Source organism: Oncorhynchus tshawytscha, linkage group LG33 (genome assembly GCF_018296145.1).
Source record: "Oncorhynchus tshawytscha isolate Ot180627B linkage group LG33, Otsh_v2.0, whole genome shotgun sequence".
In the NCBI taxonomy this organism is placed as follows: Eukaryota; Metazoa; Chordata; class Actinopteri; order Salmoniformes; family Salmonidae; genus Oncorhynchus; species Oncorhynchus tshawytscha.
The window spans coordinates 45,042,918-45,115,006 of NC_056461.1; the positions used below are offsets into that span (position 1 = coordinate 45,042,918).

At 44.7% G+C, this 72,089-nt stretch overlaps 1 protein-coding gene across 3 annotated transcripts; it reads left to right on the plus strand.

Moving 5' to 3' along the window:
* The first annotated feature begins 1,654 nt into the window (after nucleotides 1-1,654).
* On the plus strand, nucleotides 1,655-54,902 carry hspb2 (heat shock protein, alpha-crystallin-related, b2). 3 transcript variants are annotated; one of them, XR_006080696.1, is made up of 4 exons: nucleotides 1,655-1,931; nucleotides 2,203-2,372; nucleotides 3,259-3,448; nucleotides 51,814-54,902. XR_006080696.1 is itself a non-coding variant. In XM_042311439.1 (3 exons), the coding sequence occupies exons 1-3, from the start codon at nucleotides 1,835-1,837 to the stop codon at nucleotides 52,027-52,029; spliced, it is 504 nt and encodes a 167-aa protein (XP_042167373.1). In that variant the 5' UTR covers nucleotides 1,679-1,834; the 3' UTR covers nucleotides 52,030-54,902. The 3 variants fall into 3 exon arrangements, 1 of the variants encoding a protein (XP_042167373.1); XM_042311439.1 differs by lacking the exon at nucleotides 2,203-2,372 and having other exon boundaries at nucleotides 1,679-1,939; nucleotides 3,266-3,448; XR_006080695.1 differs by lacking the exon at nucleotides 2,203-2,372 and having other exon boundaries at nucleotides 1,770-1,931.
* Nucleotides 54,903-72,089: the final 17,187 nt, after the last annotated feature.

Consider the following 72,089-nt stretch of genomic DNA (forward strand, 5'->3'; position numbering starts at 1 on the left):
TGCATTTGCTGAAGCATTACGACATCTCTGCATCACAATGGTAGGGATTAACTGAGCTGGGCTTGAGTCATTGATAAGTCATTGCCTCAATGCAGCCTTATAATTCTGTGAAAGGATCCAGGAACCCAAATGATTTGGGTGGATCCCATCCTCCTTATAAAACATGTTTTGTTTCCAAAAGGTGTTGAAATTATCAACAAAAGTTACACCCATTGAGCTGCAATAATCACATAGCCAGTTGTGAAGAGAGAGAATCCTGCTGAAGCGTACAATGCCACGACTCAGAGAGGGATCAGGGCCAGATATGATGGGTCTTTTATATAGTGTCTAAGGAAGCCACTTCAAGCCTACTGTATAATCCTCGGCAAGCAAACAATTGCCTCAATGGAACTGTGATTGATCCAGTTGGTCCTGAAACAAGCATAGTAGATAGAGCTCCTACAGCTCTGGAAACATTCATTTACTTCTCCAGACAAAGAGGGCTCCATTGGAAAACTCATCCGGGATTAACTTTGTTAGCTTGATGTCTAGCAGTTTAGGTAGCAGTTTAGCTAGCTAGCTAAGGTTAACGGCTCTGTCAAGCAGGCTTCAAGCTGTCTGTTAAGCGGGATTCCGGGACAAGAAATAGTGGTCCTAGTTGTTCAAAGCTAACCGCGTCGCGGAATTCATGCAAATACAAGCTCAGTATTTATATCTAATGAAGAGTGGTTCTTTTTTTGTTGTCAAAAAACAACAAACCGAGTGTTTCCAGCATACAGTGTTCAGCATACAGTGTCAATATACTTGTTAGCCTGTTGTTAGTCTGTTATTAGTCTGTTGTTAGTCTGTTATGAGTATGTTATTAGTCTGTTATTAGTATGTTATTAGTCTGCTATTAGTATGTTATTAGTCTGCTATTAGTCTGTTGTCAGTCTGTTATTAGTCTGTTATTATTCTGTTATTAGTCTGTTGTCAGTCTGTTGTTAGTCTGTTATTAGTCTGTTACTAGTCTGTTGTCAGTCTGTTGTTAGTCTGTTGTCAGTCTGTTATTAGTCTGTTATTAGTCTGCTATTAGTCTGTTGTTAGTCTGCTATTAGTATGTTATTAGTTTGTTATTAGTCTGTTATTAGTATGGTATTTGTCTGTTGTTAGTCTGTTGTTAGTTTGTTATTAGTCTGTTATTAGTCTGTTGTTAGTCTGTTATTAGTCTGTTATTAGTCTGTTATTAGTCTGTTGTTAGTCTGCTATTAGTCTGTTGTTAGTCTGTTATTAGTCTGGTATTAGTCTGATGTTAGTCTGCTATTAGTCTGTTATTAGTCTGCTATTAGTCTGTTGTTAGTCTGTTATTAGTATGTTATTAGTCTGCTATTAGTCTGTTGTCAGTATGTTATTAGTCTGTTATTATTCTGTTATTAGTCTGCTATTAGTCTGCTATTAGTCTGTTGTTAGTCTGTTATTAGTATGTTATTAGTCTGCTATTAGTCTGTTGTCAGTCTTATTAGTCTGTTATTATTCTGTTATTAGTCTGCTATTAGTCTGTTATTAGTCTGCTATTAGTCTGTTGTCAGTCTGTTATTAGTCTGTTATTATTCTGTTATTAGTCTGTTGTTAGTCTGTTATTAGTCTGTTATTAGTCTGCTATTGTGTCTGAGCTAAATGGAGTAGAATGTGTGTGTGTACTCTATTTGCAGCCTTTTTATCAATCTCCGTGGAGCCAAAACATTCTTTTGGATAAACTCCCCCTGTTCCCTCTCCTCTCCTTGTCCTCGTTCGTACCCTCACTCTCTATCCCCTTACTCCCTCCCTCCCTCCATCTGCCTCACTCTCTCTTTCTCCTTCTGTCAGTCATTGAGTCATGATGGCGGAGCGGACGGTGCCTCATGCATATCCCATGAGTACTCAGTGTGAACTGAACTCTCCCAGAAGGATCTACGACCAGAACTTTGGAGAGGGTAGGAACATCTCCCTCTCTCTGTCGCTTTTTGTCTGTCTCTCTGTCGCTGTCTGTCTGTCTGTCTTTGTCTCTCTGTGTGTTTTTAAATCAGAGGTGTATTTAGTTTGTGATCAAGCGAAGGCTACGCTATAAAACTATCACTGGATCACTGGCTGTAGCTAACATGCTATATCTCTGTACTAGTAGTGAGTGGTGTGTGTGTGTCACTAGTCACTATAAATAAATAAAAAACAGAGATGAATGTCCAATATTGTTTTCCCCTGAACTAGGGAACCCCGCTCCTCAGAAGGACTGTGTGTATAAATAGAACGTCCAGCTGAACAGGGTTCCATAATAACCTATGGCAGCCTGGAACACACACGCAGGGCTGTAAAGCCTGCATAGAGACTGGGTATGGAAAAACATGTCTGATTAGAGGAGAGGCAGAAAAATAACAGGGGTGAGTTTCTCCTAAGCCTTGTAGCCAGAGGTATGTTTTCAGACCCACACACCATCCTACAACAGCTGCACTGGGTTGTATAGTAACTACTGTAAATCTCTTACCCCCCCCTAGCCCTGAGAGAACTATCAAACTACTGTAAATCTCTTACCCCCCAGCCCTGAGAGAACTATCAAACTACTGTAAATCTCTTACCCCCCAGCCCTGAGAGAACTATCAAACTACTGTAAATCTCTTACCCCCCAGCCCTGAGAGAACTATCAAACTACTGTAAACCTTGACTCCTCCCCATCTATATGATTATATTATCTAACTCCTGACCCAGCTATATGATTCTATTATCTAACTCCTCCCACATCTATATGATTCTATTATCTAACTCCTGACCCAGCTATATGATTCTATTATTTGACTCCTCCCCCAGCTATATGATTCTATTATTTGACTCCTCCCCATCTATATGATTCTATTATCTGACTCCTCCCCCAGCTATATGATTCTATTATTTGACTCCTCCCACATCTATATGATTCTATTATCTGACTCCTCCTCCCCCAGCTTTATGATTATATTATCTGACTCCTCCCACATCTATTTGATTCTATTATCTGACTCCTCCCCAGCTATATGATTCTATTATCTGACTCCTCCCACATCTATATGATTCTAATATCTGACTCCTCCCCCAGCTATATAATTCTATTATCTGACTCCTCCCACATCTATATGATTCTATTATCTGACTCCTCCCCCAGCTATATGATTCTATTATTTGACTCCTCCCCAGCTGTATGATTTTATTCTCTGACTCCTCCCCCAGCTATATGATTCTATTATCTGACTCCTCCCCCAGCTGTATGATTCTGATATCTGACTCCTCCCCCAGCTCTTACCCCCAGGACCTCCTCACCCCCACCCTGTACCATGGTTACTATGTCCGTCCACGAATCACCAAGCAGCTAGGGCGGGGCTTCTCTGATATAGAGGCGGAGCCAGGGAAGTGGACCGTTCGATTGGATGTGTGTCAGTTCACTCCTGATGAAGTCACCGTTCGCACTGTCGACAACCTACTGGAGGTAAAGACTTCTAACCCCTGACCTCTAACGAAATTGTTGGACATCAACAAATTAATATTAATGTATAATTAATAAGAAACACAACATGAAGTATCACACGTAATGGAGTGTCTCTGATTTACTTACAGAATAATATGAAATGCTCTAAGACCAAGTGGCTTTGAATGCCACTCTAGTCAACTTATTAGTGGTTGTCCTAGTGTTGGCCACTCTAGTCAACTTATTGAGTGGTTGTCCCAGTGTTGGCCATTCTAGTCAACTTATTGAGTGGTTGTCCCATTGTTGGCCACTCTGGTCAACTCATTGAGGAGTTGTCCCAGTGTTGGCCACTTTGGTTTACTTATTGAGGAGTTGTCCCAGTGTTGGCCACTTTGGTTTACTTTTTGAGGAGTTATCCCATTGTTGACCACTCTAGTCAACTTATTGAGTGGTTGTCCCAGTGTTGGCCACTCTGGTCAACTTATTGAGTGGTTGTCCCAGTGTTGGCCACTCTGGTCAACTTATTGAGTCCCAGTGTTGGCCACTCTGGTCAACTTATTGAGTCCCAGTGTTGGCCACTCGGGTCAACTTATTGAGTCCCATTGTTGGCCACTCTGGTCAACTTATTGAGTGGTTGTCCCAGTGTTGGCCACTCTGGTCAACTTATTGAGTCCCAGTGTTGGCCACTCTGGTCAACTTATTGAGTCCCAGTGTTGGCCACTCTAGTCAACATATTGAGTCCCAGTGTTGGCCACTCTGGTCAACTTATTGCGTCCCAGTGTTGGCCACTCTGGTCAACTTATTGAGTCCCAGTGTTGGCCACTCTGGTCAACTTATTGAGTCCCAGTGTTGGCCACTCTGGTCTTATTGCGTCTCAGTATTGGCCACTCTAGTCAACTTATTGCGTCCCAGTATTGGCCACTCTAGTCAACTTATTGCGTCCCAGTGTTGGCCACTCTAGTCAACTCATTGCGTCCCAGTGTTGGCCACTCTGGTCAACTTATTGCTTCCCAGTGTTGGCCACTCTAGTCAACTTATCGCGTCCCAGTGTTGGCCACTTTGGTTTACTTATTGAGGAGTTTTCCCAGTGTTGGCCCTCTAGTCAACTTATTGAGTCCCAGTGTTGGCCACTCTGGTCAACTTATTGCGTCCCAGTGTTTGCCACTCTGGTCAACTTATTGCGTCCCAGTGTTGGCCACTCTGGTCAATTTATTGAGTCCCAGTGTTGGCCACTCTGGTCAACTTATTGAGTCCCAGTGTTGGCCACTCTGGTCAACTTATTGAGTCCCAGTGTTGGCCACTCTGGTCAACTTATTGAGTCCCAGTGTTGGCCACTCTGGTCAACCTATTGAGTTGTTTGCCCAGTGTTGGCCACTCTAGTAAACTTATTGAGTGGTTGTCCCAGTGTTGGCCACTTTGGTTTACTTATTGAGGAGTTTTCCCTGTGTTGGCCACTCTAGTCAACTTATTGAGTCCCAGTGTTGGCCACTCTAGTCAACTTATTGAGTCCTAGTGTTGGCCACCCTGGTCAACTTATTGAGTACCAGTTTTGGCCACTCTGGTCAACTTATTGAGTCCCAGTGTTGGCCACTCTGGTCAACTTATTGAGTCCCAGTGTTGGCCACTCTGGTCAACTTATTGCGTCCCAGTGTTGGCCACTCTGGTCAACCTATTGCGTCCCAGTGTTGGCAACTCTGTTCAACTTATTGAGTCCCAGTGTTGGCCACTCTAGTCAACTTATTGCGTCCCAGTGTTGGCCACTCTGGTCAACCTATTGCATCCCAGTGTTGGCAACTCTGTTCAACTTATTGAGTCCCAGTGTTGGCCACTCTGGTCAACTTATTGCGTCCCAGTGTTGGTCACTCTAGTCAACTTATTGAGTCCCAGTGTTGGCCACTCTGGTCAACTTATTGCTTCCCAGTGTTGACCACTCTGGTCAACTTATTGAGTGGTTGTCCCAGTGTTACCCACTCTAGTCAACTTATTGAGTGGTTGTCCCAGTGTTGGCCACTCTGGTCAACTTATTAAGTCCCAGTGTTGGCCACTCTGGTCAACTTATTGAGTGGTTGTCCCAGTGTTGGCCACTCTGGTCAACTTATTGAGTCCCAGTGTTGGCCACTCTAGTCAACTTATTGCGTCCCAGTGTTGGCCACTCTGGTCAACTTATTGTGGTTGTCCCAGTGTTGGCCACTCTGGTCAACTTATTGAGTCCCAGTGTTGGCCACTCTAGTCAACTTATTGCGTCCCAGTGTTGGCCATTCTAGTCAACTTATTGCGTCCCAGTGTTGGCCACTCTAGTCAACGTATTGCGTCCCAGTGTTGGCCACTCTAGTCAACTTATTGCGTCCCAGTGTTGGCCACTCTGGTCAACTTATTGCGTCCCAGTGTTGGCCACTCTAGTCAACTTATTGCGTCCCAGTGTTGGCCACTCTGGTCAACTTATTGCGTCCCAGTGTTGGCCACTCTGGTCAACTTATTGCGTCCCAGTGTTGGCCACTCTGGTCAACTTATTGCATCCCAGTGTTGACCACTCTGGTCAACTTATTGAGTGGTTGTCCCAGTGTTACCCACTCTAGTCAACTTATTGAGTGGTTGTCCCAGTGTTGGCCACTCTGGTCAACTTATTGAGTCCCAGTGTTGGCCACTCTGGTCAACTTATTGAGTCCCAGTGTTGGCCACTCTAGTCAACTTATTGCGTCCCAGTGTTGGTCACTCTGGTCAACTTATTGTGGTTGTCCCAGTGTTGGCCACTCTGGTCAACTTATTGAGTCCCAGTGTTGGCCACTCTAGTCAACTTATTGCGTCCCAGTGTTGGCCACTCTGGTCAAATTATTGCGTCCCAGTGTTGGCCACTCTAGTCAACTTATTGCGTCCCAGTGTTGGCCACTCTAGTCAACTTATTGCGTCCCAGTGTTGGCCACTCTAGTCAACTTATTGAGTCCCAGTGTTGGCCACTCTGGTCAAATTATTGCGTCCCAGTGTTGGCCACTCTAGTCAACTTATTGCGTCCCAGTGTTGGCCATTCTAGTCAACTTATTGCGTCCCAGTGTTGGCCACTCTAGTCAACTTATTGAGTCCCAGTGTTGGCCACTCTAGTCAACTTATTGAGTCCCAGTGTTGGCCACTCTAGTCAACTTATTGCGTCCCAGTGTTGGCCACTCTGGTCAACTTATTGAGTCCCAGTGTTGGCCACTCTGGTCAACTTATTGAGTCCCAGTGTTGGCCACTCTGGTCAACTTATTGCGTCCCAGTGTTGGCCACTCTAGTCAACGTATTGCGTCCCAGTGTTGGCAACTCTGGTCAACTTATTGAGTCCCAGTGTTGGCCACTCTAGTCAACTTATTGAGTCCCAGTGTTGGCCAGTCTGGTCAACTTATTGCGTCCCAGTGTTGGCCACTCTGGTCAACTTATTGTGGTTGTCCCAGTGTTGGCCACTCTGGTCAACTTATTGCGTCCCAGTGTTGGCCACTCTAGTCAACGTATTGCGTCCCAGTGTTGGCCACTCTCGTCAACTTATTGCGTCCCAGTGTTGACCACTTTGGTCAACTTATTGTGTCCCAGTGTTGGCCACTCTAGTCAACGTATTGCGTCCCAGTGTTGGCCACTCTCGTCAACTTATTGCGTCCCAGTGTTGACCACTCTGGTCAACTTATTGCGTCCCAGTGTTGGCCACTCTAGTCAACTTATTGAGTCCCAGTGTTGGCCACTCTGGTCAACTTATTGAGTGGTTGTCCCAGTGTTACCCACTCTAGTCAACTTATTGAGTGGTTGTCCCAGTGTTGGCCACTCTGGTCAACTTATTGAGTCCCAGTGTTGGCCACTCTGGTCAACTTATTGAGTGGTTGTCCCAGTGTTGGCCACTCTGGTCAACTTATTGAGTCCCAGTGTTGGCCACTCTAGTCAACTTATTGCGTCCCAGTGTTGGCCACTCTGGTCAACTTATTGTGGTTGTCCCAGTGTTGGCCACTCTGGTCAACTTATTGAGTCCCAGTGTTGGCCACTCTAGTCAACTTATTGCATCCCAGTGTTGGCCATTCTAGTCAACTTATTGCGTCCCAGTGTTGGCCACTCTAGTCAACGTATTGCGTCCCAGTGTTGGCCACTCTAGTCAACTTATTGCGTCCCAGTGTTGGCCACTCTGGTCAACTTATTGCGTCCCAGTGTTGGCCACTCTAGTCAACTTATTGCGTCCCAGTGTTGGCCACTCTGGTCAACTTATTGCGTCCCAGTGTTGGCCACTCTGGTCAACTTATTGCGTCCCAGTGTTGGCCACTCTGGTCAACTTATTGCTTCCCAGTGTTGACCACTCTGGTCAACTTATTGAGTGGTTGTCCCAGTGTTACCCACTCTAGTCAACTTATTGAGTGGTTGTCCCAGTGTTGGCCACTCTGGTCAACTTATTGAGTCCCAGTGTTGGCCACTCTGGTCAACTTATTGAGTCCCAGTGTTGGCCACTCTAGTCAACTTATTGCGTCCCAGTGTTGGTCACTCTGGTCAACTTATTGTGGTTGTCCCAGTGTTGGCCACTCTGGTCAACTTATTGAGTCCCAGTGTTGGCCACTCTAGTCAACTTATTGCGTCCCAGTGTTGGCCACTCTGGTCAAATTATTGCGTCCCAGTGTTGGCCACTCTAGTCAACTTATTGCGTCCCAGTGTTGGCCACTCTAGTCAACTTATTGCGTCCCAGTGTTGGCCACTCTAGTCAACTTATTGAGTCCCAGTGTTGGCCACTCTGGTCAAATTATTGCGTCCCAGTGTTGGCCACTCTAGTCAACTTATTGCGTCCCAGTGTTGGCCATTCTAGTCAACTTATTGCGTCCCAGTGTTGGCCACTCTAGTCAACTTATTGAGTCCCAGTGTTGGCCACTCTAGTCAACTTATTGAGTCCCAGTGTTGGCCACTCTAGTCAACTTATTGCGTCCCAGTGTTGGCCACTCTGGTCAACTTATTGAGTCCCAGTGTTGGCCACTCTGGTCAACTTATTGAGTCCCAGTGTTGGCCACTCTGGTCAACTTATTGCGTCCCAGTGTTGGCCACTCTAGTCAACGTATTGCGTCCCAGTGTTGGCAACTCTGGTCAACTTATTGAGTCCCAGTGTTGGCCACTCTAGTCAACTTATTGAGTCCCAGTGTTGGCCAGTCTGGTCAACTTATTGCGTCCCAGTGTTGGCCACTCTGGTCAACTTATTGTGGTTGTCCCAGTGTTGGCCACTCTGGTCAACTTATTGCGTCCCAGTGTTGGCCACTCTAGTCAACGTATTGCGTCCCAGTGTTGGCCACTCTCGTCAACTTATTGCGTCCCAGTGTTGACCACTCTGGTCAACTTATTGTGTCCCAGTGTTGGCCACTCTAGTCAACGTATTGCGTCCCAGTGTTGGCCACTCGTCAACTTATTGCGTCCCAGTGTTGACCACTCTGGTCAACTTATTGCGTCCCAGTGTTGGCCACTCTAGTCAACTTATTGCGTCCCAGTGTTGGCCACTCTGGTCAACTTATTGCGTCCCAGTGTTGGCCACTCTGGTCAACTTATTGAGTCCCATTGTTGGCCACTCTGGTCAACTTATTGAGTGGTTGTCCCAGTGTTGGCCACCTCTGGTCAACTTATTGAGTCCCAGTGTTGGCCACTCTGGTCAAATTATTGAGTGGTTGTCCCAGTGTTGGCCACTCTGGTCAACTTATTGCATCCCAGTGTTGGCCACTCTGATCAACTTATTGAGTTGTTGTCCCAGTGTTGGCCACTCTGGTCAACTTATTGAGTCCCAGTGTTGGCCACTCTGGTCAACTTATTGAGTCCCAGTGTTGGCCACTCTAGTCAACATATTGTGTCCCAGTGTTGGCCACTCTGGTCAACTTATTGCGTCCCAGTGTTGGCCACTCTGGTCAACTTATTGAGTCCCAGTGTTGGCCACTCTGGTCAACTTATTGAGTCCCAGTGTTGGCCACTCTGGTCAACTTATTGCGTCTCAGTATTGGCCACTCTAGTCAACTTATTGCGTCCCAGTGTTGGCCACTCTAGTCAACTCATTGCGTCCCAGTGTTGGCCACTCTGGTCAACATTTTGAGTCCCAGTGTTTGCCACTCTAGTCAACTTATTGAGGAGTTGTCCCGGTATTGGCCACTCTGGTCAACTTATTGCATCCCAGTGTTGGCCACTCTAGTCAACTTATCGCGTCCCAGTGTTGGCCACTTTGGTTTACTTATTGAGGAGTTTTCCCAGTGTTGGCCACTCTAGTCAACTTATTGAGTCCCAGTGTTGGCCACTCTGGTCAACTTATTGCGTCCCAGTGTTGGCCACTCTGGTCAACTTATTGCGTCCCAGTGTTGGCCACTCTGGTCAATTTATTGAGTCCCAGTGTTGGCCACTCTGGTCAACTTATTGAGTCCCAGTGTTGGCCACTCTGGTCAACTTATTGAGTCCCAGTGTTGGCCACTCTGGTCAACTTATTGAGTCCCAGTGTTGGCCAATCTGGTCAACTTATTGAGTTGTTTGCCCAGTGTTGGCCACTCTAGTAAACTTATTGAGTGGTTGTCCCAGTGTTGGCCACTTTGGTTTACTTATTGAGGAGTTTTCCCTGTGTTGGCCACTCTGGTCAACTTATTGAGTCCCAGTGTTGGCCACTCTGGTCAACTTATTGAGTCCCAGTGTTGGCCACTCTGGTCAACTTATTGCGTCCCAGTGTTGGCCACTCTGGTCAACCTATTGCGTCCCAGTGTTGGCAACTCTGTTCAACTTATTGAGTCCCAGTGTTGGCCACTCTGGTCAACTTATTGGGTCCCAGTGTTGGCCACTCTAGTCAACTTGTCCCAGTGTTGGCCACTCTGGTCAACCTATTGCGTCCCAGTGTTGGCAACTCTGTTCAACTTATTGGGTCCCAGTGTTGGCCACTCTAGTCAACTTATTGCGTCCCAGTGTTGGCCACTCTGGTCAACTTATTGCGTCCCAGTGTTGGCCACTCTAGTCAACTTATTGAGTCCCAGTGTTGGCCACTCTGGTCAACTTATTGCTTCCCAGTGTTGACCACTCTGGTCAACTTATTGAGTGGTTGTCCCAGTGTTGGCCACTCTAGTCAACTTATTGAGTGGTTGTCCCAGTGTTGGCCACTCTGGTCAACTTATTGAGTCCCAGTGTTGGCCACTCTGGTCAACTTATTGAGTGGTTGTCCCAGTGTTGGCCACTCTGGTCAACTTATTGAGTCCCAGTGTTGGCCACTCTAGTCAACTTATTGCGTCCCAGTGTTGGCCACTCTGGTCAACTTATTGTGGTTGTCCCAGTGTTGGCCACTCTGGTCAACTATTGCGTCCCAGTGTTGGCCACTCTAGTCAACGTATTGCGTCCCAGTGTTGGCCACTCTCGTCAACTTATTGCGTCCCAGTGTTGACCACTCTGGTCAACTTATTGCGTCCCAGTGTTGGCCACTCTAGTCAACTTATTGCGTCCCAGTGTTGGCCACTCTGGTCAACTTATTGCGTCCCAGTGTTGGCCACTCTGGTCAACTTATTGAGTCCCATTGTTGGCCACTCTGGTCAACTTATTGAGTGGTTGTCCCAGTGTTGGCCACTCTGGTCAACTTATTGAGTCCCAGTGTTGGCCACTCTGGTCAAATTATTGAGTGGTTGTCCCAGTGTTGGCCACTCTGGTCAACTTATTGCATCCCAGTGTTGGCCACTCTGATCAACTTATTGAGTTGTTGTCCCAGTGTTGGCCACTCTGGTCAACTTATTGAGTCCCAGTGTTGGCCACTCTGGTCAACTTATTGAGTCCCAGTGTTGGCCACTCTAGTCAACATATTGAGTCCCAGTGTTGGCCACTCTGGTCAACTTATTGCGTCCCAGTGTTGGCCACTCTGGTCAACTTATTGAGTCCCAGTGTTGGCCACTCTGGTCAACTTATTGAGTCCCAGTTTTGGCCACTCTGGTCAACTTATTGCGTCTCAGTATTGGCCACTCTGGTCAACTTATTGCGTCCCAGTGTTGCCCACTCTAGTCAACTCATTGCGTCCCAGTGTTGGCCACTCTGGTCAACTTTTTGAGTCCCAGTGTTTGCCACTCTAGTCAACTTATTGAGGAGTTGTCCCGGTATTGGCCACTCTGGTCAACTTATTGCTTCCCAGTGTTGGCCACTCTAGTCAACTTATCGCGTCCCAGTGTTGGCCACTTTGGTTTACTTATTGAGGAGTTTTCCCAGTGTTGGCCACTCTAGTCAACTTATTGAGTCCCAGTGTTGGCCACTCTGGTCAACTTATTGCGTCCCAGTGTTGGCCACTCTGGTCAACTTATTGCGTCCCAGTGTTGGCCACTCTGGTCAATTTATTGAGTCCCAGTGTTGGCCACTCTGGTCAACTTATTGAGTCCCAGTGTTGGCCACTCTGGTCAACTTATTGAGTTGTTTGCCCAGTGTTGGCCACTCTAGTAAACTTATTGAGTGGTTTTCCCAGTGTTGGCCACTCTGGTCAACTTATTGCTTCCCAGTGTTGACCACTCTGGTCAACTTATTGAGTGGTTGTCCCAGTGTTACCCACTCTAGTCAACTTATTGAGTGGTTGTCCCAGTGTTGGCCACTCTGGTCAACTTATTGAGTCCCAGTGTTGGCCACTCTGGTCAACTTATTGGTGGTTGTCCCAGTGTTGGCCACTCTGGTCAACTTATTGAGTCCCAGTGTTGGCCACTCTAGTCAACTTATTGCGTCCCAGTGTTGGCCACTCTGGTCAACTTATTGTGGTTGTCCCAGTGTTGGCCACTCTGGTCAAATTATTGCGTCCCAGTGTTGGCCACTCTAGTCAACTTATTGCGTCCCAGTGTTGGCCACTCTGGTCAACTTATTGCGTCCCAGTGTTGGCCATTCTAGTCAACTTATTGCGTCCCAGTGTTGGCCACTCTAGTCAACTTATTGCGTCCCAGTGTTGGCCACTCTAGTCAACTTATTGCGTCCCAGTGTTGACCACTCTGGTCAACTTATTGAGTGGTTGTCCCAGTGTTACCCACTCTAGTCAACTTATTGAGTGGTTGTCCCAGTGTTGGCCACTCTGGTCAACTTATTGAGTCCCAGTGTTGGCCACTCTGGTCAACTTATTGAGTGGTTGTCCCAGTGTTGGCCACTCTGGTCAACTTATTGAGTCCCAGTGTTGGCCACTCTAGTCAACTTATTGCGTCCCAGTGTTGGCCACTCTGGTCAACTTATTGTGGTTGTCCCAGTGTTGGCCACTCTGGTCAACTTATTGAGTCCCAGTGTTGGCCACTCTAGTCAACTTATTGCGTCCCAGTGTTGGCCACTCTGGTCAATATTGCGTCCCAGTGTTGGCCACTCTAGTCAACTTATTGCGTCCCAGTGTTGGCCATTCTAGTCAACTTATTGCGTCCCAGTGTTGGCCACTCTAGTCAACGTATTGCGTCCCAGTGTTGGCCACTCTGGTCAACTTATTGAGTTGTTTGCCCAGTGTTGGCCACTCTAGTAAACTTATTGAGTGGTTTTCCCAGTGTTGGCCACTCTGGTCAACTTATTGCTTCCCAGTGTTGACCACTCTGGTCAACTTATTGAGTGGTTGTCCCAGTGTTACCCACTCTAGTCAACTTATTGAGTGGTTGTCCCAGTGTTGGCCACTCTGGTCAACTTATTGAGTCCCAGTGTTGGCCACTCTGGTCAACTTATTGAGTGGTTGTCCCAGTGTTGGCCACTCTGGTCAACTTATTGAGTCCCAGTGTTGGCCACTCTAGTCAACTTATTGCGTCCCAGTGTTGGCCACTCTGGTCAACTTATTGTGGTTGTCCCAGTGTTGGCCACTCTGGTCAACTTATTGAGTCCCAGTGTTGGCCACTCTAGTCAACTTATTGCGTCCCAGTGTTGGCAACTCTGGTCAAATTATTGCGTCCCAGTGTTGGCCACTCTAGTCAACTTATTGCGTCCCAGTGTTGGCCACTCTAGTCAACTCATTGCGTCCCAGTGTTGGCCACTCTGGTCAACTTTTTGAGTCCCAGTGTTTGCCACTCTAGTCAACTTATTGAGGAGTTGTCCCGGTATTGGCCACTCTGGTCAACTTATTGCTTCCCAGTGTTGGCCACTCTAGTCAACTTATCGCGTCCCAGTGTTGGCCACTTTGGTTTACTTATTGAGGAGTTTTCCCAGTGTTGGCCACTCTAGTCAACTTATTGAGTCCCAGTGTTGGCCACTGTGGTCAACTTATTGCGTCCCAGTGTTGGCCACTCTGGTCAACTTATTGCGTCCCAGTGTTGGCCACTCTGGTCAATTTATTGAGTCCCAGTGTTGGCCACTCTGGTCAACTTATTGAGTCCCAGTGTTGGCCACTCTGGTCAACTTATTGAGTTGTTTGCCCAGTGTTGGCCACTCTAGTAAACTTATTGAGTGGTTTTCCCAGTGTTGGCCACTCTGGTCAACTTATTGCTTCCCAGTGTTGACCACTCTGGTCAACTTATTGAGTGGTTGTCCCAGTGTTACCCACTCTAGTCAACTTATTGAGTGGTTGTCCCAGTGTTGGCCACTCTGGTCAACTTATTGAGTCCCAGTGTTGGCCACTCTGGTCAACTTATTGAGTGGTTGTCCCAGTGTTGGCCACTCTGGTCAACTTATTGAGTCCCAGTGTTGGCCACTCTAGTCAACTTATTGCGTCCCAGTGTTGGCCACTCTGGTCAACTTATTGTGGTTGTCCCAGTGTTGGCCACTCTGGTCAACTTATTGAGTCCCAGTGTTGGCCACTCTGGTCAACTTATTGAGTCCCAGTGTTGGCCACTCTGGTCAAATTATTGCGTCCCAGTGTTGGCCACTCTAGTCAACTTATTGCGTCCCAGTGTTGGCCACTCTAGTCAACTTATTGCGTCCCAGTGTTGGCCATTCTAGTCAACTTATTGCGTCCCAGTGTTGGCCACTCTAGTCAACGTATTGCGTCCCAGTGTTGGCCACTCTAGTCAACTTATTGCGTCCCAGTGTTGGCCACTCTGGTCAACTTATTGAGTCCCAGTGTTGGCCACTCTGGTCAACTTATTGAGTCCCAGTGTTGGCCACTCTGGTCAACTTATTGAGTTGTTTGCCCAGTGTTGGCCACTCTAGTAAACTTATTGAGTGGTTTTCCCAGTGTTGGCCACTCTGGTCAACTTATTGCTTCCCAGTGTTGACCACTCTGGTCAACTTATTGAGTGGTTGTCCCAGTGTTGGCCACTCTAGTCAACTTATTGAGTGGTTGTCCCAGTGTTGGCCACTCTGGTCAACTTATTGAGTCCCAGTGTTGGCCACTCTGGTCAACTTATTGAGTGGTTGTCCCAGTTTTGGCCACTCTGGTCAACTTATTGCGTCTCAGTATTGGCCACTCTGGTCAACTTATTGCGTCCCAGTGTTGGCCACTCTAGTCAACTCATTGCGTCCCAGTGTTGGCCACTCTGGTCAACTTTTTGAGTCCCAGTGTTTGCCACTCTAGTCAACTTATTGAGGAGTTGTCCCGGTATTGGCCACTCTGGTCAACTTATTGCTTCCCAGTGTTGGCCACTCTAGTCAACTTATCGCGTCCCAGTGTTGGCCACTTTGGTTTACTTATTGAGGAGTTTTCCCAGTGTTGGCCACTCTAGTCAACTTATTGAGTCCCAGTGTTGGCCACTCTGGTCAACTTATTGCGTCCCAGTGTTGGCCACTCTGGTCAACTTATTGCGTCCCAGTGTTGGCCACTCTGGTCAATTTATTGAGTCCCAGTGTTGGCCACTCTGGTCAACTTATTGAGTCCCAGTGTTGGCCACTCTGGTCAACTTATTGAGTTGTTTGCCCAGTGTTGGCCACTCTAGTAAACTTATTGAGTGGTTTTCCCAGTGTTGGCCACTCTGGTCAACTTATTGCTTCCCAGTGTTGACCACTCTGGTCAACTTATTGAGTGGTTGTCCCAGTGTTACCCACTCTAGTCAACTTATTGAGTGGTTGTCCCAGTGTTGGCCACTCTGGTCAACTTATTGAGTCCCAGTGTTGGCCACTCTGGTCAACTTATTGTGGTTGTCCCAGTGTTGGCCACTCTGGTCAACTTATTGAGTCCCAGTGTTGGCCACTCTAGTCAACTTATTGCGTCCCAGTGTTGGCCACTCTGGTCAACTTATTGTGGTTGTCCCAGTGTTGGCCACTCTGGTCAACTTATTGAGTCCCAGTGTTGGCCACTCTGGTCAACTTATTGCGTCCCAGTGTTGGCACTCTGGTCAAATTATTGCGTCCCAGTGTTGGCCACTCTAGTCAACTTATTGCGTCCCAGTGTTGGCCACTCTAGTCAACTTATTGCGTCCCAGTGTTGGCCACTCTAGTCAACTTATTGCGTCCCAGTGTTGACCACTCTGGTCAACTTATTGAGTGGTTGTCCCAGTGTTACCCACTCTAGTCAACTTATTGAGTGGTTGTCCCAGTGTTGGCCACTCTGGTCAACTTATTGAGTCCCAGTGTTGGCCACTCTGGTCAACTTATTGTGGTTGTCCCAGTGTTGGCCACTCTGGTCAACTTATTGAGTCCCAGTGTTGGCCACTCTAGTCAACTTATTGCGTCCCAGTGTTGGCCACTCTGGTCAACTTATTGCGTCCCAGTGTTGGCCACTCTAGTCAACTTATTGCGTCCCAGTGTTGGCCACTCTAGTCAACTTATTGCGTCCCAGTGTTGGCCACTCTAGTCAACTTATTGCGTCCCAGTGTTGGCCACTCTGGTCAACTTATTGAGTTGTTTGCCCAGTGTTGGCCACTCTAGTAAACTTATTGAGTGGTTTTCCCAGTGTTGGCCACTCTGGTCAACTTATTGCTGCTTCCCAGTGTTGACCACTCTGGTCAACTTATTGAGTGGTTGTCCCAGTGTTACCCACTCTAGTCAACTTATTGAGTGGTTGTCCCAGTGTTGGCCACTCTGGTCAACTTATTGAGTCCCAGTGTTGGCCACTCTGGTCAACTTATTGAGTTGTTTGCCCAGTGTTGGCCACAGTAAACTTATTGGTTTTCCCAGTGTTGGCCACTCTAGTCAACTTATTGCGTCCCAGTGTTGGCCACTCTGGTCAACTTATTGCGTCCCAGTGTTGGCCACTCTAGTCAACTTATTGCGTCCCAGTGTTGGCCACTCTGGTCAACTTATTGCGTGTCCCAGTGTTGGCCACTCTGGTCAACTTATTGCGTCCCAGTGTTGGCCACTCTGGTGCTTCCCAGTGTTGACCACTCTGGTCAACTTATTGAGTGGTTGTCCCAGTGTTACCCACTCTAGTCAACTTATTGAGTGGTTGTCCCAGTGTTGGCCACTCTGGTCAACTTATTGAGTCCCAGTGTTGGCCACTCTGGTCAACTTATTGAGTCCCAGTGTTGGCCACTCAGTCAACTTATTGCGTCCCAGTGTTGGCCACTCTGGTCAACTTATTGAGTGGTTGTCCCAGTGTTGGCCACTCTAGTAAACTTATTGAGTGGTTTTCCCAGTGTTGGCCACTCTGGTCAACTTATTGTTTTCCCAGTGTTGGCCACTCTGGTCAACTTATTGAGTGGTTGTCCCAGTGTTACCCACTCTAGTCAGTGTTGTCCCAGTGTTGGCCACTCTGGTCAACTTATTGAGTCCCAGTGTTGGCCACTCTGGTCAACTTATTGAGTGGTTGTCCCAGTGTTGGCCACTCTGGTCAACTTATTGAGTCCCAGTGTTGGCCACTCTAGTCAACTTATTGCGTCCCAGTGTTGGCCACTCTGGTCAACTTATTGTGGTTGTCCCAGTGTTGGCCACTCTGGTCAACTTATTGAGTCCCAGTGTTGGCCACTCTGGTCAACTTATTGAGTCCCAGTGTTGGCCACTCTGGTCAACTTATTGAGTCCCAGTGTTGGCCACTCTGGTCAACTTATTGTGGTTGTCCCAGTGTTGGCCACTCTGGTCAACTTATTGAGTCCCAGTGTTGGCCACTCTAGTCAACTTATTGCGTCCCAGTGTTGGCCACTCTGTCCCAGTGTTGGCCACTCTAGTCAACTTATTGCGTCCCAGTGTTGGCCACTCTAGTCAACTTATTGCGTCCCAGTGTTGGCCACTCTATTCAACTTATTGCGTCCCAGTGTTGGCCACTCTGGTCAACTTATTGTTGTTTGCCCAGTGTTGGCCACTCTAGTAAACTTATTGAGTGGTTTTCCCAGTGTTGGCCACTCTGGTCAACTTATTGCTTCCCAGTGTTGACCACTCTGGTCAACTTATTGAGTGGTTGTCCCAGTGTTACCCACTCTAGTCAACTTATTGAGTGGTTGTCCCAGTGTTGGCCACTCTGGTCAACTTATTGAGTCCCAGTGTTGGCCACTCTGGTCAACTTATTGAGTGGTTGTCCCAGTGTTGGCCACTCTGGTCAACTTATTGAGTCCCAGTGTTGGCCACTCTAGTCAACTTATTGCGTCCCAGTGTTGGCCACTCTGGTCAACTGGTTGTCCCAGTGTTGGCCACTCTGGTCAACTTATTGCGTCCCAGTGTTGGCCACTCTAGTCAACGTATTGCGTCCCAGTGTTGGCCACTCTGTCAACTTATTGCGTCCCAGTGTTGACCACTCTGGTCAACTTATTGCGTCCCAGTGTTGGCCACTCTAGTCAACTTATTGCGTCCCAGTGTTGGCCACTCTGGTCAACTTATTGCGTCCCAGTGTTGGCCACTCTGGTCAACTTATTTGGTTGTCCCAGTGTTGGCCACTCTGGTCAACTTATTGAGTCCCAGTGTTGGCCACTCTAGTCAACTTATTGCGTCCCAGTGTTGGCCACTCTGGTCAACTTATTGTGGTTGTCCCAGTGTTGGCCACTCTGGTCAACTTATTGAGTCCCAGTGTTGGCCACTCTAGTCAACTTATTGCGTCCCAGTGTTGGCCACTCTGGTCAACTTATTGAGTCCCAGTGTTGGCCACTCTGGTCAACTTATTGAGTCCCAGTGTTGGCCACTCTGGTCAACTTATTGAGTTGTTTGCCCAGTGTTGGCCACTCTAGTAAACTTATTGAGTGGTTTTCCCAGTGTTGGCCACTCTGGTCAAATTATTGCGTCCCAGTGTTGGCCACTCTAGTCAACTTATTGCGTCCCAGTGTTGGCCACTCTAGTCAACTTATTGCGTCCCAGTGTTGGCCATTCTAGTCAACTTATTGCGTCCCAGTGTTGGCCACTCTAGTCAACGTATTGCGTCCCAGTGTTGGCCACTCTGGTCAACTTATTGAGTTGTTTGCCCAGTGTTGGCCACTCTAGTAAACTTATTGAGTGGTTTTCCCAGTGTTGGCCACTCTGGTCAACTTATTGCTTCCCAGTGTTGACCACTCTGGTCAACTTATTGAGTGGTTGTCCCAGTGTTACCCACTCTAGTCAACTTATTGAGTGGTTGTCCCAGTGTTGGCCACTCTGGTCAACTTATTGAGTCCCAGTGTTGGCCACTCTGGTCAACTTATTGAGTGGTTGTCCCAGTGTTGGCCACTCTGGTCAACTTATTGAGTCCCAGTGTTGGCCACTCTAGTCAACTTATTGCGTCCCAGTGTTGGCCACTCTGGTCAACTTATTGTGGTTGTCCCAGTGTTGGCCACTCTGGTCAACTTATTGAGTCCCAGTGTTGGCCACTCTAGTCAACTTATTGCGTCCCAGTGTTGGCCACTCTGGTCAACTTATTGCGTCCCAGTGTTGGCCACTCTAGTCAACTTATTGCGTCCCAGTGTTGGCCACTCTAGTCAACTCATTGCGTCCCAGTGTTGGCCACTCTGGTCAACTTTTTGAGTCCCAGTGTTTGCCACTCTAGTCAACTTATTGAGGAGTTGTCCCGGTATTGGCCACTCTGGTCAACTTATTGCTTCCCAGTGTTGGCCACTCTAGTCAACTTATCGCGTCCCAGTGTTGGCCACTTTGGTTTACTTATTGAGGAGTTTTCCCAGTGTTGGCCACTCTAGTCAACTTATTGAGTCCCAGTGTTGGCCACTGTGGTCAACTTATTGCGTCCCAGTGTTGGCCACTCTGGTCAACTTATTGCGTCCCAGTGTTGGCCACTCTGGTCAATTTATTGAGTCCCAGTGTTGGCCACTCTGGTCAACTTATTGAGTCCCAGTGTTGGCCACTCTGGTCAACTTATTGAGTTGTTTGCCCAGTGTTGGCCACTCTAGTAAACTTATTGAGTGGTTTTCCCAGTGTTGGCCACTCTGGTCAACTTATTGCTTCCCAGTGTTGACCACTCTGGTCAACTTATTGAGTGGTTGTCCCAGTGTTACCCACTCTAGTCAACTTATTGAGTGGTTGTCCCAGTGTTGGCCACTCTGGTCAACTTATTGAGTCCCAGTGTTGGCCACTCTGGTCAACTTATTGAGTGGTTGTCCCAGTGTTGGCCACTCTGGTCAACTTATTGAGTCCCAGTGTTGGCCACTCTAGTCAACTTATTGCGTCCCAGTGTTGGCCACTCTGGTCAACTTATTGTGGTTGTCCCAGTGTTGGCCACTCTGGTCAACTTATTGAGTCCCAGTGTTGGCCACTCTAGTCAACTTATTGCGTCCCAGTGTTGGCCCAGTGTTGGCCACTCTAGTCAACTTATTGCGTCCCAGTGTTGGCCACTCTAGTCAACTTATTGCGTCCCAGTGTTGGCCATTCTAGTCAACTTATTGCGTCCCAGTGTTGGCCACTCTAGTCAACGTATTGCGTCCCAGTGTTGGCCACTCTAGTCAACTTATTGCGTCCCAGTGTTGGCCACTCTGGTCAACTTATTGAGTCCCAGTGTTGGCCACTCTGGTCAACTTATTGAGTCCCAGTGTTGGCCACTCTGGTCAACTTATTGAGTTGTTTGCCCAGTGTTGGCCACTCTAGTAAACTTATTGAGTGGTTTTCCCAGTGTTGGCCACTCTGGTCAACTTATTGCTTCCCAGTGTTGACCACTCTGGTCAACTTATTGAGTGGTTGTCCCAGTGTTACCCACTCTAGTCAACTTATTGAGTGGTTGTCCCAGTGTTGGCCACTCTGGTCAACTTATTGAGTCCCAGTGTTGGCCACTCTGGTCAACTTATTGAGTGGTTGTCCCAGTGTTGGCCACTCTGGTCAACTTATTGAGTCCCAGTGTTGGCCACTCTAGTCAACTTATTGCGTCCCAGTGTTGGCCACTCTGGTCAACTTATTGTGGTTGTCCCAGTGTTGGCCACTCTGGTCAACTTATTGAGTCCCAGTGTTGGCCACTCTAGTCAACTTATTGCGTCCCAGTGTTGGCCACTCTGGTCAAATTATTGCGTCCCAGTGTTGGCCACTCTAGTCAACTTATTGCGTCCCAGTGTTGGCCACTCTAGTCAACTTATTGCGTCCCAGTGTTGGCCACTCTAGTCAACTTATTGCGTCCCAGTGTTGGCCACTCTGGTCAACTTATTGAGTTGTTTGCCCAGTGTTGGCCACTCTAGTAAACTTATTGAGTGGTTTTCCCAGTGTTGGCCACTCTGGTCAACTTATTGCTTCCCAGTGTTGACCACTCTGGTCAACTTATTGAGTGGTTGTCCCAGTGTTACCCACTCTAGTCAACTTATTGAGTGGTTGTCCCAGTGTTGGCCACTCTGGTCAACTTATTGAGTCCCAGTGTTGGCCACTCTGGTCAACTTATTGAGTGGTTGTCCCAGTGTTGGCCACTCTGGTCAACTTATTGAGTCCCAGTGTTGGCCACTCTAGTCAACTTATTGCGTCCCAGTGTTGGCCACTCTGGTCAACTTATTGTGGTTGTCCCAGTGTTGGCCACTCTGGTCAACTTATTGAGTCCCAGTGTTGGCCACTCTAGTCAACTTATTGCGTCCCAGTGTTGGCAACTCTGGTCAATTATTGCGTCCCAGTGTTGGCCACTCTAGTCAACTTATTGCGTCCCAGTGTTGGCCACTCTGGTCAACTTATTGAGTCCCAGTGTTGGCCACTCTGGTCAACTTATTGAGTCCCAGTGTTGGCCACTCTGGTCAACTTATTGAGTTGTTTCCCAGTGTTGGCCACTCTAGTAAACTTATTGAGTGGTTTTCCCAGTGTTGGCCACTCTGGTCAACTTATTGCGTCCCAGTGTTGGCCACTCTGGTCAACTTATTGAGTGGTTGTCCCAGTGTTACCCACTCTAGTCAACTTATTGAGTGGTTGTCCCAGTGTTGGCCACTCTGGTCAACTTATTGAGTCCCAGTGTTGGCCACTCTGGTCAACTTATTGAGTGGTTGTCCCAGTGTTGGCCACTCTGGTCAACTTATTGAGTCCCAGTGTTGGCCACTCTAGTCAACTTATTGCGTCCCAGTGTTGGCCACTCTGGTCAACTTATTGTGGTTGTCCCAGTGTTGGCCACTCTGGTCAACTTATTGAGTCCCAGTGTTGGCCACTCTGGTCAACTTATTGCGTCCCAGTGTTGGCCACTCTGGTCAATTATTGCGTCCCAGTGTTGGCCACTCTGGTCAACTTATTGCGTCCCAGTGTTGGCCACTCTGGTCAACTTATTGAGTCCCAGTGTTGGCCACTCTGGTCAACTTATTGAGTCCCAGTGTTGGCCACTCTGGTCAACTTATTGAGTTGTTTGCCCAGTGTTGGCCACTCTAGTAAACTTATTGAGTGGTTTTCCCAGTGTTGGCCACTCTGGTCAACTTATTGCGTCCCAGTGTTGGCCACTCTAGTCAACTTATTGCGTCCCAGTGTTGGCCACTCTAGTCAACTTATTGCGTCCCAGTGTTGGCCACTCTAGTCAACTTATTGCGTCCCAGTGTTGGCCACTCTAGTCAACGTATTGCGTCCCAGTGTTGGCCACTCTGGTCAACTTATTGAGTTGTTTGCCCAGTGTTGGCCACTCTAGTAAACTTATTGAGTGGTTTTCCCAGTGTTGGCCACTCTGGTCAACTTATTGCTTCCCAGTGTTGACCACTCTGGTCAACTTATTGAGTGGTTGTCCCAGTGTTACCCACTCTAGTCAACTTATTGAGTGGTTGTCCCAGTGTTGGCCACTCTGGTCAACTTATTGAGTCCCAGTGTTGGCCACTCTGGTCCTTATTGAGTGGTTGTCCCAGTGTTGGCCACTCTGGTCAACTTATTGAGTCCCAGTGTTGGCCACTCTAGTCAACTTATTGCGTCCCAGTGTTGGCCACTCTGGTCAACTTATTGTGGTTGTCCCAGTGTTGGCCACTCTGGTCAACTTATTGAGTCCCAGTGTTGGCCACTCTAGTCAACTTATTGCGTCCCAGTGTTGGCCACTCTGGTCAAATTATTGCGTCCCAGTGTTGGCCACTCCAGTCAACTTATTGCGTCCCAGTGTTGGCCACTCTAGTCAACTCATTGCGTCCCAGTGTTGGCCACTCTGGTCAACTTTTTGAGTCCCAGTGTTTGCCACTCTAGTCAACTTATTGAGGAGTTGTCCCGGTATTGGCCACTCTGGTCAACTTATTGCTTCCCAGTGTTGGCCACTCTAGTCAACTTATCGCGTCCCAGTGTTGGCCACTTTGGTTTACTTATTGAGGAGTTTTCCCAGTGTTGGCCACTCTAGTCAACTTATTGAGTCCCAGTGTTGGCCACTGTGGTCAACTTATTGCGTCCCAGTGTTGGCCACTCTGGTCAACTTATTGCGTCCCAGTGTTGGCCACTCTGGTCAATTTATTGAGTCCCAGTGTTGGCCACTCTGGTCAACTTATTGAGTCCCAGTGTTGGCCACTCTGGTCAACTTATTGAGTTGTTTGCCCAGTGTTGGCCACTCTAGTAAACTTATTGAGTGGTTTTCCCAGTGTTGGCCACTACTCTGGTCAACTTATTGCTTCCCAGTGTTGACCACTCTGGTCAACTTATTGAGTGGTTGTCCCAGTGTTGGCCACTCTAGTCAACTTATTGAGTGGTTGTCCCAGTGTTGGCCACTCTGGTCACTTATTGAGTCCCAGTGTTGGCCACTCTGGTCAACTTATTGAGTGGTTGTCCCAGTGTTGGCCACTCTGGTCAACTTATTGAGTCCCAGTGTTGGCCACTCTGGTCAACTTATTGCGTCCCAGTGTTGGCCACTCTGGTCAACTTATTGTGGTTGTCCCAGTGTTGGCCACTCTGGTCTTATTGAGTCCCAGTGTTGGCCACTCTAGTCAACTTATTGCGTCCCAGTGTTGGCAACTCTGGTCAACTTATTGCGTCCCAGTGTTGGCCACTCTGGTCAACTTATTGCGTCCCAGTGTTGGCCACTCTAGTCAACTTATTGCGTCCCAGTGTTGGCCATTCTAGTCAACTTATTGCGTCCCAGTGTTGGCCACTCTAGTCAACGTATTGCGTCCCAGTGTTGGCCACTCTAGTCAACTTATTGCGTCCCAGTGTTGGCCACTCTGGTCAACTTATTGAGTCCCAGTGTTGGCCACTCTGGTCAACTTATTGAGTCCCAGTGTTGGCCACTCTGGTCAACTTATTGAGTTGTTTGCCCAGTGTTGGCCACTCTAGTAAACTTATTGAGTGGTTTTCCCAGTGTTGGCCACTCTGGTCAACTTATTGCTTCCCAGTGTTGACCACTCTGGTCAACTTATTGAGTGGTTGTCCCAGTGTTACCCACTCTAGTCAACTTATTGAGTGGTTGTCCCAGTGTTGGCCACTCTGGTCAACTTATTGAGTCCCAGTGTTGGCCACTCTGGTCAACTTATTGAGTGGTTGTCCCAGTGTTGGCCACTCTGGTCAACTTATTGAGTCCCAGTGTTGGCCACTCTAGTCAACTTATTGCGTCCCAGTGTTGGCCACTCTGGTCAACTTATTGTGGTTGTCCCAGTGTTGGCCACTCTGGTCAACTTATTGAGTCCCAGTGTTGGCCACTCTAGTCAACTTATTGCGTCCCAGTGTTGGCCACTCTGGTCAAATTATTGCGTCCCAGTGTTGGCCACTCTAGTCAACTTATTGCGTCCCAGTGTTGGCCACTCTAGTCAACTTATTGCGTCCCAGTGTTGGCCACTCTATTCAACGTATTGCGTCCCAGTGTTGGCCACTCTGGTCAACTTATTGAGTTGTTTGCCCAGTGTTGGCCACTCTAGTAAACTTATTGAGTGGTTTTCCCAGTGTTGGCCACTCTGGTCAACTTATTGCTTCCCAGTGTTGACCACTCTGGTCAACTTATTGAGTGGTTGTCCCAGTGTTGGCCACTCTAGTCAACTTATTGAGTGGTTGTCCCAGTGTTGGCCACTCTGGTCAACTTATTGAGTCCCAGTGTTGGCCACTCTGGTCAACTTATTGAGTGGTTGTCCCAGTGTTGGCCACTCTGGTCAACTTATTGAGTCCCAGTGTTGGCCACTCTAGTCAACTTATTGCGTCCCAGTGTTGGCCACTCTGGTCAACTTATTGTGGTTGTCCCAGTGTTGGCCACTCTGGTCAACTTATTGAGTCCCAGTGTTGGCCACTCTAGTCAACTTATTGCGTCCCAGTGTTGGCAACTCTGGTCAAATTATTGCGTCCCAGTGTTGGCCACTCTGGTCAACTTATTGAGTTGTTTGCCCAGTGTTGGCCACTCTAGTAAACTTATTGAGTGGTTTTCCCAGTGTTGGCCACTCTGGTCAACTTATTGCTTCCCAGTGTTGACCACTCTGGTCAACTTATTGAGTGGTTGTCCCAGTGTTACCCACTCTAGTCAACTTATTGAGTGGTTGTCCCAGTGTTGGCCACTCTGGTCAACTTATTGAGTCCCAGTGTTGGCCACTCTGGTCAACTTATTGAGTTGTTTGCCCAGTGTTGGCCACTCTAGTAAACTTATTGAGTGGTTTTCCCAGTGTTGGCCACTCTAGTCAACTTATTGCGTCCCAGTGTTGGCCACTCTGGTCAACTTATTGCGTCCCAGTGTTGGCCACTCTAGTCAACTTATTGCGTCCCAGTGTTGGCCACTCTGGTCAACTTATTGCGTGCCAGTGTTGGCCACTCTGGTCAACTTATTGCGTCCCAGTGTTGGCCACTCTGGTCAACTTATTGCTTCCCAGTGTTGACCACTCTGGTCAACTTATTGAGTGGTTGTCCCAGTGTTGGCCACTCTAGTCAACTTATTGAGTGGTTGTCCCAGTGTTGGCCACTCTGGTCAACTTATTGAGTCCCAGTGTTGGCCACTCTGGTCAACTTATTGAGTCCCAGTGTTGGCCACTCTAGTCAACTTATTGCGTCCCAGTGTTGGCCACTCTGGTCAACTTATTGAGTGGTTGTCCCAGTGTTGGCCACTCTGGTCAACTTATTGAGTCCCAGTGTTGGCCACTCTGGTCAACTTATTGAGTCCCAGTGTTGGCCACTCTGGTCAACTTATTGCGTCTCAGTATTGGCCACTCTAGTCAACTTATTGCGTCCCAGTGTTGGCCACTCTAGTCAACTCATTGCGTCCCAGTGTTGGCCACTCTGGTCAACTTTTTGAGTCCCAGTGTTTGCCACTCTGGTCAACTTATTGAGGAGTTGTCCCAGTGTTGGCCACTCTGGTCAACTTATTGCTTCCCAGTGTTGGCCACTCTAGTCAACTTATCGCGTCCCAGTGTTGGCCACTTTGGTTTACTTATTGAGGAGTTTTCCCAGTGTTGGCCACTCTAGTCAACTTATTGAGTCCCAGTGTTGGCCACTCTGGTCAACTTATTGCGTCCCAGTGTTGGCCACTCTGGTCAACTTATTGCGTCCCAGTGTTGGCCACTCTAGTCAACTTATTGCGTCCCAGTGTTGGCCACTCTGGTCAACTTATTGCGTCCCAGTGTTGGCCACTCTAGTCAACTTATTGAGTCCCAGTGTTGGCCACTCTGGTCAACTTATTGCTTCCCAGTGTTGACCACTCTGGTCAACTTATTGAGTGGTTGTCCCAGTGTTACCCACTCTAGTCAACTTATTGAGTGGTTGTCCCCGTGTTGGCCACTCTGGTCAACTTATTGAGTCCCAGTGTTGGCCACTCTAGTCAACTTATTGCGTCCCAGTGTTGGCCACTCTGGTCAACTTATTGTGGTTGTCCCATTGTTGGCCACTCTGGTCAACTTATTGAGTGGTTGTCCCAGTGTTGGCCACTCTGGTCAACTTATTGAGTCCCAGTGTTGGCCACTCTGGTCAAATTATTGCGTGGTTGTCCCAGTGTTGGCCACTCTGGTCAACTTATTGCATCCCAGTGTTGGCCACTCTGATCAACTTATTGAGTTGTTGTCCCAGTGTTGGCCACTCTGGTCAACTTATTAAGTCCCAGTGTTGGCCACTCTGGTCAACTTATTGAGCCCCAGTGTTGGCCACTCTAGTCAACATATTGAGTCCCAGTGTTGGCCACTCTGGTCAACTTATTGCGTCCCAGTGTTGGCCACTCTGGTCAACTTATTGAGTCCCAGTGTTGGCCACTCTGGTCAACTTATTGAGTCCCAGTGTTGGCCACTCTGGTCAACTTATTGCGTCTCAGTATTGGCCACTCTAGTCAACTTATTGCGTCCCAGTGTTGGCCACTCTAGTCAACTCATTGCGTCCCAGTGTTGGCCACTCTGGTCAACTTTTTGAGTCCCAGTGTTTGCCACTCTAGTCAACTTATTGAGGAGTTGTCCCAGTATTGGCCACTCTGGTCAACTTATTGCTTCCCAGTGTTGGCCACTCTAGTCAACTTATCGCGTCCCAGTGTTGGCCACTTTGGTTTACTTATTGAGGAGTTTTCCCAGTGTTGGCCACTCTAGTCAACTTATTGAGTCCCAGTGTTGGCCACTCTGGTCAACTTATTGCGTCCCAGTGTTGGCCACTCTGGTCAACTTATTGCGTCCCAGTGTTGGCCACTCTGGTCAATTTATTGAGTCCAGTGTTGGCCACTCTGGTCAACTTATTGAGTCCCAGTGTTGGCCACTCTGGTCAACTTATTGAGTCCCAGTGTTGGCCACTCTGGTCAACTTATTGAGTCCCAGTGTTGGCCACTCTGGTCAACTTATTGAGTTGTTTGCCCAGTGTTGGCCACTCTAGTAAACTTATTGAGTGGTTGTCCCAGTGTTGGCCACTTTGGTTTACTTATTGAGGAGTTTTCCCTGTGTTGGCCACTCTGGTCAACTTATTGAGTCCCAGTGTTGGCCACTCTGGTCAACTTATTGAGTCCCAGTGTTGGCCACTCTGGTCAACTTATTGCGTCCCAGTGTTGGCCACTCTGGTCAACCTATTGCGTCCCAGTGTTGGCAACTCTGTTCAACTTATTGAGTCCCAGTGTTGGCCACTCTGGTCAACTTATTGGGTCCCAGTGTTGGCCACTCTAGTCAACTTATTGCGTCCCAGTGTTGGCCACTCTGGTCAACCTATTGCGTCCCAGTGTTGGTTGGCAACTCTGTTCAACTTATTGGGTCCCAGTGTTGGCCACTCTAGTCAACGTATTGCGTCCCAGTGTTGGCCACTCTGGTCAACTTATTGCGTCCCAGTGTTGGCCACTCTAGTCAACTTATTGAGTCCCAGTGTTGGCCACTCTGGTCAACTTATTGCTTCCCAGTGTTGACCACTCTGGTCAACTTATTGAGTGGTTGTCCCAGTGTTACCCACTCTAGTCAACTTATTGAGTGGTTGTCCCAGTGTTGGCCACTCTGGTCAACTTATTGAGTCCCAGTGTTGGCCACTCTGGTCAACTTATTGAGTGGTTGTCCCAGTGTTGGCCACTCTGGTCAACTTATTGAGTCCCAGTGTTGGCCACTCTAGTCAACTTATTGCGTCCCAGTGTTGGCCACTCTGGTCAACTTATTGTGGTTGTCCCATTGTTGGCCACTCTGGTCAACTTATTGAGTGGTTGTCCCAGTGTTGGCCACTCTGGTCAACTTATTGAGTCCCAGTGTTGGCCACTCTGGTCAAATTATTGCGTGGTTGTCCCAGTGTTGGCCACTCTGGTCAACTTATTAAGTCCCAGTGTTGGCCACTCTGGTCAACTTATTGAGTCCCAGTGTTGGCCACTCTAGTCAACTTATTGAGTCCCAGTGTTGGCCACTCTGGTCTGGTCCCAGTGTTCTCTGGTCAACTTATTGAGTCCCAGTGTTGGCCACTCTGGTCAACTTATTGCGTCTCAGTATTGGCCACTCTAGTCAACTTATTGCGTCCCAGTGTTGGCCACTCTAGTCAACTCATTGCGTCCCAGTGTTGGCCACTCTGGTCAACTTTTGAGTCCCAGTGTTTGCCACTCTAGTCAACTTATTGAGGAGTTGTCCCGGTATTGGCCACTCTGGTCAACTTATTGCTTCCCAGTGTTGGCCACTCTAGTCAACTTATTGCGTCCCAGTGTTGGCCACTTTGGTTTACTTATTGAGGAGTTTTCCCAGTGTTGGCCACTCTAGTCAACTTATTGTCCCAGTGTTGGCCACTCTGGTCCCAGTGTTGGCCACTCTGGTCAACTTATTGCGTCCCAGTGTTGGCCACTCTGGTCAACTTATTGAGTCCCAGTGTTGGCCACTCTAGTCAACTTATTGCGTCCCAGTGTTGGCCACTCTGGTCAACTTATTGTGGTTGTCCCAGTGTTGGCCACTCTGGTCAACTTATTGAGTCCCAGTGTTGGCCACTCTGGTCAACTTATTGCGTCCCAGTGTTGGCAACTCTGGTCAAATTATTGCGTCCCAGTGTTGGCCACTCTAGTCAACTTATTGTGTCCCAGTGTTGGCCACTCTAGTCAACTTATTGCGTCCCAGTGTTGGCCACTCTAGTCAACTTATTGCGTCCCAGTGTTGGCCACTCTAGTCAACGTATTGCGTCCCAGTGTTGGCCACTCTAGTCAACTTATTGCGTCCCAGTGTTGGCCACTCTGGTCAACTTATTGATCCCAGTGTTGGCCACTCTGGTCAACTTATTGAGTCCCAGTGTTGGCCACTCTGGTCAACTTATTGAGTTGTTTGCCCAGTGTTGGCCACTCTAGTAAACTTATTGAGTGGTTTTCCCAGTGTTGGCCACTCTGGTCAACTTATTGCTTCCCAGTGTTGACCACTCTGGTCAACTTATTGAGTGGTTGTCCCAGTGTTGGCCACTCTAGTCAACTTATTGAGTGGTTGTCCCAGTGTTGGCCACTCTGGTCACTTATTGAGTCCCAGTGTTGGCCACTCTGGTCAACTTATTGAGTGGTTGTCCCAGTGTTGGCCACTCTGGTCAACTTATTGAGTCCCAGTGTTGGCCACTCTAGTCAACTTATTGCGTCCCAGTGTTGGCCACTCTGGTCAACTTATTGTGGTTGTCCCAGTGTTGGCCACTCTGGTCAACTTATTGAGTGGTTGTCCCAGTGTTGGCCACTCTGGTCAACTTATTGAGTCCCAGTGTTGGCCACTCTGGTCAACTTATTGCGTGGTTGTCCCAGTGTTGGCCACTCTGGTCAACTTATTAAGTCCCAGTGTTGGCCACTCTGGTCAACTTATTGAGTCCCAGTGTTGGCCACTCTAGTCAACATATTGAGTCCCAGTGTTGGCCACTCTGGTCAACTTATTGCGTCCCAGTGTTCTCTGGTCAACTTATTGAGTCCCAGTGTTGGCCACTCTGGTCAACTTATTGCGTCTCAGTATTGGCCACTCTAGTCAACTTATTGCGTCCCAGTGTTGGCCACTCTAGTCAACTCATTGCGTCCCAGTGTTGGCCACTCTGGTCAACTTTTAGTCCCAGTGTTTGCCACTCTAGTCAACTTATTGAGGAGTTGTCCCAGTGTTGGCCACTCTGGTCAACTTATTGCTTCCCAGTGTTGGCCACTCTAGTGTATCGCGTCCCAGTGTTGGCCACTTTGGTTTACTTATTGAGGAGTTTTCCCAGTGTTGGCCACTCTAGTCAACTATTGAGTCCCAGTGTTGGCCACTCTGGTCAACTTATTGTCCCAGTGTTGGCCACTCTGGTCAACTTATTGTCCCAGTGTTGGCCACTCTGGTCAACTTATTGAGTCCCAGTGTTGGCCACTCTGGTCAACTTATTGCGTCCCAGTGTTGGCCACTCTGGTCACTTATTGTGGTTGTCCCAGTGTTGGCCACTCTGGTCAACTTATTGAGTCCCAGTGTTGGCCACTCTGGTCAACTTATTGAGTCCCAGTGTTGGCCACTCTGGTCAACTTATTGCGTCCCAGTGTTGGCTAGTCAACTTATTGTGTCCCAGTGTTGGCCACTCTAGTCAACTTATTGCGTCCCAGTGTTGGCCATTCTAGTCAACTTATTGCGTCCCAGTGTTGGCCACTCTAGTCAACGTATTGCGTCCCAGTGTTGGCCACTCTAGTCAACTTATTGCGTCCCAGTGTTGGCCACTCTGGTCAACTTATTGAGTCCCAGTGTTGGCCACTCTGGTCAACTTATTGAGTCCCAGTGTTGGCCACTCTGGTCAACTTATTGAGTTGTTTGCCCAGTGTTGGCCACTCTAGTAAACTTATTGAGTGGTTTTCCCAGTGTTGGCCACTCTGGTCAACTTATTGCTTCCCAGTGTTGACCACTCTGGTCAACTTATTGAGTGGTTGTCCCAGTGTTACCCACTCTAGTCAACTTATTGAGTGGTTGTCCCAGTGTTGGCCACTCTGGTCAACTTATTGAGTCCCAGTGTTGGCCACTCTGGTCAACTTATTGAGTGGTTGTCCCAGTGTTGGCCACTCTGGTCAACTTATTGAGTCCCAGTGTTGGCCACTCTAGTCAACTTATTGCGTCCCAGTGTTGGCCACTCTGGTCAACTTATTGTGGTTGTCCCAGTGTTGGCCACTCTGGTCAACTTATTGAGTCCCAGTGTTGGCCACTCTAGTCAACTTATTGCGTCCCAGTGTTGGCCACTCTGGTCAAATTATTGCGTCCCAGTGTTGGCCACTCTAGTCAACTTATTGCGTCCCAGTGTTGGCCACTCTAGTCAACTTATTGCGTCCCAGTGTTGGCCATTCTAGTCAACTTATTGCGTCCCAGTGTTGGCCACTCTAGTCAACGTATTGCGTCCCAGTGTTGGCCACTCTGGTCAACTTATTGAGTTGTTTGCCCAGTGTTGGCCACTCTAGTAAACTTATTGAGTGGTTTTCCCAGTGTTGGCCACTCTGGTCAACTTATTGCTTCCCAGTGTTGACCACTCTGGTCAACTTATTGAGTGGTTGTCCCAGTGTTACCCACTCTAGTCAACTTATTGAGTGGTTGTCCCAGTGTTGGCCACTCTGGTCAACTTATTGAGTCCCAGTGTTGGCCACTCTGGTCAACTTATTGAGTGGTTGTCCCAGTGTTGGCCACTCTGGTCAACTTATTGAGTCCCAGTGTTGGCCACTCTAGTCAACTTATTGCGTCCCAGTGTTGGCCACTCTGGTCAACTTATTGTGGTTGTCCCAGTGTTGGCCACTCTGGTCAACTTATTGAGTCCCAGTGTTGGCCACTCTAGTCAACTTATTGCGTCCCAGTGTTGGCCACTCTGGTCAAATTATTGCGTCCCAGTGTTGGCCACTCTAGTCAACTTATTGCGTCCCAGTGTTGGCCACTCTAGTCAACTCATTGCGTCCCAGTGTTGGCCACTCTGGTCAACTTTTTGAGTCCCAGTGTTTGCCACTCTAGTCAACTTATTGAGGAGTTGTCCCAGTGTTGGCCACTCTGGTCAACTTATTGCTTCCCAGTGTTGGCCACTCTAGTCAACTTATCGCGTCCCAGTGTTGGCCACTTTGGTTTACTTATTGAGGAGTTTTCCCAGTGTTGGCCACTCTAGTCAACTTATTGAGTCCCAGTGTTGGCCACTGTGGTCAACTTATTGCGTCCCAGTGTTGGCCACTCTGGTCAACTTATTGCGTCCCAGTGTTGGCCACTCTGGTCAATTTATTGAGTCCCAGTGTTGGCCACTCTGGTCAACTTATTGAGTCCCAGTGTTGGCCACTCTGGTCAACTTATTGAGTTGTTTGCCCAGTGTTGGCCACTCTAGTAAACTTATTGAGTGGTTTTCCCAGTGTTGGCCACTCTGGTCAACTTATTGCTTCCCAGTGTTGACCACTCTGGTCAACTTATTGAGTGGTTGTCCCAGTGTTACCCACTCTAGTCAACTTATTGAGTGGTTGTCCCAGTGTTGGCCACTCTGGTCAACTTATTGAGTCCCAGTGTTGGCCACTCTGGTCAACTTATTGAGTGGTTGTCCCAGTGTTGGCCACTCTGGTCAACTTATTGAGTCCCAGTGTTGGCCACTCTAGTCAACTTATTGCGTCCCAGTGTTGGCCACTCTGGTCAACTTATTGTGGTTGTCCCAGTGTTGGCCACTCTGGTCAACTTATTGAGTCCCAGTGTTGGCCACTCTAGTCAACTTATTGCGTCCCAGTGTTGGCAACTCTGGTCAAATTATTGCGTCCCAGTGTTGGCCACTCTAGTCAACTTATTGCGTCCCAGTGTTGGCCACTCTAGTCAACTTATTGCGTCCCAGTGTTGGCCATTCTAGTCAACTTATTGCGTCCCAGTGTTGGCCACTCTAGTCAACGTATTGCGTCCCAGTGTTGGCCACTCTAGTCAACTTATTGCGTCCCAGTGTTGGCCACTCTGGTCTTATTGAGTCCCAGTGTTGGCCACTCTGGTCAACTTATTGAGTCCCAGTGTTGGCCACTCTGGTCAACTTATTGAGTCCCAGTGTTGGCCACTCTGGTCACTTATTGCGTCCCAGTGTTGGCCACTCTGGTCAACTTAGTCCCAGTGTTGGCCACTTATTGCTCCCAGTGTTGGCCACTCTGGTCAACTTATTGAGTTGTTTGCCCAGTGTTGGCCACTCTAGTAAACTTATTGAGTGGTTTTCCCAGTGTTGGCCACTCTGGTCAACTTATTGCTTCCCAGTGTTGACCACTCTGGTCAACTTATTGAGTGGTTGTCCCAGTGTTACCCACTCTAGTCAACTTATTGAGTGGTTGTCCCAGTGTTGGCCACTCTGGTCAACTTATTGAGTCCCAGTGTTGGCCACTCTGGTCAACTTATTGAGTGGTTGTCCCAGTGTTGGCCACTCTGGTCAACTTATTGAGTCCCAGTGTTGGCCACTCTAGTCAACTTATTGCGTCCCAGTGTTGGCCACTCTGGTCAACTTATTGTGGTTGTCCCAGTGTTGGCCACTCTGGTCAACTTATTGAGTCCCAGTGTTGGCCACTCTAGTCAACTTATTGCGTCCCAGTGTTGGCCACTCTGGTCAACTTATTGCGTCCCAGTGTTGGCCACTCTAGTCAACTTATTGCGTCCCAGTGTTGGCCACTCTAGTCAACTTATTGCGTCCCAGTGTTGGCCATTCTAGTCAACTTATTGCGTCCCAGTGTTGGCCACTCTAGTCAACGTATTGCGTCCCAGTGTTGGCCACTCTAGTCAACTTATTGCGTCCCAGTGTTGGCCACTCTGGTCAACTTATTGAGTCCCAGTGTTGGCCACTCTGGTCAACTTATTGAGTCCCAGTGTTGGCCACTCTGGTCAACTTATTGAGTTGTTTGCCCAGTGTTGGCCACTCTAGTAAACTTATTGAGTGGTTTTCCCAGTGTTGGCCACTCTGGTCAACTTATTGCTTCCCAGTGTTGACCACTCTGGTCAACTTATTGAGTGGTTGTCCCAGTGTTACCCACTCTAGTCAACTTATTGAGTGGTTGTCCCAGTGTTGGCCACTCTGGTCAACTTATTGAGTCCCAGTGTTGGCCACTCTGGTCAACTTATTGAGTGGTTGTCCCAGTGTTGGCCACTCTGGTCAACTTATTGAGTCCCAGTGTTGGCCACTCTAGTCAACTTATTGCGTCCCAGTGTTGGCCACTCTGGTCAACTTATTGTGGTTGTCCCAGTGTTGGCCACTCTGGTCAACTTATTGAGTCCCAGTGTTGGCCACTCTAGTCAACTTATTGCGTCCCAGTGTTGGCCACTCTGGTCAAATTATTGCGTCCCAGTGTTGGCCACTCTAGTCAACTTATTGCGTCCCAGTGTTGGCCACTCTAGTCAACTTATTGCGTCCCAGTGTTGGCCACTCTAGTCAACTTATTGCGTCCCAGTGTTGGCCACTCTGGTCAACTTATTGAGTTGTTTGCCCAGTGTTGGCCACTCTAGTCAACTTATTGTGGTTTTCCCAGTGTTGGCCACTCTGGTCAACTTATTGCTTCCCAGTGTTGACCACTCTGGTCAACTTATTGAGTGGTTGTCCCAGTGTTACCCACTCTAGTCAACTTATTGAGTGGTTGTCCCAGTGTTGGCCACTCTGGTCAACTTATTGAGTCCCAGTGTTGGCCACTCTGGTCAACTTATTGAGTGGTTGTCCCAGTGTTGGCCACTCTGGTCAACTTATTGAGTCCCAGTGTTGGCCACTCTAGTCAACTTATTGCGTCCCAGTGTTGGCCACTCTGGTCAACTTATTGTGGTTGTCCCAGTGTTGGCCACTCTGGTCAACTTATTGAGTCCCAGTGTTGGCCACTCTAGTCAACTTATTGCGTCCCAGTGTTGGCCACTCTGGTCAATTATTGCGTCCCAGTGTTGGCCACTCTAGTCAACTTATTGCGTCCCAGTGTTGGCCACTCTGGTCAACTTATTGAGTCCCAGTGTTGGCCACTCTGGTCAACTTATTGAGTCCCAGTGTTGGCCACTCTGGTCAACTTATTGAGTTGTCCCAGTGTTGGCCACTCTAGTCAACTTATTGAGTGGTCCCAGTGTTGGCCACTCTGGTCAACTTATTGCGTCCCAGTGTTGACCACTCTGGTCAACTTATTGAGTGGTTGTCCCAGTGTTACCCACTCTAGTCAACTTATTGAGTGGTTGTCCCAGTGTTGGCCACTCTGGTCAACTTATTGAGTCCCAGTGTTGGCCACTCTGGTCAACTTATTGAGTGGTTGTCCCAGTGTTGGCCACTCTGGTCAACTTATTGAGTCCCAGTGTTGGCCACTCTAGTCAACTTATTGCGTCCCAGTGTTGGCCACTCTGGTCAACTTATTGTGGTTGTCCCAGTGTTGGCCACTCTGGTCAACTTATTGAGTCCCAGTGTTGGCCACTCTAGTCAACTTATTGCGTCCCAGTGTTGGCCACTCTGGTCAACTTATTGCGTCCCAGTGTTGGCCACTCTAGTCAACTTATTGAGTCCCAGTGTTGGCCACTCTGGTCAACTTATTGAGTCCCAGTGTTGGCCACTCTGGTCAACTTATTGCGTCCCAGTGTTGGCCACTCTGGTCAACTTATTGTTGTTTGCCCAGTGTTGGCCACTCTAGTAAACTTATTGAGTGGTTTTCCCAGTGTTGGCCACTCTGGTCAACTTATTGCGTCCCAGTGTTGGCCACTCTGGTCAACTTATTCCCAGTGTTGGCCACTCTAGTCAACTTATTGCGTCCCAGTGTTGGCCATTCTAGTCTAGTCCCAGTGTTGGCCACTCTAGTCAACTTATTGCGTCCCAGTGTTGGCCACTCTGGTCAACTTATTGAGTTGTTTGCCCAGTGTTGGCCACTCTAGTAAACTTATTGAGTGGTTTTCCCAGTGTTGGCCACTCTGGTCAACTTATTGCTTCCCAGTGTTGGCCACTCTGGTCAACTTATTGAGTGGTTGTCCCAGTGTTACCCACTCTAGTCAACTTATTGAGTGGTTGTCCCAGTGTTGGCCACTCTGGTCAACTTATTGAGTCCCAGTGTTGGCCACTCTGGTCAACTTATTGAGTGGTTGTCCCAGTGTTGGCCACTCTGGTCAACTTATTGAGTCCCAGTGTTGGCCACTCTAGTCAACTTATTGCGTCCCAGTGTTGGCCACTCTGGTCAACTTATTGTGGTTGTCCCAGTGTTGGCCACTCTGGTCAACTTATTGAGTCCCAGTGTTGGCCACTCTAGTCAACTTATTGCGTCCCAACTCTGGTCAAATTATTGCGTCCCAGTGTTGGCCACTCTAGTCAACTTATTGCGTCCCAGTGTTGGCCACTCTAGTCAACTCATTGCGTCCCAGTGTTGGCCACTCTGGTCAACTTTTTGAGTCCCAGTGTTGGCCACTCTAGTCAACTTATTGAGGAGTTGTCCCAGTATTGGCCACTCTGGTCAACTTATTGCTTCCCAGTGTTGGCCACTCTAGTCAACTTATTGCGTCCCAGTGTTGGCCACTTTGGTTTACTTATTGAGGAGTTTTCCCAGTGTTGGCCACTCTAGTCAACTTATTGAGTCCCAGTGTTGGCCACTCTGGTCAACTTATTGCGTCCCAGTGTTGGCCACTCTGGTCTTATTGCGTCCCAGTGTTGGCCACTCTGGTCAATTTATTGAGTCCCAGTGTTGGCCACTCTGGTCAACTTATTGAGTCCCAGTGTTGGCCACTCTGGTCAACTTATTGAGTTGTTTGCCCAGTGTTGGCCACTCTAGTAAACTTATTGAGTGGTTTTCCCAGTGTTGGCCACTCTGGTCAACTTATTGCTTCCCAGTGTTGACCACTCTGGTCAACTTATTGAGTGGTTGTCCCAGTGTTACCCACTCTAGTCAACTTATTGAGTGGTTGTCCCAGTGTTGGCCACTCTGGTCAACTTATTGAGTCCCAGTGTTGGCCACTCTGGTCAACTTATTGAGTGGTTGTCCCAGTGTTGGCCACTCTGGTCAACTTATTGAGTCCCAGTGTTGGCCACTCTAGTCAACTTATTGCGTCCCAGTGTTGGCCACTCTGGTCAACTTATTGTGGTTGTCCCAGTGTTGGCCACTCTGGTCAACTTATTGAGTCCCAGTGTTGGCCACTCTAGTCAACTTATTGCGTCCCAGTGTTGGCCACTCTGGTCCGTCCCAGTGTTGGCCACTCTAGTCAACTTATTGCGTCCCAGTGTTGGCCACTCTAGTCAACTTATTGCGTCCCAGTGTTGGCCATTCTAGTCAACTTATTGCGTCCCAGTGTTGGCCACTCTAGTCAACGTATTGCGTCCCAGTGTTGGCCACTCTAGTCAACTTATTGCGTCCCAGTGTTGGCCACTCTGGTCAACTTATTGAGTCCCAGTGTTGGCCACTCTGGTCAACTTATTGAGTCCCAGTGTTGGCCACTCTGGTCAACTTATTGAGTTGTTTGCCCAGTGTTGGCCACTCTAGTAAACTTATTGAGTGGTTTTCCCAGTGTTGGCCACTCTGGTCAACTTATTGCTTCCCAGTGTTGACCACTCTGGTCAACTTATTGAGTGGTTGTCCCAGTGTTACCCACTCTAGTCAACTTATTGAGTGGTTGTCCCAGTGTTGGCCACTCTGGTCAACTTATTGAGTCCCAGTGTTGGCCACTCTGGTCAACTTATTGAGTGGTTGTCCCAGTGTTGGCCACTCTGGTCAACTTATTGAGTCCCAGTGTTGGCCACTCTAGTCAACTTATTGCGTCCCAGTGTTGGCCACTCTGGTCAACTTATTGTGGTTGTCCCAGTGTTGGCCACTCTGGTCAACTTATTGAGTCCCAGTGTTGGCCACTCTAGTACTTATTGCGTCCCAGTGTTGGCCACTCTGGTCAAATTATTGCGTCCCAGTGTTGGCCACTCTAGTCAACTTATTGCGTCCCAGTGTTGGCCACTCTAGTCAACTTATTGCGTCCCAGTGTTGGCCACTCTGGTCAACTTATTGCGTCCCAGTGTTGGCCACTCTGGTCAACTTATTGAGTTGTTTGCCCAGTGTTGGCCACTCTAGTAAACTTATTGAGTGGTTTTCCCAGTGTTGGCCACTCTGGTCAACTTATTGCTTCCCAGTGTTGACCACTCTGGTCCAGTGGTTGTCCCAGTGTTACCCACTCTAGTCAACTTATTGAGTGGTTGTCCCAGTGTTGGCCACTCTGGTCAACTTATTGAGTCCCAGTGTTGGCCACTCTGGTCAACTTATTGAGTGGTTGTCCCAGTGTTGGCCACTCTGGTCAACTTATTGAGTCCCAGTGTTGGCCACTCTAGTCAACTTATTGCGTCCCAGTGTTGGCCACTCTGGTCAACTTATTGTGGTTGTCCCAGTGTTGGCCACTCTGGTCAACTTATTGAGTCCCAGTGTTGGCCACTCTAGTCAACTTATTGCGTCCCAGTGTTGGCCACTCTGGTCAAATTATTGCGTCCCAGTGTTGGCCACTCTGGTCAACTTATTTCCCAGTGTTGGCCACTCTAGTCAACTTATTGAGTGGTCCCAGTGTTGGCCACTCTGGTCAACTTATTGCGTCCCAGTGTTGGCCACTCTGGTCAACTTATTGAGTGGTTGTCCCAGTGTTGGCCACTCTAGTCAACTTATTGAGTGGTTGTCCCAGTGTTGGCCACTCTGGTCAACTTATTGAGTCCCAGTGTTGGCCACTCTGGTCAACTTATTGAGTTGTTTCCCAGTGTTGGCCACTCTGGTCAACTTATTGAGTGGTTTTCCCAGTGTTGGCCACTCCAGTCAACTTATTGCGTCCCAGTGTTGGCCACTCTGGTCAACTTATTGCGTCCCAGTGTTGGCCCCAGTGTTGGCCACTCTGGTCAACTTATTGAGCGTCCCAGTGTTGGCCACTCTGGTCAACTTATTGAGTCCCAGTGTTGGCCACTCTGGTCAACTGCGTCCCAGTGTTGGCCACTCTGGTCAACTTATGTGTTGTCCCAGTGTTGGCCACTCTGGTCAACTTATTGAGTCCCAGTGTTGGCCACTCTAGTCAACTTATTGCGTCCCAGTGTTGGCCACTCTAGTCAACTTATTGCGTCCCAGTGTTGGCCACTCTAGTCAACTTATTGCGTCCCAGTGTTGGCCACTCTGGTCAACTTATTGAGTCCCAGTGTTGGCCACTCTGGTCAACATTGAGTCCCAGTGTTGGCCACTCTGGTCAACTTATTGAGTTGTTTGCCCAGTGTTGGCCACTCTAGTAAACTTATTGAGTGGTTTTCCCAGTGTTGGCCACTCTGGTCAACTTATTGCGTCCCAGTGTTGACCACTCTGGTCAACTTATTGAGTGGTTGTCCCAGTGTTACCCACTCTAGTCAACTTATTGAGTGGTTGTCCCAGTGTTGGCCACTCTGGTCAACTTATTGAGTCCCAGTGTTGGCCACTCTGGTCAACTTATTGGTTGTCCCAGTGTTGGCCACTCTGGTCAACTTATTGAGTCCCAGTGTTGGCCACCTAGTCAACTTGGCGTCCCAGTGTTGGCCACTCTGGTCAACTTATTGTGGTTGTCCCAGTGTTGGCCACTCTGGTCAACTTATTGAGTCCCAGTGTTGGCCACTCTGGTCAACTTATTGCGTCCCAGTGTTGGCCACTCTGGTCAACTTATTGCGTCCCAGTGTTGGCCACTCTAGTCAACTAGTCCCAGTGTTGGCCACTCTAGTCAACTTATTGAGTCCCAGTGTTGGCCACTCTGGTCAACTTATTGAGTCCCAGTGTTGGCCACTCTGGTCAACTTATTGTTGTCCCAGTGTTGGCCACTCTAGTCAACTTATTGAGTGGCCAGTGTTGGCCACTCTGGTCAACTTATTGCGTCCCAGTGTTGGCCACTCTAGTCAACTTATTGCGTCCCAGTGTTGGCCACTCTAGTCAACTTATTGCGTCCCAGTGTTGGCCACTCTAGTCAACTTATTGCGTCCCAGTGTTGGCCACTCTGGTCAACTTATTGCGTCCCAGTGTTGGCCACTCTGGTCAACTTATTGAGTTGTTTCCCAGTGTTGGCCACTCTAGTAAACTTATTGAGTGGTTTTCCCAGTGTTGGCCACTCTGGTCAACTTATTGCTTCCCAGTGTTGACCACTCTGGTCCCAGTGGTTGTCCCAGTGTTACCCACTCTAGTCAACTTATTGAGTGGTTGTCCCAGTGTTGGCCACTCTGGTCAACTTATTGAGTCCCAGTGTTGGCCACTCTGGTCAACTTATTGAGTGGTTGTCCCAGTGTTGGCCACTCTGGTCAACTTATTGAGTCCCAGTGTTGGCCACTCTAGTCAACTTATTGCGTCCCAGTGTTGGCCACTCTGGTCAACTTATTGTGGTTGTCCCAGTGTTGGCCACTCTGGTCAACTTATTGAGTCCCAGTGTTGGCCACTCTAGTCAACTTATTGCGTCCCAGTGTTGGCCACTCTGGTCAACTTATTGCGTCCCAGTGTTGGCCACTCTAGTCAACTTATTGCGTCCCAGTGTTGGCCACTCTAGTCAACTCATTGCGTCCCAGTGTTGGCCACTCTGGTCAACTTTTTGAGTCCCAGTGTTGGCCACTCTAGTCAACTTATTGAGGAGTTGTCCCAGTGTTGGCCACTCTGGTCAACTTATTGCTTCCCAGTGTTGGCCACTCTAGTCACTTATCGCGTCCCAGTGTTGGCCACTTTGGTTTACTTATTGAGTTTTCCCAGTGTTGGCCACTCTAGTCAACTTATTGAGTCCCAGTGTTGGCCACTCTGGTCAACTTATTGCGTCCCAGTGTTGGCCACTCTGGTCAACTTATTGGTCCCAGTGTTGGCCACTCTGGTCAATTTATTGAGTCCCAGTGTTGGCCACTCTGGTCAACTTATTGAGTCCCAGTGTTGGCCACTCTGGTCAACTTATTGAGTTGTTTGCCCAGTGTTGGCCACTCTAGTCAACTTATTGAGTGGTTTTCCCAGTGTTGGCCACTCTGGTCACTCTTCCCAGTGTTGACCACTCTGGTCAACTTATTGAGTGGTTGTCCCAGTGTTACCCACTCTAGTCAACTTATTGAGTGGTTGTCCCAGTGTTGGCCACTCTGGTCAACTTATTGAGTCCCAGTGTTGGCCACTCTGGTCAACTTATTGAGTGGTTGGCCACTCTGGTCAACTTATTGAGTCCCAGTGTTGGCCACTCTAGTCAACTTATTGCGTCCCAGTGTTGGCCACTCTGGTCAACTTATTGTGGTTGTCCCAGTGTTGGCCACTCTGGTCAACTTATTGAGTCCCAGTGTTGGCCACTCTAGTCAACTTATTGCGTCCCAGTGTTGGCCACTCTGGTCAAATTATTGCGTCCCAGTGTTGGCCACTCTAGTCAACTTATTGCGTCCCAGTGTTGGCCACTCTAGTCAACTTATTGCGTCCCAGTGTTGGCCATTCTAGTCAACTTATTGCGTCCCAGTGTTGGCCACTCTAGTCAACTTATTGCGTCCCAGTGTTGGCCACTCTAGTCAACTTATTGAGTCCCAGTGTTGGCCACTCTGGTCAACTTATTGAGTCCCAGTGTTGGCCACTCTGGTCAACTTATTGAGTCCCAGTGTTGGCCACTCTGGTCAACTTATTGAGTTGTCCCAGTGTTGGCCACTCTAGTCAACTTATTGAGTGGTTTTCCCAGTGTTGGCCACTCTGGTCAACTTATTGAGTCCCAGTGTTGGCCACTCTGGTCAACTTATTGAGTGGTTGTCCCAGTGTTACCCACTCTAGTCAACTTATTGAGTGGTTGTCCCAGTGTTGGCCACTCTGGTCAACTTATTGAGTCCCAGTGTTGGCCACTCTGGTCAACTTATTGAGTGTTGTCCCAGTGTTGGCCACTCTGGTCAACTTATTGAGTCCCAGTGTTGGCCACTCTAGTCAACTTATTGCGTCCCAGTGTTGGCCACTCTGGTCAACTTATTGCGTCCCAGTGTTGGCCACTCTAGTCAACTTATTGCGTCCCAGTGTTGGCCACTCTAGTCAACTTATTGCGTCCCAGTGTTGGCCACTCTGGTCAACTTATTGCGTCCCAGTGTTGGCCACTCTGGTCAACTTATTGAGTTGTCCCAGTGTTGGCCACTCTAGTCAACTTATTGAGTGGTTTTCCCAGTGTTGGCCACTCTGGTCAACTTATTGCGTCCCAGTGTTGGCCACTCTGGTCAACTTATTGTGGTTGTCCCAGTGTTACCCACTCTAGTCAACTTATTGAGTGGTTGTCCCAGTGTTGGCCACTCTGGTCAACTTATTGAGTCCCAGTGTTGGCCACTCTGGTCAACTTATTGAGTGGTTGTCCCAGTGTTGGCCACTCTGGTCAACTTATTGAGTCCCAGTGTTGGCCACTCTAGTCAACTTATTGCGTCCCAGTGTTGGCCACTCTGGTCAACTTATTGTGGTTGTCCCAGTGTTGGCCACTCTGGTCAACTTATTGAGTCCCAGTGTTGGCCACTCTAGTCAACTTATTGCGTCCCAGTGTTGGCCACTCTGGTCAACTTATTGCGTCCCAGTGTTGGCCACTCTGGTCAACTTATTGCGTTTCCCAGTGTTGGCCACTCTAGTCAACTTATTGAGTGGTTTTCCCAGTGTTGGCCACTCTGGTCAACTTATTGCGTCCCAGTGTTGGCCACTCTGGTCAACTTATTGAGTGGTTGTCCCAGTGTTGGCCACTCTAGTCAACTTATTGAGTGGTTGTCCCAGTGTTGGCCACTCTGGTCAACTTATTGAGTCCCAGTGTTGGCCACTCTGGTCAACTTATTGAGTTGTTCAGTGTTGGCCACTCTAGTCAACTTATTGAGTGGTTTCCCAGTGTTGGCCACTCTGGTCAACTTATTGCGTCCCAGTGTTGGCCACTCTGGTCAACTTGTGCGTCCCAGTGTTGGCCACTCTAGTCAACTTATTGCGTCCCAGTGTTGGCCATCTGGTCAACTTTTCCCAGTGTTGGCCACTCTGGTCAACTTATTGCGTCCCAGTGTTGGCCACTCTGGTCAACTTGTTCCCAGTGTTGACCACTCTGGTCAACTTATTGAGTGGTTGTCCCAGTGTTGGCCACTCTAGTCAACTTATTGAGTGGTTGTCCCAGTGTTGGCCACTCTGGTCAACTTATTGAGTCCCAGTGTTGGCCACTCTGGTCAACTTATTGAGTCCCAGTGTTGGCCACTCTAGTCAACTTATTGCGTCCCAGTGTTGGCCACTCTGGTCAACTTATTGAGTGGTTGTCCCTGTGTTGGCCACTCTGGTCAACTTATTGAGTCCCAGTGTTGGCCACTCTGGTCAACTTATTGAGTCCCAGTGTTGGCCACTCTGGTCAACTTATTGCGTCCCAGTGTTGGCCACTCTAGTCAACTTATTGCGTCCCAGTGTTGGCCACTCTAGTCAACTCATTGCGTCCCAGTGTTGGCCACTCTGGTCAACTTATTGAGTCCCAGTGTTGGCCACTCTGGTCAACTTATTGTTGTCCCAGTGTTGGCCACTCTGGTCAACTTATTGCGTCCCAGTGTTGGCCACTTATCGCGTCCCAGTGTTCAACTTATTGGAGTTTTCCCAGTGTTGGCCACTCTAGTCAACTTATTGAGTCCCAGTGTTGGCCACTCTGGTCAACTTATTGCGTCCCAGTGTTGGCCACTCTGGTCAACTTATTGCGTCCCAGTGTTGGCCACTCTAGTCAACTTATTGCGTCCCAGTGTTGGCCACTCTGGTCAACTTATTGCGTCCCAGTGTTGGCCACTCTAGTCAACTTATTGAGTCCCAGTGTTGGCCACTCTGGTCAACTTATTGCTTCCCAGTGTTGACCACTCTGGTCAACTTATTGAGTGGTTGTCCCAGTGTTACCCACTCTAGTCCAGTGTTGGCCACTCTGGTCAACTTATTGAGTCCCAGTGTTGGCCACTCTAGTCAACTTATTGCGTCCCAGTGTTGGCCACTCTGGTCAACTTATTGAGTGTTGTCCCAGTGTTGGCCACTCTGGTCAACTTATTGAGTGGTTGTCCCAGTGTTGGCCACTCTGGTCAACTTATTGAGTCCCAGTGTTGGCCACTCTGGTCAACTTATTGCGTGGTTGTCCCAGTGTTGGCCACTCTGGTCAACTTATTGCATCCCAGTGTTGGCCACTCTGATCAACTTATTGAGTTGTTGTCCCAGTGTTGGCCACTCTGGTCAACTTATTGAGTCCCAGTGTTGGCCACTCTGGTCAACTTATAGTCCCAGTGTTGGCCACTCTAGTCAACATATTGAGTCCCAGTGTTGGCCACTCTGGTCAACTTATTGCGTCCCAGTGTTGGCCACTCTGGTCAACTTATTGAGTCCCAGTGTTGGCCACTCTGGTCAACTTATTGAGTCCCAGTGTTGGCCACTCTGGTCAACTTATTGCGTCTCAGTATTGGCCACTCTAGTCAACTTATTGCGTCCCAGTGTTGGCCACTCTAGTCAACTCATTGCGTCCCAGTGTTGGCCACTCTGGTCAACTTTTTGAGTCCCAGTGTTTGCCACTCTAGTCAACTTATTGAGGAGTTGTCCCGGTATTGGCCACTCTGGTCAACTTATTGCTTCCCAGTGTTGGCCACTCTAGTCAACTTATCGCGTCCCAGTGTTGGCCACTTTGGTTTACTTATTGAGGAGTTTTCCCAGTGTTGGCCACTCTAGTCAACTTATTGAGTCCCAGTGTTGGCCACTCTGGTCAACTTATTGCGTCCCAGTGTTGGCCACTCTGGTCAACTTATTGCGTCCCAGTGTTGGCCACTCTGGTCAATTTATTGAGTCCCAGTGTTGGCCACTCTGGTCAACTTATTGAGTCCCAGTGTTGGCCACTCTGGTCAACTTATTGAGTCCCAGTGTTGGCCACTCTGGTCAACTTATTGAGTCCCAGTGTTGGCCACTCTGGTCAACTTATTGAGTTGTTTGCCCAGTGTTGGCCACTCTAGTAAACTTATTGAGTGGTTGTCCCAGTGTTGGCCACTCTGGTCAACTTATTGAGGAGTTTTCCCAGTGTTGGCCACTCTGGTCAACTTATTGAGTCCCAGTGTTGGCCACTCTGGTCAGTGTTGAGTCCCAGTGTTGGCCACTCTGGTCAACTTATTGCGTCCCAGTGTTGGCCACTCTGGTCAACCTATTGCGTCCCAGTGTTGGCAACTCTGTTCAACTTATTGAGTCCCAGTGTTGGCCACTCTGGTCAACTTATTGGTCCCAGTGTTGGCCACTCTAGTCAACTTATTGCGTCCCAGTGTTGGCCACTCTGGTCAACTTATTGCGTCCCAGTGTTGGCCACTCTGGTCAACTTATTGGGTCCCAGTGTTGGCCACTCTAGTCAACTTATTGCGTCCCAGTGTTGGCCACTCTGGTCAACTTATTGCGTCCCAGTGTTGGCCACTCTAGTCAACTTATTGAGTCCCAGTGTTGGCCACTCTGGTCAACTTATTGCTTCCCAGTGTTGACCACTCTGGTCAACTTATTGAGTGGTTGTCCCAGTGTTGGCCACTCTAGTCAACTTATTGAGTGGTTGTCCCAGTGTTGGCCACTCTGGTCAACTTATTGAGTCCCAGTGTTGGCCACTCTGGTCAACTTATTGAGTGGTTGTCCCAGTGTTGGCCACTCTGGTCAACTTATTGAGTCCCAGTGTTGGCCACTCTAGTCAACTTATTGCGTCCCAGTGTTGGCCACTCTGGTCAACTTATTGTGGTTGTCCCAGTGTTGGCCACTCTGGTCAACTTATTGAGTGGTTGTCCCAGTGTTGGCCACTCTGGTCAACTTATTGAGTCCCAGTGTTGGCCACTCTGGTCAACTTATGCGTGGTTGTCCCAGTGTTGGCCACTCTGGTCAACTTATTAAGTCCCAGTGTTGGCCACTCCCAACTTATTGAGTCCCAGTGTTGTTGGTCCCACTCTGGTCAGTGTTCTTATTGAGTCCCAGTGTTGGCCACTCTGGTCAACTTATTGCGTCCCAGTGTTGGCCACTCTAGTCAACTTATTGCGTCCCAGTGTTGGCCACTCTAGTCAACTCATTGCGTCCCAGTGTTGGCCACTCTGGTCAACTTTTTGAGTCCCAGTGTTGGCCACTCTAGTCAACTTATTGAGGAGTTGTCCCAGTGTTGGCCACTCTGGTCAACTTATTGCTTCCCAGTGTTGGCCACTCTAGTCAACTTATCGCGTCCCAGTGTTGGCCACTTTGGTTTACTTATTGAGGAGTTTTCCCAGTGTTGGCCACTCTAGTCAACTTATTGAGTCCCAGTGTTGGCCACTCTGGTCAACTTATTGCGTCCCAGTGTTGGCCACTCTGGTCAACTTATTAGTGTGGTTGTCCCAGTGTTGGCCACTCTGGTCAACTTATTGCGTCCCAGTGTTGGCCACTCTGGTCAACTTATTTGTTGTCCCAGTGTTGGCCACTCTGGTCAACTTATTGAGTCCCAGTGTTGGCCACTCTGGTCAACTTATTGCGTCCCAGTGTTGGCCACTCTGGTCAATTATTGCGTCCCAGTGTTGGCCACTCTAGTCAACTTATTGCGTCCCAGTGTTGGCCACTCTAGTCAACTTATTGCGTCCCAGTGTTGGCCATTCTAGTCAACTTATTGCGTCCCAGTGTTGGCCACTCTAGTCAACGTATTGCGTCCCAGTGTTGGCCACTCTAGTCAACTTATTGCGTCCCAGTGTTGGCCACTCTGGTCAACTTATTGAGTCCCAGTGTTGGCCACTCTGGTCAACTTATTGAGTCCCAGTGTTGGCCACTCTGGTCAACTTATTGAGTTGTTTGCCCAGTGTTGGCCACTCTAGTAAACTTATTGAGTGGTTTTCCCAGTGTTGGCCACTCTGGTCCTTATTGCTTCCCAGTGTTGACCACTCTGGTCAACTTATTGAGTGGTTGTCCCAGTGTTACCCACTCTAGTCAACTTATTGAGTGGTTGTCCCAGTGTTGGCCACTCTGGTCAACTTATTGAGTCCCAGTGTTGGCCACTCTGGTCAACTTATTGAGTGGTTGTCCCAGTGTTGGCCACTCTGGTCAACTTATTGAGTCCCAGTGTTGGCCACTCTAGTCAACTTATTGCGTCCCAGTGTTGGCCACTCTGGTCAACTTATTGTGGTTGTCCCAGTGTTGGCCACTCTGGTCAACTTATTGAGTGGTTGTCCCAGTGTTGGCCACTCTGGTCAACTTATTGAGTCCCAGTGTTGGCCACTCTGGTCAACTTATTGCGTGGTTGTCCCAGTGTTGGCCACTCTGGTCAACTTATTGAGTCCCAGTGTTGGCCACTCTGGCGTCCCAGTGTTGGCCACTCTAGTCAACTTATTGAGTCCCAGTGTTGGCCACTCTGGTCAACTTATTGCGTCCCCCAGTCAACTTATTGAGTCCCAGTGTTGGCCACTCTGGTGCGTCCAGTGTTGGCCACTCTAGTCAACTTATTGCGTCCCAGTGTTGGCCACTCTAGTCAACTTATTGCGTCCCAGTGTTGGCCACTCTGGGTCCCAGTGTTTGCCACTCTAGTCAACTTATTGTTGTCCCAGTGTTGGCCACTCTGGTCAACTTATTGCGTCCCAGTGTTGGCCACTCTAGTCAACTTATCGCGCCCAGTGTTGGCCACTCTGGTCAACTTATTGTTTTCCCAGTGTTGGCCACTCTAGTCAACTTATTGAGTCCCAGTGTTGGCCACTCTGGTTGCGTCCCAGTGTTGGCCACTCTGGTTATTGCGTCCCAGTGTTGGCCACTCTGGTCAACTTATTGAGTCCCAGTGTTGGCCACTCTAGTCAACTTATTGCGTCCCAGTGTTGGCCACTCTGGTCACTTATTGTGGTTGTCCCAGTGTTGGCCACTCTGGTCAACTTATTGAGTCCCAGTGTTGGCCACTCTCCCAGTGTCAACTCTGGTATTGCGTCCCAGTGTTGGCCACTCTAGTCAACTTATTGCGTCCCAGTGTTGGCCACTCTAGTCAACTTATTGCGTCCCAGTGTTGGCCATTCTAGTCAACTTATTGCGTCCCAGTGTTGGCCACTCTAGTCAACGTATTGCGTCCCAGTGTTGGCCACTCTAGTCAACTTATTGCGTCCCAGTGTTGGCCACTCTGGTCAACTTATTGAGTCCCAGTGTTGGCCACTCTGGTCAACTTATTGAGTCCCAGTGTTGGCCACTCTGGTCAACTTATTGAGTTGTTTGCCCAGTGTTGGCCACTCTAGTAAACTTATTGAGTGGTTTTCCCAGTGTTGGCCACTCTGGTCAACTTATTGCTTCCCAGTGTTGACCACTCTGGTCAACTTATTGAGTGGTTGTCCCAGTGTTACCCACTCTAGTCAACTTATTGAGTGGTTGTCCCAGTGTTGGCCACTCTGGTCAACTTATTGAGTCCCAGTGTTGGCCACTCTGGTCAACTTATTGAGTGGTTGTCCCAGTGTTGGCCACTCTGGTCAACTTATTGAGTCCCAGTGTTGGCCACTCTAGTCAACTTATTGCGTCCCAGTGTTGGCCACTCTGGTCAACTTATTGTGTTGTCCCAGTGTTGGCCACTCTGGTCAACTTATTGAGTCCCAGTGTTGGCCACTCTAGTCAACTTATTGCGTCCCAGTGTTGGCCACTCTGGTCAAATTATTGCGTCCCAGTGTTGGCCACTCTAGTCAACTTATTGCGTCCCAGTGTTGGCCACTCTAGTCAACTTATTGCGTCCCAGTGTTGGCCACTCTGGTCAACTTATTGCGTCCCAGTGTTGGCCACTCTGGTCAACTTGCGTCCCAGTGTTGAGTTGTTTGCCCAGTGTTGGCCACTCTAGTAAACTTATTGAGTGGTTTTCCCAGTGTTGGCCACTCTGGTCAACTTATTGCTTCCCAGTGTTGACCACTCTGGTCAACTTAGTGGTTGTCCCAGTGTTACCCACTCTAGTCAACTTATTGAGTGGTTGTCCCAGTGTTGGCCACTCTGGTCAACTTATTGAGTCCCAGTGTTGGCCACTCTGGTCAACTTATTGAGTGGTTGTCCCAGTGTTGGCCACTCTGGTCAACTTATTGAGTCCCAGTGTTGGCCACTCTAGTCAACTTATTGCGTCCCAGTGTTGGCCACTCTGGTCAACTTATTGTGGTTGTCCCAGTGTTGGTGTTGGTCCCAGTGTTGGCCACTCTAGTCAACTTATTGCGTCCCAGTGTTGGCCACTCTGGTCAACTTATTGCGTCCCAGTGTTGGCCACTCTAGTCAACTTATTGCGTCCCAGTGTTGGCCACTCTAGTCAACTTATTGCGTCCCAGTGTTGGCCACTCTGGTCAACTTATTGAGTCCCAGTGTTGGCCACTCTGGTCAACTTATTATTGTTGTCCCAGTGTTGGCCACTCTGGTCAACTTATTGAGTCCCAGTGTTGGCCACTCTAGTCAACTTATTGCGTCCCAGTGTTGGCCATTCTGGTCTTATTATTGAGTTTTCCCAGTGTTGGCCACTCTAGTCAACTTATTGAGTCCCAGTGTTGGCCACTCTGGTCAACTTATTGCGTCCCAGTGTTGGCCACTCTGGTCAACTTATTGCGTCCCAGTGTTGGCCACTCTGGTCAACTTATTGAGTCCCAGTGTTGGCCACTCTGGTCAACTTATTGAGTCCCAGTGTTGGCCACTCTGGTCACTTATTGAGTGTTTGCCCAGTGTTGGCCACTCTGGTCAACTTATTGTGGTCCCAGTGTTGGCCACTCTGGTCAACTTATTGCTTCCCAGTGTTGACCACTCTGGTCAACTTATTGAGTGGTTGTCCCAGTGTTACCCACTCTGGTCAACTTATTGAGTGGTTGTCCCAGTGTTGGCCACTCTGGTCAACTTATTGAGTCCCAGTGTTGGCCACTCTGGTCAACTTATTGAGTCCCAGTGTTGGTCTGGCCTTATTGAGTCCCAGTGTTGGCCACTCTAGTCAACTTATTGCGTCCCAGTGTTGGCCACTCTGGTCAACTTATTGAGTGGTTGTCCCAGTGTTGGCCACTCTGGTCAACTTATTGAGTCCCAGTGTTGGCCACTCTAGTCAACTTATTGCGTCCCAGTGTTGGCCACTCTGGTCAAATTATTGCGTCCCAGTGTTGGCCACTCTAGTCAACTTATTGCGTCCCAGTGTTGGCCACTCTAGTCAACTTATTGCGTCCCAGTGTTGGCCACTCTAGTCAACTTATTGCGTCCCAGTGTTGGCCACAGTGTTGGCCACTCTGGTCAACTTATTGAGTGGTTGTCCCAGTGTTGGCCACTCTGGTCAACTTATTGAGTCCCAGTGTTGGCCACTCTAGTCAACTTATTGAGTCCCAGTGTTGGCCACTCTGGTCAACTTATTTGGTTGTCCCAGTGTTGGCCACTCTGGTCAACTTATTGAGTGGTTGTCCCAGTGTTGGCCACTCTGGTCAACTTATTGAGTCCCAGTGTTGGCCACTCTGGTCAACTTATTGAGTGGTTGTCCCAGTGTTGGCCACTCTGGTCAACTTATTGAGTCCCAGTGTTGGCCACTCTAGTCAACTTATTGCGTCCCAGTGTTGGCCACTCTGGTCAACTTATTGAGTTGTCCCAGTGTTGGCCACTCTGGTCAACTTATTGAGTCCCAGTGTTGGCCACTCTAGTCAACTTATTGCGTCCCAGTGTTGGCCACTCTGGTCAACTTATTGCGTCCCAGTGTTGGCCACTCCCAGTGTTGGCCACTCTAGTCAACTTATTGAGTCCCAGTGTTGGCCACTCTGGTCAACTTATTGCTTCCCAGTGTTGGCCACTCTGGTCCCAGTGTTGGCCACTCTGGTCAACTTATTGCGTCCCAGTGTTGGCCACTCTGGTCAACTTATTGAGTCCCAGTGTTGGCCACTCTGGTCAACTTATTGAGTTGTTTCCCAGTGTTGGCCACTCTAGTAAACTTATTGAGTCCCAGTGTTGGCCACTAGTCCACTCCCTGGCCACTCTGGTCAACTTATTGAGTGTTGGCCACTCCAGTTGTCCCAGTGTTGGCCACTCTGGTCAACTTATTGAGTCCCAGTGTTGGCCACTCTGGTCAACTTATTGAGTCCCAGTGTTGGCCACTCTGGTCAACTTATTGAGTGACCACTCTGGTCCCAGTGTTGGCCACTCTGGTCAACTTATTGAGTGGTTGTCCCAGTGTTGGCCACTCTAGTCAACTTATTGAGTCCCAGTGTTGGCCACTCTGGTCAACTTATTGAGTCCCAGTGTTGGCCACTCTGGTCAACTTATTGCGTCCCAGTGTTGGCCACTCTGGTCAACTTATTGAGTGGTTGTCCCAGTGTTGGCCACTCTGGTCAACTTATTGAGTCCCAGTGTTGGCCACTCTAGTCAACTTATTGCGTCCCAGTGTTGGCCACTCTGGTCAAATTATTGCGTCCCAGTGTTGGCCACTCTAGTCAACTTATTGCGTCCCAGTGTTGGCCACTCTAGTCAACTTATTGCGTCCCAGTGTTGGCCACTCTAGTCAACTTATTGAGTCCCAGTGTTGGCCACTCTGGTCAACTTATTGCGTCCCAGTGTTGGCCACTCTAGTCAACTTATTGCGTCCCATTGCGTCCCAGTGTTGGCCACTCTGGTCAACTTATTGAGTCCCAGTGTTGGCCACTCTAGTCAACTTATTGAGTCCCAGTGTTGGCCACTCTGGTCAACTTATTGCGTCCCAGTGTTGGCCACTCTGGTCAACTTATTGAGTCCCAGTGTTGGCCACTCTGGTCAACTTATTGCGTCCCAGTGTTGGCCACTCTGGTCAACTTATTGCGTCCCAGTGTTGGCCACTCTGGTCAACTTATTGCATCCCAGTGTTGGCCACTCTAGTCAACTTATTGAGTCCCAGTGTTGGCCACTCTGGTCAACTTATTGCGTCCCAGTGTTGGCCACTCTGGTCAACTTCTTGCCCCCACCCCGTGAAGGGGTTGCATCAGAGCGAGACTTCAAAATGGTCCTCAATGGCGATGTCCATGCTAAAAATACCTCTATCATTCTCTATTCCCCTCACCCCTGACCTGTTACCCCTGACATCAAACCCCTAATCAAACCTTATGGAGTTAAAGACCTGTATCTCTCTCTCCCTCTTCCTTGGTTCGTTGTGGTGTGTGTTTGTGCGTGTGTGTGTGTGTGTCAGGTCAGTGGTAACCACTCCCAGAGACAAGATGTCCACGGGTTCATCAGTCGGTCGTTTACGAGGACCTACATACTTCCTGTGGGTGTCGACCCTCTACTGCTCTTCGTCGACCTATCACACGACGGCATCCTCTCTGTCTCCGCTCCCCGGACAACCCCCGACCCGCCCTCCGCACACACGCATATCATACACACACACACCGACAAGACAACCTAGTGACGACACACAGACACAACCAAAATACGACCTAGTGTCCTCTGTCATGGATCAACCCCAATTCCCCCTAGGATCAACCCCAACACCCTCTAGGATCAACCTCAACACCCTCTAGGATCAACCCCAATACCCCCTAGTGTTCTCTGTCATGGATCAGCCCCAACATCCTCTAGGATCAACCCCAATACCCCCTAGTGTCCTCTGTCAAGGATCAACCCCAATACCCTGTAGTGTCCTCTGTCATGGATCAACCCCAACACCCTCTAGGATCAACCCCAATACCCTCTAGTGTCCTCTGTCATGGATCAATCCCAACACCCTCTAGGATCAACCCCAATACCCTCTAGTGTCCTCTGTCATGGATCAACCCCAACACCCTCTAGGATCAACCCCAATACCCTCTAGTGTCCTCTGTCATGGATCAATCCCAACACCCTCTAGGATCAACCCCAATACCCTCTAGTGTCCTCTGTCATGGATCAACCCCAATACCCTCTAGTGTCCTCTGTCATGGATCAACCCCAATACCCTCTAGTGTCCTCTGTCATGGATCAACCCCAACACCCTCTAGGATCAACCTCAATACCCCTAGTGTCCTCTGTCATGGATCAACCTCAATACCCCCTAGTGTCCTCTGTCATGGATCAACCTCAATACCCCCTAGTGTCCTCTGTCATGGATCAACCCCAACACCCTCTATGATCAACCTCAATACCCTCTGGTGTCCTCTGTCATGGATCAACCCCAACACCCTCTAGGATCAACCCCAATACCCCCTAGTGTCCTCTGTCATGGATCAACCCCAATACCACCTGGAATGAGATATATGGAACGCAGACTGTGGGACATAGAGCAAGGAATGAAGACCGTGGGGGAAAGCAGAAGGAACAGAGACTGTGGGGGTTAGTAGACTGTGGGGGATAGGAGACTGTGGCGGATAGAACAAGGACCATAGACCATGGGGGATAGAACAAGGACCGTAGACCATGGGGGATACTAGAAGGAACGTAGACCGTGGGAGACAGTAGAAGGAAGGTAGACCGTGGGGAACAGTACAAGGAACGTAGACTGTAGGTGATAGAAGACTGTGGGGGATAGCAGACTGTAGGGGATAGCAGACTGTAGGTGATAGCAGACTGTAGGGGATTGCAGACTGTGGGGGATAGCAGACTGTAGGTGATAGCAGACTGTAGGTGATAGCAGACAATAGGGGATAGCAGACTGTGGGGGATAGCAGATTGTAGGGGATAGCAGACTGTGGGGATAGCAGACTGAGGGGGAGCAGACTGTAGGGGATAGCAGACTTTAGGGGATAGCAGACTGTACGGGATAGCAGACTATAGGGGATAGCAGACTGTAGGGGATAGCAGACTGTAGGGGATAGCAGACTGTAGGGGATAGCAGACTGTAGGGGATAGCAGACTGTAGGGGATAGCAGACTGTAGGGGATAGCAGACTGTGGGTCATAAGTCGCCATCATTGGTGCCCATTCAGCGATGCTGATCTAACATGGTGGATATTAATCAAGTCCGTCATGATTGATGTGTTCTATCAGGCCCACAATGTGGTTACTACAATCCCATTGATGTGTTCTATCAGGCCCACAATGTGGTTACTACAATACCATTGATGTGTTCTATCAGGCCCACAATGTGGTTACTATAATCCCATTGATGTGTTCTATCAGGCCCAAAATGTGGTTACTACAATCCCATTGATGTGTTCTATCAGGCCCACAATGTGGTTACTACAATCCCATTGATGTGTTCTATCAGGCCCACAATGTGGTTACTACAATCCCATTGATGTGTTCTATCAGGCCCACAATGTGGTTACTACAATCCCATTGATGTGTTCTATCAGGCCCACAATGTGGTTACTACAATACCATTGATGTGTTCTATCAGGCCCACAATGTGGTTACTATAATCCCATTGATGTGTTCTATCAGGCCCAAAATGTGGTTACTACAATCCCATTGATGTGTTCTATCAGGCCCACAATGTGGTTACTACAATCCCATTGATGTGTTCTATCAGGCCCACAATGTGGTTACTACAATCCCATTGATGTGTTCTATCAGGCCCACAATGTGGTTACTACAATCCCATTGATGTGTTCTATCAGGCCCACAATGTGGTTTCTACAATCCCATTGATGTGTTCTATCAGGCCCACAATGTGGTTTCTACAATCCCATTGATGTGTTCTATCAGGCCCACAATGTGGTTACTACAATCCCATTGATGTGTTCTATCAGGCCCACAATGTGGTTTCTACAATCCCATTGATGTGTTCTATCAGGCCCACAATGTGGTTACTACAATCCCATTTGGATATATTTGTCTGTTTTCGCTGCATCATATTTAGACATTTCTGAAGATTTATGTTGTTGCTTAGTGATTCTCTAGTTTACAATAAAATATACCTATTGTTTTTGTAATAAACAATAGTGTTGTTTCTTAAACTAGAATATAGTCTAATGATCTCCATAGATCATAAATAAATGAATAAATAAGGATTGAGTTCTGGAATTGAATGGTTTATTAACCGGAACTCACACATGCTACTGTTTGGTCTTAGCCTCCACCAAATTATTCCCAATTCAACACTCTGTTAAGATGTGAAAGAGGCAGAACAATGCAAACATGGCAACACATCAAACCTGTAGTGCCCAGCACCCTCCCCAGCCGTCCGGCCGTTGCACCAACCCAAGGATGCCAGGCGCCGAAAAACATTTCCTTCCTTTGATTGGCTGACAGAATATCAGAACACAGGCACATAACTGTCCAAGCGGGTTGCTAGTCAATACAATTGTTTTGTGATCTTTTTAGATTGGTTCTGTGAATAATAAAAGTCAAGTTTAAAGACTAAGGGGATATCTGTGATTTCTGTAGTCTGGCTCTCTGCAGCGAGGATGTGTGTGTGTGTGTCTGTGTGTATTTAAAATAACTCAAGAAATCTGTCATTAATTTTGATGTTTTTGCCAAGGGTCATTTTACTAAATAACATGCTTGGTGTTTCTCAAAGAAAAAAATGTGCATGAAAACAAGTCATCTGTTGTTGAATGTGGAAGAATCTGTTGAAGAATCCCTACTGTTGACCAATCACAGACGAAGGGGCGTAGACTTTGGGTCCTAACTTCGACTTGTCTCTAGAAAAAATGAACAGCCGAAAAAAAACCTCACTAAGTCCAAAACGAACAAAAACGTCACAAAATGTCATCATAAGACATGCACAAACTATTTCTAACTGTTTCGGCTGTATATGTGAAAATGAGCATGCCGAAATGAAGTGCAAAGCACACTGGGTATTATTATTGGCCTTGTTTTGGGGAGGAGCTCATTAGAATATTACACAGCATGCTTTGCAATTCATAATTTTTACGTATACTGTACATTTACATGAAGTTAACTTATCACACCATAATGCCATCAGATTTCTGATACCGATGCAGGGTAAAAGGGGGACCCAAAATTGTAAACCACTTGGTATAGAAAAGTATTTTGTATTTTGAAAATACAAATTACAGCTAAAATACCTAAATCCAGTACCAGTCAATAGTTTGGACACACCTACTCATTCAAGGGTTTTCTTTATTTTTACTATTTTCTACATTGTAGAATAGTAGTGAAGACATCAAAACTATGAAATAACACATATGGAATCATGTTGTAACCAAAGAAGTGTTAAACAAATCAAAAATATATTTCCTATTTGAGATTCTTCTAATAGCCACCCTTTGCCTTGACAGCTTTTTACACTCTTGGCATTCTCTCAACCAGCTTCATGAGGTAGTCACCTGGAATGCATTTCAATTAACAGGTGTGCCTTGTTAAATGTGAATTTGTGGAATTTATTTCCTTCTTAATAGGTTTCAGACAATCAGTTGTGTTGTGACAAGGTAGGGGGGTATACAGAAGATAGCCCTATTTGGTAAAATACCAAGTCCATATTATGGCAAGAACAGCTCAAATAAGCAAACAGAAATGACAGTCCATCATTACTTTAAGACATGAAGTTCAGTCAATACGTAAAAATTCAAGAACTTTGTACTATTCTTCAAGTGCAGTCACAACAACCTTCAAGCTATATGATGAAACTGGCTCTCATGAGGACTGCCACAGGAAAGGAAGACCCATAGTTACCTCTGCTGCAGAGGATAAGTTCATTAGAGTTAACTGTCTCTCATGAGGACTGCCACAGGAAAGGAAGACCCAGAGTTTCCTCTGCTGCAGAGGATAAGTTCATTAGAGTTAACTGTCTCTCATGAGGACTGCCACAGGAAAGGAAGACCCAGAGTTTCCTCTGCTGCAGAGGATAAGTTCATTAGAGTTAACTGTCTCTCATGAGGACTGCCACAGGAAAGGAAGACCCAGAGTTTCCTCTGCTGCAGAGGATAAGTTCATTAGAGTTAACTGTCTCTCATGAGGACTGCCACAGGAAAGGAAGACCCAGAGTTTCCTCTGCTGCAGAGGATAAGTTCATTAGAGTTACCGGCCTCAGAAATTGCAGCCCAAATAAATGCTTCACAGAGTTCAAGTAACAGACAAATCTCAACATCAACTTTTCAGAGGACTGTGTTAATCAGGCCTTCATGGTCGAATTGCTGCAAAGAAACCACTACTAAAGGACACCAATAATAAGAAGCGACTTGCTTGGGCCAAGAAACACGAGCGATGGACATTAGACCTGTGGAAATCTGTCCTTTGGTCTGATGAGTCCAAATTTGAGATTTTTGATCTCCACATGTGTGGTTCCCACCGTAAAGAATGGAGGAGGTGTTATGGTGTGGGGGTGCTTTGCTGGTGAAACTGTCTTGATTTATTTAGAATTCAAGGCACACTTAACCAGCATGGATACCACAGCATTCTGCAGCGATATGCCATCCCATCTGGTTTGTGCTTAGTGGGACTATCATTTGTTTTTCAACAGGACAATGACCCAAAACACACCTCCAGGCTGTGTAAGGTCTATTTGACCAAGGAGAGTGATGGAGTGCTGCTTCAGATGAGCTGGCCTCCACTACCACCTGGCCTCAACCCCATTGAGGTGGTTTGGGAAGAGTTGGACTGCAGAGTGAAGGAAAAGCAGCCAACAAGTTCTCTGCATATGTGGAAACTCCTTCAAGACCGTTGTAGATAATATTATAATCCGCCAGTATAAAGTCTTTATGTGTGTACATATTATTAGATACATATTGTCAATATTAATAAAGACAGTGTCTATACAATAATATCTACATCAATACAGACAGTGTCTGTATAATAATATCTACATTAATAAAGACAGTGTCTATATAATAATATCTACATCAATACAGACAGTGTCTATATAATAATATCTACATTAATAAAGACAGTGTCTATATAATAATATCTACATTAATAAAGACAGTGTCTATATAATAATATCTACATCAATACAGACAGTGTCTATACAATAATATCTACATCAATACAGACAGTGTCTATACAATAATATCTACATCAATACAGACAGTGTCTGTATAATAATATCTACATTAATACAGACAGTGTCTATACAATAATATCTACATCAATACAGACAGTGTCTATATAATAATATCTACATTAATACAGACAGTGTCTATATAATAATATCTACATGAATAAAGACAGTGTCTATATAATAATATCTACATCAATACAGACAGTGTCTATACAATAATATCTACATGAATAAAGACAGTGTCTATATAATAATATCTACATTAATAAAGACAGTGTCTATATAATAATATCTACATCAATACAGACAGTGTCTGTATAATAATATCTACATGAATAAAGACAGTGTCTGTATAATAATATCTACATTAATACAGACAGTATCTATATAATAATATCTACATGAATAAAGACAGTGTCTATATAATAATATCTACATCAATACAGACAGTGTCTATACAATAATATCTACATGAATAAAGACAGTGTCTATATAATAATATCTACATTAATACAGACAGTGTCTATATAATAATATCTACATTAATAAAGACAGTGTCTATATAATAATATCTACATCAATACAGACAGTGTCTATACAATAATATCTACATGAATAAAGACAGTGTCTGTATAATAATATCTACATTAATAAAGACAGTGTCTATATAATAATATCTACATCAATAAAGACAGTGTCTATACAATAATATCTACATTAATACAGACAGTGTCTATATAATAATATCTACATGAATAAAGACAGTGTCTATATAATAATATCTACATCAATACAGACAGTGTCTATACAATAATATCTACATGAATAAAGACAGTGTCTGTATAATAATATCTACATTAATAAAGACAGTGTCTATATAATAATATCTACATCAATACAGACAGTGTCTATATAATAATATCTACATCAATACAGACAGTGTCTATATAATAATATCTACATCAATACAGACAGTGTCTATACAATAATATCTACATCAATACAGACAGTGTCTATATAATAATATCTACATTAATAAAGACAGTGTCTATACAATAATATCTACATCAATACAGACAGTGTCTATACAATAATATCTACATCAATACAGACAGTGTCTGTATAATAATATCTACATCAATACAGACAGTGAGTATATAATAATATCTACATTAATAAAGACAGTGTCTATACAATAATATCTACATCAATACAGACAGTGTCTATATAATAATATCTACATTAATAAAGACAGTGTCTATACAATAATATCTACATCAATACAGACAGTGTCTATACAATAATATCTACATCAATACAGACAGTGTCTATACAATAATATCTACATTAATAAAGACAGTGTCTATACAATAATATCTACATCAATACAGACAGTGAGTATATAATAATATCTACATTAATAAAGACAGTGTCTATACAATAATATCTACATCAATACAGACAGTGTCTATATAATAATATCTACATTAATAAAGACAGTGTCTATATAATAATATCTACATCAATACAGACAGTGTCTATATAATAATATCTACATCAATACAGACAGTGTCTATATAATAATATCTACATCAATACAGACAGTGTCTATATAATAATATCTACATTAATAAAGACAGTATCTATATAATAATATCTACATTAATAAAGACAGTGTCTGTATAATAATATCTACATCAATACAGACAGTGTCTATATAATAATATCTACATGAATAAAGACAGTGTCTATATAATAATATCTACATCAATACAGACAGTGTCTATACAATAATATCTACATTAATAAAGACAGTGTCTATATAATAATATCTACATCAATACAGACAGTGTCTATACAATAATATCTACATTAATAAAGACAGTGTCTATATAATAATATCTACATCAATACAGACAGTGTCTATACAATAATATCTACATCAATACAGACAGTGTCTGTATAATAATATCTACATCAATACAGACAGTGTCTGTATAATAATATCTACATGAATACAGACAGTGTCTGTATAATAATATCTACATCAATACAGACAGTGTCTATATAATAATATCTACATTAATAAAGACAGTGTCTATACAATAATATCTACATCAATACAGACAGTGTCTATATAATAATATCTACATCAATACAGACAGTATCTATATAATAATATCTACATCAATAAAGACAGTGTCTGTATAATAATATCTACATGAATAAAGACAGTGTCTATATAATAATATCTACATGAATAAAGACAGTGTCTATATAATAATATCTACATTAATAAAGACAGTGTCTATATAATAATATCTACATGAATAAAGACAGTGTCTATATAATAATATCTACATGAATAAAGACAGTGTCTATATAATAATATCTACATGAATAAAGACAGTGTCTGTATAATAATATCTACATGAATAAAGACAGTGTCTATATAATAATATCTACATTAATAAAGACAGTGTCTATATAATAATATCTACATGAATAAAGACAGTGTCTATATAATAATATCTACATGAATAAAGACAGTGTCTGTATAATAATATCTACATTAATAAAGACAGTGTCTGTATAATAATATCTACATTAATAAAGACAGTGTCTGTATAATAATATCTACATCAATACAGACAGTATCTGTATAATAATATCTACATCAATACAGACAGTGTCTGTATAATAATATCTACATTAATAAAGACAGTGTCTGTATAATAATATCTACATGAATAAAGACAGTGTCTATGTAATAATATCTACATTAATAAAGACAGTATCTATATAATAATATCTACATTAATAAAGACAGTATCTATATAATAATATCTACATCAATACAGACAGTGTCTGTATAATAATATCTACATGAATAAAGACAGTGTCTGTATAATAATATCTACATGAATAAAGACAGTGTCTATATAATAATATCTACATTAATAAAGACAGTATCTATATAATAATATCTACATCAATACAGACAGTGTCTGTATAATAATATCTACATTAATAAAGACAGTGTCTGTATAATAATATCTACATCAATACAGACAGTGTCTGTATAATAATATCTACATGAATACAGACAGTGTCTATATAATAATATCTACATGAATACAGACAGTGTCTATATAATAATATCTACATGAATACAGACAGTGTCTATATAATAATATCTACATCAATACAGACAGTGTCTATATAATAATATCTACATTAATAAAGACAGTGTCTGTATAATAATATCTACATTAATAAAGACAGTGTCTGTATAATAATATCTACATTAATACAGACAGTGTCTATATAATAATATCTACATGAATAAAGACAGTGTCTATATAATAATATCTACATGAATAAAGACAGTATCTATATAATAATATCTACATTAATAAAGACAGTGTCTGTATAATAATATCTACATTAATACAGTGTCTATATAATAATATCTACATGAATAAAGACAGTGTCTATATAATAATATCTACATGAATAAAGACAGTATCTATATAATAATATCTACATTAATAAAGACAGTGTCTGTATAATAATATCTACATTAATACAGTGTCTATATAATAATATCTACATGAATAAAGACAGTGTCTATATAATAATATCTACATGAATAAAGACAGTATCTATATAATAATATCTACATTAATAAAGACAGTGTCTGTATAATAATATCTACATGAATAAAGACAGTGTCTATATAATAATATCTACATTAATAAAGACAGTGTCTGTATAATAATATCTACATTAATACAGACAGTGTCTATATAATAATATCTACATTAATAAAGACAGTGTCTGTATAATAATATCTACATTAATAAAGACAGTGTCTGTATAATAATATCTACATTAATACAGACAGTGTCTATATAATAATATCTACATGAATAAAGACAGTGTCTATATAATAATATCTACATGAATAAAGACAGTATCTATATAATAATATCTACATTAATAAAGACAGTGTCTGTATAATAATATCTACATTAATAAAGACAGTGTCTGTATAATAATATCTACATCAATACAGACAGTGTCTATATAATAATATCTACATGAATAAAGACAGTGTCTGTATAATAATATCTACATGAATAAAGACAGTGTCTGTATAATAATATCTACATTAATAAAGACAGTGTCTGTATAATAATATCTACATCAATACAGACAGTGTCTATATAATAATATCTACATGAATAAAGACAGTGTCTGTATAATAATATCTACATTAATACAGACAGTGTCTATATAATAATATCTACATGAATAAAGACAGTGTCTGTATAATAATATCTACATTAATAAAGACAGTGTCTGTATAATAATATCTACATCAATACAGACAGTGTCTATATAATAATATCTACATGAATAAAGACAGTGTCTGTATAATAATATCTACATTAATACAGACAGTGTCTATATAATAATATCTACATGAATACAGACAGTGTCTATATAATAATATCTACATGAATACAGACAGTGTCTATATAATAATATCTACATTAATACAGACAGTGTCTATATAATAATATCTACATGAATAAAGACAGTGTCTGTATAATAATATCTACATTAATAAAGACAGTGTCTATATAATAATATCTACATGAATAAAGACAGTGTCTGTATAATAATATCTACATTAATAAAGACAGTGTCTGTATAATAATATCTACATCAATACAGACAGTGTCTATATAATAATATCTACATGAATAAAGACAGTGTCTGTATAATAATATCTACATTAATACAGACAGTGTCTATATAATAATATCTACATGAATACAGACAGTGTCTATATAATAATATCTACATCAATACAGACAGTGTCTGTATAATAATATCTACATCAATACAGACAGTGTCTATATAATAATATCTACATGAATAAAGACAGTATCTATATAATAATATCTACATTAATAAAGACAGTGTCTATATAATAATATCTACATTAATAAAGACAGTATCTATATAATAATATCTACATTAATAAAGACAGTATCTATATAATAATATCTACATGAATAAAGACAGTATCTATATAATAATATCTACATTAATAAAGACAGTGTCTATATAATAATATCTACATTAATAAAGACAGTGAGTATATAATAATATCTACATGTATAAAGACAGTGTCTATATAATAATATCTACATTTGTAAGGGGTGCATAATCGATGGCAGGGAAGTCAGACACAGAAGAGCAGAACTTGGTAATTAGCCGGAGCAGTTTAATAGCAAAACCCACGGCATAAAAATAAAAAGAACATTTGGGTCCAAAAACCCGTTGCGCACCAAACAACACGTGCACAAGTACTTACAACAAACAATCCCACACAAAGACATGGGGGAAACAGAGGGTTAAATACACAACAAATGACTGAGGGAATTGAAACCAGGTGTGAGGAAAAACAAGACAAAAAGAAAACACATGGAAAATCAACAGTGGATTGATGATGGCTAGAAGACCAGCGACGCCGAGCGCCGAGCGCCGACCGCCGCCAAAACAAGGAGAGGACCCGACTTCGGCGGAAGTCATGACAACATTAATATAGGCAGTATGTATTTAATAATATCTACATGAATAAAGACAGTATCTGTACAATAATATCTACATTAATAAAGACAGTGTCTGTATAATAATATCTACATGAATAAAGACAGTGTCTATATAATAATATCTACATGAATAAAGACAGTGTCTGTATAACAATATCTACATGAATAAAGACAGTGTCTATGGAATAATATCTACATGAATAAAGACAGTGTCTATATAATAATATCTACATGAATAAAGACAGTATCTATATAATAATATCTACATTAATAAAGACAGTGTCTATATAATAATATCTACATGAATAAAGACAGTATCTATATAATAATATCTACATTAATAAAGACAGTGTCTATATAATAATATCTACATTAATAAAGACAGTATCTATACAATAATATCTTCACAGTGGAACCATCATCATGTTGTATATAACTGACAGTAATTCACAGTGGAACCATCATCATGTTGTTGTTAATAACTGACAGTAATACACACTGGAACCATCATCATGTTGTTGTATATAACTGACAGTAATACACAGTGGAACCATCATCATGTTGTTGTATATAACTGACAGTAATACACAGTGGAACCATCATCATGTTGTATATAACTGACAGTAATACACAGTGGAACCATCATCATGTTGTTGTTTATAACTGACAGTAATACACAGTGGAACCATCATCATGTTGTATATAATTGACAGTGATACACAGTGGAACCATCATCCTGTTGTTGTATATAACTGACAGTAATACAGAGTGGAACCATCATCATGTTGTATATAACTAACAGTAATACACAGTGGAACCATCATCATGGTGTTTATAACTGACAGTAATACACAGTGGAACCATCATCATCTTGTATATAACTGACAGTGATACACAGTGGAACCATCATCATGTTGTATATAACTGACAGTAATACACAGTGGAACCAACATCATGTTGTATATAACTGACAGAAATACACAGTGGAACCATCATCATGATGTTTATAACTGACAGTAATACACAGTGGAACCATCATCATGTTGTATATAACTGACAGTAATACACAGTGGAACCATCATCATGTTGTTGTATATATCTGACAGTAATACATAGTGGAACCATCATCATGTTGTATATAACTGACAGTAATACATAGTGGAACCATCATCATGTTGTTGGATATAACTGACAGTAATACATAGTGGAACCATCATCATGTTGTTGTATATAACTGACAGTGATACACAGTGGAACCATCATCATGTTGTATATAACTGACAGTAATACACAGTGGAACCATCATCATGTTGTTGTTTATAACTGACAGTAATACACAGTGGAACCATCATCATGTTGTATATAACTGACAGTGATACACAGTGGAACCATCATCATGTTGTTGTATATAACTGACAGTAATACAGAGTGGAGCCATCATCATGTTGTATATAACTGACAGTAATACACAGTGGAACCATCATCATGTTGTATATAACTGACAGTAATACACAGTGGAACCAACATCATGTTGTATATAACTGACAGTAATACACAGTGGAACCATCATCATGTTGTATATAACTGACAGTAATACATAGTGGAACCATCATCATGTTGTATATAACTGACAGTAATACATAGTGGAACCATCATCATGTTGTATATAACTGACAGTAATACACAGTGGAACCATCATCATGTTGTATATAACTGACAGTAATACACAGTGGAACCATCATCATGTTGTTGTATATAACTGACAGTAATACACAGTGGAACCATCATCATGTTGTTGTATATAACTGACAGTAATACACAGTGGAACCATCATCATGTTGTATATAACTGACAGTAATACACAGTGGAACCATCATCATGTTGTATATAACTGACAGTAATACACAGTGGAACCATCATCATGTTGTTGTATATAACTGACAGTAATACACAGTGGAACCATCATCAAGTTGTTGTATATAACTGACAGTAATACACAGTGGAACCATCATCATGTTGTTGTATATAACTGACAGTAATACACAGTGGAACCATCATCATGTTGTTGTATATAACTGACAGTAATACACAGTGGAACCATCATCATGTTGTATATCACTGACAGTAAAACACAGTGGAACCATCATCATGTTGTTGTATATAACTCACAGTAATACACAGTGGAACCATCATCATGTTGTTGTATATAACTGACAGTAATACGTAGTGGAACCATCATCATCATGTTGTATATAACTGACAGTAATACAGAGTGGAACCATCATCATGTTGTTGTATATAACTGACAGTAATACACAGTGGAACCATCATCATGTTGTATATAACTGACAGTAATACACAGTGGAACCAACATCATGTTGTATATAACTGACAGTAATACACAGTGGAACCATCATCATGTCGTTGTATATAACTGACAGTAATACACAGTGGAACCATCATCATGTTGGATATAACTGACAGTAATACACAGTGGAACCATCATCATGTTGTTTATAACTGACAGTAATACACAGTGGAACCATCATCATGTTGTTGTTTATAACTGACAGTAATACACAGTGGAACCATCATCATGTTGTATATAACTGACAGTGATACACAGTGGAACCATCATCATGTTGTTGTATATAACTGACAGAAATACAGAGTGGAGCCATCATCATGTTGTATATAACTGACAGTAATACACAGTGGAACCAAAATCATGTTGGATATAACTGACAGTAATACATAGTGGAACCATCATCATGTTGTATATAACTGACAGTAATACATAGTGGAACCATCATCATGTTGTTGGATATAACTGACAGTAATACATAGTGCAACCATCATCATGTTGTTGGATATAACTGACAGTAATACATAGTGGAACCATCATCATGTTGTATATAACTGAGAGTAATACAAAGTGGAACCATCATCATGTTGTATATAACTGACAGTAATACACAGTGGAACCATCATCATGTTGTATATAACTGACAGTAATACACAGTGGAACCATCATCATGTTGTTGTATATAACTGACAGTAATACACAGTGGAACCATCATCATGTTGTTGTATATAACTGACAGTAATACACAGTGGAACCATCATCATGTTGTATATAACTGACAGTAATACACAGTGGAACCATCATCATGTTGTATATAACTGACAGTAATACACAGTGGAACCATCATCATGTTGTTGTATATAACTGACAGTAATACACAGTGGAACCATCATCATCATGTTGTATATAACTGACAGTAATACACAGTGGAACCATCATCATGTTGTTGTATGTAACTGACAGTAATACAGAGTGGAGCCATCATCATGTTGTATATAACTGACAGTAATACACAGTGGAACCATCATCATGTTGTATATAACTGACAGTAATACACAGTGGAACCAACATCATGTTGTATATAACTGACAGTAATACACAGTGGAACCATCATCATGTTGTATATAACTGACAGTAATACATAGTGGAACCATCATCATGTTGAATATAACTGACAGTAATACATAGTGGAACCATCATCATGTTGTATATAACTGACAGTAATACACAGTGGAACCATCATCATGTTGTATATAACTGACAGTAATACACAGTGGAACCATCATCATGTCGTTGTATATAACTGACAGTAATACACAGTGGAACCATCATCATGTTGTGTATAACTGACAGTAATACACAGTGGAACCATCATCATGTTGTATATAACTGACAGTGATACACAGTGGAACCATCATCATGTTGTATATAACTGACAGTAATACACAGTGGAACCAACATCATGTTGTATATAACTGACAGTAATACACAGTGGAACCATCATCATGTTGTATATAACTGACAGTAATACACAGTGGAACCATCATCATGTTGTATATAACTGACAGTAATACATAGTGGAACCATCATCATGTTGTTGTATATAACTGACAGTAATACATAGTGGAACCATCATCATGTTGTATATAACTGACCGTAATACACAGTGGAACCATCATCATGTTGTTGTATATAGCTGACAGTAATACACAGTGGAACCATCATCATGTTGTATATAACTGACAGTAATACATAGTGGAACCATCATCATGTTGTTGTATATATCTGACAGTAATACACAGCGGAACCATCATCAAGTTGTATATAACTGACAGTAATACACAGTGGAACCATCATCATGTTGTATATAACTGACAGTAATACACAGTGGAACCATCATCATGTTGTTGTATATAACTGACAGTAATACACTGTGGAACCATCATCATGTTGTTGTATATAACTGACAGTAATACATAGTGGAACCATCATCATGTTGTATATAACTGACAGTAATACATAGTGGAACCATCATCATGTTGTTGTATATAACTGACAGTAATACATAGTGGAACCATCATCATGTTGTTGTATATAACTGACAGTAATACATAGTGGAACCATCATCATGTTGTTGTATATAACTGACAGTAATACACAGTGGAACCATCATCATGTTGTATATAACTGACAGTAATACACAGTGGAACCATCATCATGTTGTTGTTTATAACTGACAGTAATACACAGTGGAACCATCATCATGTTGTATATAACTGACAGTGATACACAGTGGAACCATCATCATGTTGTTGTATATAACTGACAGAAATACAGAGTGGAGCCATCATCATGTTGTATATAACTGACAGTAATACACAGTGGAACCATCATCATGTTGGATATAACTGACAGTAATACATAGTGGAACCATCATCATGTTGTATATAACTGACAGTAATACACAGTGGAACCATCATCATGTTGTTGTTTATAACTGACAGTAATACACAGTGGAACCATCATCATGTTGTATATAACTGACAGTGATACACAGTGGAACCATCATCATGTTGTTGTATATAACTGACAGAAATACAGAGTGGAGCCATCATCATGTTGTATATAACTGACAGTAATACACAGTGGAACCAAAATCATGTTGGATATAACTGACAGTAATACATAGTGGAACCATCATCATGTTGTATATAACTGACAGTAATACATAGTGGAACCATCATCATGTTGTTGGATATAACTGACAGTAATACATAGTGCAACCATCATCATGGTGTTGGATATAACTGACAGTAATACATAGTGGAACCATCATCATGTTGTATATAACTGACAGTAATACAAAGTGGAACCATCATCATGTTGTATATAACTGACAGTAATACACAGTGGAACCATCATCATGTTGTATATAACTGACAGTAATACACAGTGGAACCATCATCATGTTGTTGTATATAACTGACAGTAATACACAGTGGAACCATCATCATGTTGTTGTATATAACTGACAGTAATACACAGTGGAACCATCATCATGTTGTATATAACTGACAGTAATACACAGTGGAACCATCATCATGTTGTATATAACTGACAGTAATACACAGTGGAACCATCATCATGTTGTTGTATATAACTGACAGTAATACACAGTGGAACCATCATCAAGTTGTTGTATATAACTGACAGTAATACACAGTGGAACCATCATCATGTTGTTGTATATAACTGACAGTAATACACAGTGGAACCATCATCATGTTGTTGTGTATAACTGACAGAAATACAGAGTGGAGCCATCATCATGTTGTATATAACTGACAGTAATACACAGTGGAACCATCATCATGTTGGATATAACTGACAGTAATACATAGTGGAACCATCATCATGTTGTATATAACTGACAGTAATACACAGTGGAACCATCATCATGTTGTTGTTTATAACTGACAGTAATACACAGTGGAACCATCATCATGTTGTGTATAACTGACAGTGATACACAGTGGAACCATCATCATGTTGTTGTATATAACTGACAGTAATACACAGTGGAACCATCATCATGTTGTATATAACTGACAGTAAAACACAGTGGAACCATCATCATGTTGTTGTATATAACTGACAGTAATACACAGTGGAACCATCATCATGTTGTTGTATATAACTGACAGTAATACACAGTGGAACCATCATCATGTTGTTGTATATAACTGACAGTAATACACAGTGGAACCATCATCATGTTGTATATAACTGACAGTAAAACAAGGTGGAACCATCATCATGTTGTTGTATATAACTGACAGTAATACACAGTGGAACCATCATCATGTTGTTGTATATAACTGACAGTAATACATAGTGGAACCATCATCATCATGTTGTATGTAACTGACAGTAATACACAGTGGAACCATCATCATGTTGTTGTATGTAACTGACAGTAATACAGAGTGGAACCATCATCATGTTGTATATAACTGACAGTAATACATAGTGGAACCATCATCATGTTTATATAACTGACAGTAATACATAGTGGAACCATCATCATGTTGTATATAACTGACAGTAATACACAGTGGAACCATCATCATGTTGTATATAACTGACAGTAATACACAGTGGAACCATCATCATGTCGTTGTATATAACTGACAGTAATACACAGTGGAACCATCATCATGTTGTATATAACTGACAGTAAAACACAGTGGAACCATCATCATGTTGTTGTATATAACTGACAGTAATACACAGTGGAACCATCATCATGTTGTTGTATATAACTGACAGTAATACATAGTGGAACCATCATCATCATGTTGTATATAACTGACAGTAATACACAGTGGAACCATCATCATGTTGTTGTATGTAACTGACAGTAATACAGAGTGGAGCCATCATCATGTTGTATATAACTGACAGTAATACACAGTGGAACCATCATCATGTTGTATATAACTGACAGTAATACACAGTGGAACCAACATCATGTTGTATATAACTGACAGTAATACACAGTGGAACCATCATCATGTTGTATATAACTGACAGTAATACATAGTGGAACCATCATCATGTTGTATATAACTGACAGTAATACATAGTGGAACCATCATCATGTTGTATATAACTGACAGTAATACACAGTGGAACCATCATCATGTTGTATATAACTGACAGTAATACACAGTGGAACCATCATCATGTCGTTGTATATAACTGACAGTAATACACAGTGGAACCATCATCATGTTGTGTATAACTGACAGTAATACACAGTGGAACCATCATCATGTTGTATATAACTGACAGTGATACACAGTGGAACCATCATCATGTTGTATATAACTGACAGTAATACACAGTGGAACCAACATCATGTTGTATATAACTGACAGTAATACACAGTGGAACCATCATCATGTTGTATATAACTGACAGTAATACACAGTGGAACCATCATCATGTTGTTGTATATATCTGACAGTAATACACAGTGGAACCATCATCAAGTTGTATATAACTGACAGTAATACACAGTGGAACCATCATCATGTTGTTGTATATAACTGACAGTAATACATAGTGGAACCATCATCATGTTGTATATAACTGACAGTAATACATAGTGGAACCATCATCATGTTGTTGTATATAACTGACAGTAATACATAGTGGAACCATCATCATGTTGTTGTATATAACTGACAGTAATACATAGTGGAACCATCATCATGTTGTTGTATATAACTGACAGTAATACACAGTGGAACCATCATCATGTTGTATATAACTGACAGTAATACACAGTGGAACCATCATCATGTTGTTGTTTATAACTGACAGTAATACACAGTGGAACCATCATCATGTTGTATATAACTGACAGTGATACACAGTGGAACCATCATCATGTTGTTGTATATAACTGACAGTAATACAGAGTGGAGCCATCATCATGTTGTATATAACTGACAGTAATACACAGTGGAAACATCATCATGTTGTATATAACTGACAGTAATACATAGTGGAACCATCATCATGTTGTATATAACTGACAGTAATACATAGTGGAACCATCATCATGTTGTTGGATATAACTGACAGTAATACATAGTGGAACCATCATCATGTTGTTGTATATAACTGACAGTAATACACAGTGGAACCATCATCATGTTGTATATAACTGACAGTAAAACACAGTGGAACCATCATCATGTTGTTGTATATAACTGACATTAATACACAGTGGAACCATCATCATGTTGTTGTATATATCTGACAGTAATACACAGTGGAACCATCATCAAGTTGTATATAACTGACAGTAATACACAGTGGAACCATCATCATGTTGTTGTATATAACTGACAGTAATACATAGTGGAACCATCATCATGTTGTATATAACTGACAGTAATACATAGTGGAACCATCATCATGTTGTTGTATATAACTGACAGTAATACATAGTGGAACCATCATCATGTTGTTGTATATAACTGACAGTAATACATAGTGGAACCATCATCATGTTGTTGTATATAACTGACAGTAATACATAGTGGAACCATCATCATGTTGTTGTATATAACTGACAGTAATACACAGTGGAACCATCATCATGTTGTATATAACTGACAGTAATACACAGTGGAACCATCATCATGTTGTATATAACTGACAGTGATACACAGTGGAACCATCATCATGTTGTTGTATATAACTGACAGAAATACAGAGTGGAGCCATCATCATGTTGTATATAACTGACAGTAATACACAGTGGAACCATCATCATGTTGGATATAACTGACAGTAATACACAGTGGAACCATCATCATGTTGTTTATAACTGACAGTAATACACAGTGGAACCATCATCATGTTGTTGTTTATAACTGACAGTAATACACAGTGGAACCATCATCATGTTGTATATAACTGACAGTGATACACAGTGGAACCATCATCATGTTGTTGTATATAACTGACAGAAATACAGAGTGGAGCCATCATCATGTTGTATATAACTGACAGTAATACACA

What these genes read in the sequence shown, in the direction of transcription:
- hspb2 (XM_042311439.1), top strand. Translation starts at nt 1,835, where the DNA reads ATGATGGCGGAGCGGACGGTGCCTCATGCATATCCCATGAGTACTCAG. An exon ending in ACTTTGGAGAGGGTAGGAAC is followed by an intron (nt 1,940 to 3,265) that starts ATCTCCCTCTCT and finishes CCCAGCTCTTAC; the next exon opens with CCCCAGGACCTCCTCACCCC. An exon ending in CTGTCGACAACCTACTGGAG is followed by an intron (nt 3,449 to 51,813) that starts GTAAAGACTTCT and finishes TGTGTGTGTCAG; the next exon opens with GTCAGTGGTAACCACTCCCA.